General features: G+C 42.0%; 1 long non-coding RNA gene across 2 annotated transcripts; it reads left to right on the forward strand.

Moving 5' to 3' along the window:
- The first annotated feature begins 15,722 nt into the window (after nucleotides 1–15,722).
- On the forward strand, nucleotides 15,723–43,457 carry LOC123364690. Of its 2 annotated transcripts, XR_006577222.1 has the most exons (5): nucleotides 15,723–15,965; nucleotides 21,112–21,224; nucleotides 39,301–39,439; nucleotides 40,638–40,815; nucleotides 41,818–43,457. It is a non-coding gene; the product is annotated as an uncharacterized LOC123364690 (long non-coding RNA). The 2 variants fall into 2 exon arrangements; XR_006577223.1 differs by lacking the exon at nucleotides 40,638–40,815.
- Nucleotides 43,458–72,089: the final 28,632 nt, after the last annotated feature.

Genomic DNA, 72,089 nt, shown 5'->3' on the forward strand with positions numbered 1-72,089 from the left:
ACAGGGAGCTCCTCTCAAGCATGAGGAACAGCCTGGCAATAAGCCTTCTTCACCGTTATCCTGGGTCTCTCTCACCATTATTCCTCTTGTGCACCCATCCCATAGACAGCTGCACAGAGAAGGAGAGAATCTTTGAGTGCTCAGAGGTCTCCAGCTCCACGTGGAGAAGGATCCTCCCATAGGGAGCTTCGGAAGGAGGTGTGCAGATAGAATTACTAATTCCTGTTTAACAATATACACTGAGAGGAGGGATAGTCTACAGAGAAAGATGAAACACAATAGTATTGTTTAAATGTATAGGCAACAAACCCAGGGCCATGTTCTTTGGGGGTAGGGGACCAGCAAAGGGAGGACAAGGGGGCATAGTTATAGGTTCTCTTTGTCCTCCTTCCCTACTTCTCTATCGTTTGTTGTGTTTTGTCTTTAATTCGATCCCCCGGCCTTGGAAGTTGCTTTGTGTAGGCACCCCCCTGCACCTCTATGGAGTGGTTTCCAGGATTGGGGCCCTGATCTGTAAGATCTTCAGAGAAGAGACCATGTCTATTTGTGTGTTTGTAGAGTACTTAGGACAGTGAGGCCCTTTGGGCACTAATGCAATATAAATAATTAATAATAAAGCTTGAGATCCAAATTCAGATGTGGGAGTTGTGCTGCCACTGGACGGGCCAGTCTAATATCCTAATATAAGCTTCTCTGTCATATTCCACATTTATAATACCTCTTTCAGGGTGGATTCCAAATGACTCTGCAAGTTTACATGGTAACTGTGTTACTGCAACTTTGTTTTATATGAATGAGCTGTAAAATAATTAGAAATTCTTCTTTATCTCTAACCTGCAGTTTTGTCCTTCAGTCTGATAAAGCTGTGAAAACTAAATGCTGTTTTTCCTCACATTCTTTGATGGTTTGAGGGAGATGATGGCTAGAAGTGGTGAACTTTTGGGTAGTCAAAGGCAGTTCAGACAAGTAGGTGCAAAGGCTGAGGCAAATTCTAGCCTGATAATTCATATTTACTGTTGAGCTGGAGTCCGTCTTGAGATCATATATTTTTCTGTTGTCATAGAGTCAGTGAAAACATTTTTGTTTAGACAACTCTCTAGTGTATAACAGGAACAAAAGCATTAAATTCTTATGTATTTATTTCAGAACTGTCATTTCCACTGGCTTTATATGTATTAATTACATACAAAAAATTACATTAAAAGGACCTTAAGGTTGCAAAGTCAAGCACTCAAAAACACCAGCAAACTTAATTCTGGCATTTTTTAATTGTTAAGTGCTTGACTTTGCATCCTTAATAATGTTATTTTAATTTAATTTCTGGGTATGTAATTTCCTAAGTTTTTCAAAAAGCAAACTGAAAAAACAAACAAAAATTCTATTATGTGAATTCATATAGACACCAGTGTGGGTCATCGGCAGCACTGGAATCTTTAGATCCACCATACAGACCTGTGACACTTTGAGCTAATGCAATAACTGACAGCAGTAGTAGGTTGTCTTCCTCTACGTGGGACCAGCACTAGAGGGTTATGATACACTTTGCCAGCGGGTTACACAGATATTTACTGACAACAGAGGAATGGAGAGACATAGAAATCATCAGTTCTAGTCTAGGCAGTGGAAAGGAATTTTTTCTAGTGGGCATAGACTCTTCTGCCCATTCCCCTCAAGCTTGCCCCTTCTTGCCTCTCCCTCCCCCCACAATCTCACTGCGTGTCCTAGTGTCCTTACACAGCTATTCCCAGTTCTTCCTGACCGCTCTAGCTTTCTGTCCCCAGTCTCCCCTACCAGCTCCTCCCTTTAACCCACCCTCCGGCTCCTACCCACTCCTCTTTGCCTCTTCCTCACATTGAGCTTTCAGTCACAGTTTCCCCCACCCATGCCAACTCAGTCAGTTTCCCTCCCTCCCTCATTCCTCCACCAGCCCCCAGTCCCAGTTGTGTGTTGCCCCCGGGCTCCTTGTCCCAATCTACTCCCCTTGCCGCCTCATCCTCTGCTCCAGCTCTTGTCTCCTTTGCATTTATATCAGGCAGCTTTCACCAACAGGGAGGTCATTGAGAGCACAGGAGAGCAGCCTCCCTGATCTCAGTGCTGGTGTTCGGTCCTGGAACAGCTTGCAGCAGCTCAGCACTTCCACTGCAGGGAAAGTCCTGCTCAGCCCCAGTCTGGAGCATGCTCAATGTGAACGGAATCTTTGTAGTTTTTAAGAGATTTGCTAGAGCACTGCAGCTACTGAGCATGTGCAAACTGAAATTTTTCAAAGGCTTCTATGGGGGCTATAGTGAAACACCAAGTGACTAGGAGTCAACTCTGACACAATAAAAAAAGGCTAATATCATTTTGAGGTATATTAACAGGATTGTCATGTGTAAGACACAAGAGGTAATTGTCTACTGAGCACTGGTGAGGTCTCACCTGGAGTATTGTGTCCAGTTCTGGGTGCCACACTTTAGAAAAGATGTGGACAAATTAGAGAGTGGCCAGAAAAGAACAAAACAAATGATCAAAGGTTTAGAGAACCTGACCTATGAGGAGAGGTTAAAAAATGTGGGCATGGTTAGTCTTGAGTAAAGATGATGAAGGAGGGACCTAATAACAATCTTCAAATATGTCCACTAAAGGTAGGAAAAGAAATAATGGGTTTAATGTACAGCAAGGGAGATTTAGGTTAGATATTAGGAAAAACGTAACTATAAGGGTAGTTAAACTCTGCAAGAGGTTTCCCTTGGAGGCTGTGGAACTGTCATCATTAGGAATGTTTAAAAACAGGTTAGAAAAACACTTGTCAGGGATGGTCTAGGTTTACTTGGTTCAGAGGTACAGAGGGCTGGACTTGATGACTTCTTGAGGTCCTTTCCAGCCCTGTATTTCTATGATTCTATAACAGGGCCAAATTTGCTTGTATTTTCCTGGAGATGGCAAAAGAAAAAATCTCTGTCACAAAGGCCACTTCCCTTGCCAAATTTCAAGTCCTTGCTCCAAAGCATGGGGGCACTAGAATTATTTTTTTTATTCATGGGCCGAACAACTTATTTTTCATTAGCCTGGTCCTCAGAAATGGCTGAACCATTTTGTTGAAACTCTCAAAATTTCAGCCTGAGGAAGAAACACAGCATGGAAAATTTCTGCCCAAATTGTTAAAGTTTGGTAAAGTTATAAGCATTTAAGAACTGGGTCTTATGATGTTTAAGAACGGGGTCTTCTGATGGGGCTGGTAGCGCCACCTATTAAGGTTGCCTGACACTTCCCATCTATAATACACAAACAACTTCACTGTGAAACAATCAGGGTTGTTACACACACACGCCCTACCTCATACAAATCTACAAAATCAAGGAAATAAAAAGCTAATTCACCTAACAGATACCACTCTACCCCTCCACTCACAATCACACACTGTACCATTACAATTACCATACACCACACACTATGTGCTGCAAACTCAACTCAACTTTTCATTTCCTCACTGTTTTTGGGTTTGTGTCAAGCAAGTCTTGTATGGGCAGCAATCCGAAGTACTTCACAACCAATTTTCTCTACTCTCGTTTCCTATGATTTTTTAACGCTTAATTGGGAATGGGCTTTGAATGAGGAGTGAGGGTGTGGGGAAGAGGGGGTAGTAGACTTTTGGAGATAGAAACACAGCAGGAGAATATTTTATCCATCAATACCTGAGCATGAACATGTGACAGATGTTAGTCACATAGTTCAATGCACTATTGGAAAGTGCTCAGATACCATCGTGATGAAGGTGGTAAAAGAACCCCTATAGTGCTGAACAGTACAAACCACAAGAGAGAATTTTGACCAAAGTTACAGAAAATATTGAAATCCTGACGACACAAGGATACTTTCAGTGTTGTGTAATAGATGCATATTTAAGCTAACATATATTTTACCATGTGAACTTTTAGAATATTGTGTGTGAACCTGGTGTTCACCAAAAATGTTTTAATTACTTTTATTTTCAGGAAACAGACCCAAATTCTACCCCATCACTGCATATCTATTAAACTGTATGAAACATGGTAAGCCATTTTCTTTAATACATGTGAGACCAGGAAAAACACTGTGGAAGCCAATTAATAATTAACAAGGATTTGAAGAGATCTTAATGAATGTTAGTTAGTTAGCATGAGTTAGGCTAACTGACCTGTTGGCGAAAGCTGCCTGATATAAATGCAAAGGAGACAAGAGCTGGAGCAGAGGATGAGGCGGCAAGGGGAGTAGATTGGGACAAGGAGCCCGGGGGCAACACACAACTGGGACTGGGGGCTGGTGGAGGAATGAGGGAGGGAGGGAAACTGACTGAGTTGGCATGGGTGGGGGAAACTGTGACTGAAAGCTCAATGTGAGGAAGAGGCAAAGAGGAGTGGGTAGGAGCCGGAGGGTGGGTTAAAGGGAGGAGCTGGTAGGGGAGACTGGGGACAGAAAGCTAGAGGGGTCAGGAAGAACTGGGAATAGCTGTGTAAGGACACTAGGACACGCAGTGAGATTGTGGGGGGAGGGAGAGGCAGGATTGTAGAAAAAATTCCTCTCCACTGCCTAGACTAGAACTGATGATTGTAAATTCTTTAGGACAGAAATTATTGTTGCCTTCCATATTTACGTATTATCAAGCACAAAGTGCTTAATAAATTACATATAATAATAAAGGTTCCAATCTGGCCTCAGTCTGTAGTGACTGAGGATGAAATCCCATTGATTTCAATGGGACCAGGACTTCACCCTAAAAGTACTACCATCTGATCATATGGACCACCTGATGGTCTTGTCACTTATAGGCAGTTTTTCTCCGACAACACTTACAGCTCTATTGACATTCTAGCCCACGAAAGCTTATGCCCAAATAAACGTTAGTCTCTAAGGTGCCACAAAGACTCCTCGTTGTTTTTACTTATACATGTGTATCTTTATTTCTAAGTGACTGATCAGTGTAACTGTTCAAGCATGTGGTTTGCATACAGTCGTATTCATAGTAAAATGTATGCAGGTGAATAACCATGTAGGTTTACTAAGAATTTAATCAAATGCATACTTGAGAGTTCATTTCAGATAAGACTCTAGGGAAACACCTGCTTTTGATCACAGAAGGTAGCAGTGCATGTTCCAGCCTGTTAGGTACACATTACATCATGAATGTGAACTGAGAAGCAGCTTCCATCATGTCATAATAGACAGTCTGGCTTCATAGCACTGTGCAAAAGAAGTTCCCCAGCTGAGTGTGCTCCTGCCAATGCCAGATGGTTGCTGAAGTGATATATATTAAATAGTACAGTTTAAAGTTGAGCCTTTCGACTTGGCGGCAGACTTGGCAGCAAGCATTGATTAAAAGAGACTAAAATATTTTAAAAGGAATTACGGTGCTCATGTGCTGTAAGTTAGAGACCAGGATGCTGAAGTCTTCTTGCTACCTTCAGAACTGGGATAACATAGGAAGCCACAGTCTGAATTTCCCTGCACTGCCCACCAATATCCTTCAACCCTGCCCCATAGAGATGAGTATTCGTCAAGCTTGGCCTTGTTGCTGAATCTGCCTATAAGTGACAAGACCATCAGGTGGTCCATATGATCAGATGGTAGTACTTTTAGGGTGAAGTCCTGGTCCCATTGAAATCAATGGGATTTCATCCTCAGTCACTACAGACTGAGGCCAGATTGGAACCTTTATTATTATATGTAATTTATTAAGCACTTTGTGCTTGATAATACGTAAATATGGAAGGCAACAATAATTTCTGTCCTAAAGAATTTACAATCTTAATCAGACACAGATAATGCAGTTCACATACATAATACATGAATGAAAGTACAGTTTAGGAGCAGTTTGAATAGCTTATTTATCTATATTTGGCAGATTATTACTGAAAGGCTCCACAGAAGAAATGTTATAATGGAGACATTTGAATAAAGATAAGGAAGTTTATTGGCAAGGACAAGGAGGGTGTTCTGGGCCAAAGGTACAAACCCTGAGTGGAAGGAAAAGAAAGCTTAAAATAAAGGGAGCGAGACTTGGAGTAGAAGGAAATTACAACAGAGATGTGGGGAGGGACTAAACTGGGGCATAACTTTGAAGTCCAGAAGCTTGAATTTTAAGTGAAAGGAGAGAGAAAATTCAGTGATGGGATTTGAAGAAAGCAGTGAAATGGCCAAAGAGATGGAACAGGAAGACGGTTTTTAGAAGCAGCATTTTGCAGAGGGTGCTGGGGAACTAGAGGAGACACAGTGAAGTGACCAAGGTTTAAATATTTTATCACTCTTAGCCCCCTTGTGTTTTACCAGAAAGGCATCATATCCTATTACTTCAGTGGGAGTTAGAATCCTGTGGGGGCTGTCATTAGATGCTCATACTATCTTTTTTATTATTATTAAACTTTCTAGAACCCTCAAAAACATCAGTTGTGTTTGGCTTGAGAAATGGGCAAAAATTATTAGTTCTTATTTTAGCAGAGGTAGCTCACCCGTCATAGGTGTGAATCACTCTTTTTGGGTGGGGCTGAAAGAAGTGACAGGCTATTACAGTGTTAGAATGTTGCTTTTTGACCATAATCAGTAAAAACGAATGGTGATTGTGCAACAAAGCAAAGAGCACAGCTTGCTTTTTAATTCACAGGATATGATCCAAAAACAGATAATGGCCAAGCAGAGGGAAAATGGAGACTATACCACAGAACCCAGTGTCTAGATAATTCAAATTACAGATATTAACATTGTAACAAACTAGCAAAAAACAAACATTTTTCCTTTATGGGACAGAGACAACTTACTTATATATTGATCTGAAAACATTTAATTTACTATTGCTATTTGTAATAGCCAAGATTCTTAGATTGAAAGAGATTAGAGAAAAAAATTGTTTTCCTTCTCAGGCTCCAATCTACAATGAGATCTACCTGGGTACCAGGATCTGCCTGTAAGTAGTTTGTTGTTTAGAGGAGGCCTCAGTTGGTTTACATCGTATATTTGACAGGGTTCTGAGTACAGTCTGTGAGGCCCCCCCCCATCCTACAAAGGGACTTCAAATAAATAAAACCCTGATCCTTGCGCCCACATGGTTTCTCTTCTTGTTTGCATGAGCCTTGTTACACTGCAGCAAAGGGAGAGAACAGCTTTTTTTTTTAAATAGGAAACTGCTTGTAACATTACAAAAATTGCCAACTCTAGGGAAGGTATAGTAAGTACCTACTGCCATTTTGAATGTTTTAGTTTTTCTAGTAAGTGACTGGGTTGCAAATTGACATTGTCCCTGTGAGACTAAGAAGACCTAGCCTAGAGGCTTCACTTTTATGTCTCCCAAGGATTTGCCTATGTCAGCACAATCCTTGACAGGTTGGCGAAGGTGACTTTGCAGCCATTTTGTGCAGCAGGTTTCCTTGAAAACTGGAGCCACAGAAGGAGCCAGGACTGGCCCTTTGTTTCCTCTCACTTCCCACATCTCAGTGTAATTATTGATGCCACTTATTTTCCTATCTAGCAGGCAAGAAGCAGATCCAGAGAAAGAAATCACTAAGTATGAGGTTAGGTTTTTTATACCTGGCAATTTTCAAGTGTGAGATAAAAAAAGTCAGGAAGTCTGAAGTAACATATTGATAAAAAAGGGCTGTTAAATGCTATGAAAGAAAAAAGTCGGAGGGGTATTTTGTGTGTGTGTGTGTGTTTGTGTGAATGAAGAAAGAGTTTAGGTGTGATGCAAAGAAATGCAGCAAGTCTGAGGTAATCCTTTTGTTTAGAGCTATATGTAAATCTAGAAAAAAAAATCCATATGTTAAAAAAACCCCATCAGTTCTGCTTAGGTCTAAACATTTCCTAATTATTTCCCAATCGTGTTTCCTAACCACTGCCAGTCCTTCCTCCCTTGTCGAAACATTATACAAGGGCTAAATCTTATAGACTAGCATGATAGGGCATGAAATAAACCCTTATAGTGCTTACCAGACTAGGACTTGTAGCCATGATGCACCTGTCACCGTAGTTCCCCTAGGAGAATTTCCTCCCAAACTAGGCACTGACGTGAAGAATTTGGAATCAAATCCCAGCTTCCTACCTGCACCTGTGATATTCAACTACCTCTGAGCCTGTTAAACTCAGAGCTTTAACAAGGGCTGTGTTTCTTTCAGGAAAGGACTGAGAAACATTTGTGCAGCAGAACTCAAGATAGGGAGCTCTGTAGATATAAAAGATGGCCTGGTGATATTGTTTTGAATTTATACTGTTTGTAGTTTACAGATTGTTAAAGTGAATGTAGTCAGAAACTCTGCTGCTTGGGTTCTTTTATTTGCTCCAGGTAATAAAACTTTAAGTGATCCTGAACCTGCCCACCTTCCTCCAAGAAGGATTTTGCTGCTTAACTTGAAATTTGTACCAAGTTTCTGTCCATATGCACAGGTCATAGACCAGTCATAGCCTCATAGGTACTGGAACTGAAGACTGCATTTAAATGAAAAAAAAATAATTCCCTGTTTAGGATCCTACCTTGTTTATCTAGTAGGTCCCTGGCACACTGAAATGCAAGGTAAAATATGATGAGCAGGGCAGGGAGTGCAGGTTAACCTGATCCCCTATAAGAGGAAGTGCTGCTGTGTTATCTGAATGCCAAATTACTCCTGAAGGAGAAAAGATAAAGAGGAGATAAATTCCAATGCGGATCACATTTAAGTACATGCTTCTTCTAATAGGTCCATATACCACCCATACTCAGCTTATATTTTTATTTTCATAGAATCATAGGACTGGAAGGGACCTCAAGAGGTCATCTAGTCCAGTCCCCTGCACTTATGGCAGGACTAAGTCTTATCCAGACTATCCCTGGCAGGTGTATGTCTAACGTGCTCTTAAAAATCTCCAATGATGGAGATTCTACAACCTTCCTAGGCAATTTATTCCAGTGCCTAACTACCCTGACAGGAAGTTTTTCCTAATGTCCAACCTAAACTGCCCTTGCTGCAATTTAAGCCCATTGGTTCTTGTCCTATCCTCAGGGCTAGTCTACACTTACCAGCCGGGTCGACGCGGTGAGTTCGACTTCTCGGAGTTTGAACTATCGCGTCTAATCTGGACGCGATAGTTCGAACTCCGGAAGCGCCGCGGTCGACTCCGGTACTCCACCACTGCAAACGGCGGTGGCAGAGTCGACCTTGGAGCCGCGGACTTCGATTCCGCGGCGTCTGGACGGGTGAGTAGTTCGAACTAGGGTACTTCGAATTCAGCTACGCTATTCACGTAGCTGAACTTGCGTACCCTAGTTCGACCCCCGCCCTTAGTGTAGACCTGCCCTCAGAGGTTAAGAAGAACAATTTTTCTCCCTCCTCCTTGTAACAACCTTTTATGTACTTGAAAACTGTACTTGAAGACTGTCCCCCCTCAGTCTTCTCTTCTCCAGACTAAACAAACACAGTTTTTCCAATCTTCCCTCATAGGTCATATTTTCTAGGCCTTTAATCATTTTTGTTCTTCTCTGGACTTTCTCCAATATGTGCATATCTTTCCTAAAATGTGGTGTCCAAAACTGGACACACTACTCTAACTGAGTGGGAGAGATAGCTCAGTGGTTTGAGCATTGGCCTCCTAAACCCAGTGTTGTGAGTTCAATCCTTGAGGGGGGCTACTTAGGAATCTAGAGCAAAATCAGTACTTGGTCCTGCTAGTGAAGGCAGGGGGCTGGACTCAATGACTTTTCAGGGTCCCTTCCAGTTCTATGCAATAGGTCTATCTCCATATATTTTTTTTAGATAAATGTCTATCCGGGATGGTCTAGACAGTATTTGGTCCTGCCATGAGGGCAGGGGACTGGACTCAATGACCTCTTGAAGTCCCTTCCAGTCCTAGAATCTATGACTCTATAACCAGCACAGACTAGAGCAGAAGAATTACTTCTTGTGTCTTACTTACAACATTCCTGCTAATGCAAACATCATTCTGGGATGTTTTTTTGGAACAGTGTTACACAAAGACTCACAAATTCACAAATAGTTTTGGGCTGACTCAATATGCATTTTTGGTCAAATAAACTACTAGCATATTATTTTTTCCCAGAAGATCCCTGCCTCAGTCACTACACAGACTCAAAGGTGCTCAATTAACGAGCAGCTATTCAACAGCATGCTTTATCCTCATTGCTCAACACGTGGCCCCATGGCTTAGTTACTGCATTCTGCTCTGAAAATTATTAGTTTTCTTCTGGGTTTTTCCCTGGCACTCGTCACTATAATATCCGAGTGCTTCGCAAACATTAATACATTTATTGTCACAACACCCCTGTGAGGACAGGGGGTGGTATTATCCCCATTTTACAGATGAGGAGTTCAGGCGCAGAGAGACATTATGATCAATGGAATCACAAATTTTGGATGCCCAATTTGAGACATCTAGGGCCTGATTTTTCAGAGTACTTAGCACTGTATAACACTTCCTATGTTCAAAGGACAGCTTCCATTGACTTCAGTTTGCAGCTTCTGCAAATCAGATCCCAGGGTTCACATCAGGCACCCTGAAAATGTGGAGCATACAATTAGGGTATGTGTACATTGCAGCTGGGAGCATGCCTTCCAGCTCGGGTAGACAGACATGTACTAGCTCTGCTTCAGCCAAAGTGCTAAAAATAGCAGGATGGACATGGCAGCATGGGCTAGTCACCCAAGTACAGACCCAAGGGGTTGGATGGGCTTGTACTCCGGAGGCTAGGCCGTGCTGCCACCCATGCCACAATGTCCGCACTGCTATGTTTAGCAGGATAGCTTGAGCAGAGCTAGCATGTGTCTGTTTACCCAGGCTGGGAGGCACATTCCCAGCTGCAGCATAGATATACCCTTAGTGACCACCTGTGAAAAGTGTGGTTTAAGGACTTGTTTAGCATCACACAGGAACTCTGTGTCATAGGCAGGGATAGAATCCAGTTCTCCAGAGTAGCCTTCAAGTGCCTTAACTAAGAGATTGTCCTTTCTCTTGCTGCAATTCCTTGCCTCATTCGCGGCACCCCTTCCAACTTCTGCAAAAAAGGCAGAGATCCTACAGACAAAAGTCTGCTTCACTATGGGTATGTCTCCACTATGAAATTAGGTCGAATTTATAGAAGTCGTTTTTTTAGAAATCGTTTTTATACAGTCGATTGCACGTGTCCCCACACAAAATGCTCTAAGTGCCTTAAGTCGGCGGACTGCGTCCACAGTACCGAGGCTAGTGTCGACTTCCAGAGCGTTGAACTGTGGGTAACTATCCCACAGTTTAAAGAGCCCTTTAAGTTGAAAAAAGGGTGGGTCCAGGCTTAAATCGAGGTAACGCTGCTAAATTTGACCTAAAATCGTAGTGTATACCAGGCCTATATAACCCTATTTCACCTTCAGAGCAGGTCCATCCTGTGCACTAAATGGGGAAGGGGTCCTATGGAAAAAAAGTATGTGATCACATAATTAAAGAGTGCATCATAATGCATATACACAAACAGGCTGAATTAAGGTTGCACAGGTAACTTTAATTCTGGCATTTGCTAACACCCGAGTGCTTGACTTATAAACTTAATGCTGTTGTAGCATGTTTTTTTGTGTGAGATATAAATTATTAAGAACAAAAATGCCTTTAAAATGACAAACTGAAGCTAATTAGGTGGTGCTCACCCCATGTTAAAAAAAGCATGTAGATTAAAAAAATAAATCAATCAACATTTTTCTCTTTAATGGTAGCTGGCTTTAAGTACACACTTCAGGAGCGGTTTCAGTGAGACCTTAAAATCATGAAGGTACACAAATCCCATGGCATCAATAAGTCCAAAGAAAACAGTTCCAGGCTGACTGAGTCAGTTTACACGATAGACCTTTTAAACTAGCCATACAGAACTCTAACCACATAAGAGTTCAAGAAACCACTGAAAATAAACTCCTGTAGAGCTCAGCTATTGATGCAAGAGAAAAAAAAATGTCCTTTAACATGGCATCTAAGTCCTGCAATTCCCACCCAGAAATGAGGAGTGCTATTAACACAATACAGTAGGTTACCACACCACCTCAAGCTTCTTTTTACAATAAAATAAAATAAAATATAATGGAAATTGGGGCTATATTTTAAAATATAATTGCCAGAGTCCAGCATGGAACTGCACACACAAATCAGTACTTCTGTGTGTAAACAGCTTTCAAACATCTAAATGGTCATGCACATGCACAATTTTCCAGTTCACACACAATCATGGAAATGACATGTGCAAAAGGGGACTCACGTGTTTAACCAAGGACCCCGAGGTGCTATTTACTGAAAAAAAATTGACTGTATGAGAATAGTAAGGTTGGTCATTGATCTAAAGAAGTGAAAAAAGAGCTGAAATACACCGAAGCTTTCTTTGCTGAAGGAAGGCCCATTCTCCCAAACTGGGTTCCAGTCCAGGGATCTATAACCAGCAGCCAAGGTATGCTCCTTCAGACTCCTTGCTGCTGCCTCCCTGCCATAGTCTGTCAGCTGGCCTCTCCAAGTTCACCCTTCTTTCAGAGCTGGGACGCACAGGGCGCTCCCCTAGATTCCCCCAATAAATCTCAGACTAGAAGTGTAATTTAACCCGACTTCTGCCCTCCTCAGACTTGACCTGTCATCCCTCTTAAGTTTTCTTTACACAGTTCCTCAGGTGAACTCCCTCGATGTCCAGATCCTGCCCCTTTTATCAGGGATCACTACTAGCGCCTACTCCACCCCAGTAGCTGCTCCATGTCACACCTGGCCTCTTCCCGGAATTCCCTACTTCAGAGAGGGTCCCAGGGTTTATTTTCTCCCTGGGCTTCCTCCTTGACCCTACCAGACTCTCCAATCTTTAATCCCAGATGGTGGGTGCAGAGTTCGTTCCTCTCTCTTTGTATCTCTCTGCTGCTCCAGACTTCCTGCTTTTATAGTCATCTCTAAGCTCCATCCTCCTCTGGGCTTCATTTTTAATTATGGCTGGCCTACCTGCCAGGCCCACATTAACTCTTTCAGAGCTGGGGAGGAAAACACACCCCATCACACTGAAAAAGACCATTGTATTAAACCAGCGAGGTGATAAATAATGTGAAAACTACTGCTCTCTCTCTGTTTTGAGGCAGATTTGTCCCATTTGACCACTCCAACCCTTGCCACCTTTGCTCACACCATGAGTGATTCAGTAGAGGACAGTTAATTTGTGGGTAATATCTTCTTGTCCAAACTAGCAAGACTGAGGGAAGCATGGTGAATGACATCATCATTTACTAGCTAGGGGAAGTATATATTTTACTTATATTTACTTCTGTTTCCTAGATAACCAATATACAGACATAGACTATGCCAGAAAACATCAAATAACTGATAGCACTACCACATTTGTCAATATTTTTGAATAATACGACCAGTAGCATTTTAACTTCCTGCACAATGACCTTCCAAACTAATCAGCTCCAATCCATACAAAATGTAACCACTAAAACAATTGTCCTTGTCAATATCATTCCTCCCTTTGAATCTCTCCACCCCTTCTTCTTGTGATTGCTTTCAAGCAGGGGCAGCTCTAGGGATTTTGCCGCCCCAAACACCAGCGGACCCTCCGCAGGCAAGCCACCGGAGGCAGCTCATGGCACCGGCAGACTGCCCCCCACGGCTTGCCGCCCCAAGCACGCGCTTGGCATGCTGGGGCCTGGAGCTGCCCCTGCTTTCAAGTGCCTACTTAATGTTGCTCCTCCCTATTAATCTGACTTTGTCTCATATAAAGTTACTATTCTTTCCCTCTCTTCCATGTATGACATCTGCTTTTCCTACAGCCTTCTCAGTGCATTCTCCCACACTGTCCTTCACAAGATGATCCTCAAACCCTCTCCTCAGTTACCGTCATTCCAGGTGACACACTGCTTGGCAATGTGTACAAGAAATTAGCTGCCTAATTAATCTAATTAGTTAATTATCTTCTGAGTGTACTGCTCATTTATGCAGAGGGAAAGGGATGAATGTTGGGAGGGAGAGGCATAAAGATACTACAGTTGTGGCTGGAGATTACTAGGGCATGAGGGGGGAAGAAGAGGGTTTGAATGATACAAGGATGGGAATTCAGCTTGCCTAAACTCAACAGCATGTAACTAACAAGACAAGTGTTCTTCACTACCCTGATCTCTTTGCTCATCTGTTCTATATCATTTCCTCAAACCATTGCCCTCGTCTACACATAGTTTTTGCACTTATTTACTTGTATTGGTTTAGAAAATTTACTGAAACAAGTAATACTGATATTACATCCAAAAAACAATGTTAAAGGAATGTTAAGATTGCTAAATCAAGCACTCAAAAGTTAGGAAATGCTGGACTTAAGGTTGCCTGTGAAACCTTAATTCACTTCCTTGTGCATATTCATTATGATATAGTTTTTAATTACATGATCACATATTATATATTATCTAAAAACAGTCTTACAACCAGTTTGTTAACATGGGCAAAAGAATGTATTTTTCCCTAATCTTTTTTTCAGAAACAACTCATCCATCTTAACTGAAACGTTCCAGAAAAATTAAGCCCGAGTCATGGAAAATTTCAGCCCTAGTATTTAAAGTTTAGCAAAGTTATAAACAACTAAACACAGGGCCTTATAGTGGAAAGTGCTGGGCAACCTTAACTTTAGGCAGTGCTAACTTTGCTCCCTATAACAAACACTTTTCTGAATTGCATTGATTTATTAACAGTTTCTAAACCTCTATTGTTAAATTGGTGCAAAAACTGTGTGTAGACAAGTCCTAATTAGGCTTTCTGTATATTTAGATTGTATGCTCTGCGTGGCAGGGACTGAGTCTTTGGAAAGCATCCTGCACATTTTGGATGCTACTTCAACACAAATACTAAATAATATTTTTAAAAAAATCAAAACACTGTAAAATGTAAAAGAGGTAAAGTATAGTAAAATTTTATAAGTAATATAGTATTATAACATCTACCATAAGAAGGTGTATACAAATATTTTAAAAGAAATGCACATCTCTTCTTTCATCAAAAATGATTCAGAAATATCCATTTCTAATTTTTATTTTGCTTAGTAAGTCAAGGGGTGCGGGGTGGGGGGCAGGAAGCAGCCTGAAGATAGGAACCAGAGCCTAAAACAGTTCACATATATAAAATGACCACATTTTCAATATCCGGTTGCCAAAACATAGGCACATAAACCCATATGTAAGTATCTAAATAAAAGTAGCCTGATTTACAGATGTGCTAAGTATCCACAGCTCCCACTGACTTTAGTTGAGGCTCAGCACATCTGAAAATCAGACCACTTTCATTTATGTTCCTAAATAAAGAGAGGAAGGATGATCCAGGGTTAGGGCTCACCTGGAACCCAGGTTTAATTGACTGCTCTGCCGCAGACTTACGGTGTGACATTGGACAGGTTACCCAGTCTCTGTGTCTCAGTTCTTCACAATTTACAGGAGTGTTGTGAGGAAAATACATTAAAGATTGTGAGGTGCTCAGATACTCTCATAATGGGGACCATATGTGTACCTAAGATATTAATGTATGGGTTTAGGTGACTTATTTTTAGGCTTTCAGGCTTGAAGTTTGAAATTTTACATATACATTTTGAGTTGGAAGATGTGGACAGAGAGGCACAATGCACAGGATTTTGGAGACAAAAATGACAGCTTTATGCTGTGACTAATCTTTATTCTGTATAAGCCACATTCTGTATTGTTTTAAGAACTCTGGGCTGCAAGGATTCCACTCTTGCTGATGTGGCACTGGGAATTCCAAGCTGCCCTAGTTAGTTCTTTTTCGTTTGTCAAATAGAAGGTATTTCTGTTACCTCCGCCTCCCCTTTTGTGCACTGGATCTTTACAGACGTGGCAACTGACTGAACCACTTCCCAGTTATACAGTATTCATGCTGTAAGTCTTTTGTGACAAACACAACACCAAAGGATTCAGCAATTCAAATTAAAAGTAGTGTAAAAAGAGAGTCAGAATATGTATCACCAAGATTTCTTCAGATTTTGCTAAATGGTAAGGTCTGTCCTATGAATGCTTAAAATTGCTCGACTTCAGGATTGACAAACTATGTTATTTATTGCCTCACCCCCCTCAAATGCATAAACTAAGTTGTTGCTGCTCCTGAATAAAGATGGCAAGATCAGGCCAAAAATTTGCAAGGGAGGGAAATCTTTGACTCGCTTTTCATAGGTTTTGCCTGCTCCTTTTTTCAGGGAGAGTGGTGGAAGTCTACAAGGCAAAATGACTCACTCCCTGGGACTTTTAATTTTAAGTGCCTAGACCTGCTCTGAGTAAATCCAGGCTATGGAACACTCTTCTAACAGGATTTTATGACCCCCTGCTCCACGTCATCCTGCAGCTCTCAAATCCCTGGAATGGTGCTATGGAGATTCAGGAGGGGGGGAAAGAAATCCTTAGCCTTTCAACCTGCAGGTTTTCTTGCACTCTGTTAAAACGTTTGCAACTTTAGCACATAGGCACATGTTTTGCCAACATTCTTTCCAAGTGCATTTCTCTTTCCTATTGTTTGGTCTGGAGCCCAAAGATAGTTCTCGTTTCTTTTTCACAATGGAACAGAAGATTTGTACATTCCTTTTCATGCATGTGTTCAGTTTAGCTCAAGTTTCAAAAGGGTTTTCATTCCTTATCAGTTATAATATTTCCAAGATGTTCAGCTCTTTACAAATGCAAATTTATTTATATGCAGGGGTCAAAGTTAGATAAGGCACCGAGGCTAGCAGGGGAAGTCAATAAGCAGACTATGGGCCAAATCCACACCACCAGACATTTTCGAATGGACTCAAAAATATTTTTATTTACTTATTATCATCATTTTTTTGTCATTTTCTCTAGAGTCTGGATCTTGACTATACCTTGACCAATAAATTTGGACCTTGACAAAAAATAATTGACTGCCCCTGGATTATAGTGTTGTTTCAGTTACTTCCTCCACCGTGTCTCTCTAACATCCTGGGACTGACAGGGCTACAACTACACTTGATACAGTGTTGTTTTTAACATTCACAAGGAAATAACACAAAACTACAGGAAAGATATTTGCTCAGTTGCATGGTTTTGGTTGAAAAAGAAACTTTTTTTTTAGCACCACTGCTTTGCAGCTAGAGAAAAATTGTGCATTTTTCCCCAAGAAGAAAAGGTGCATAACCATGAGCAATAGTCTCTAAAGCAGGATTGGGAAGAGCAATTTTAATGAATAGCAAATGTTTGGCCTTTTTAAAGCAGGAAAAAAAAAGTTTCCCTGCTCTTTGCCACAATACAAACACTATATGTGGCAGTTGTTTTTTTTTAAACTTAAAATCTGAGCTTGGTTCACTTTGCTGTGCAGTTAAAATTTTCATCTGGAAAACACATGCAGATCTAGCCAGGATAGAGTCAGGGACTTGGACGCACTGTGCAGACTAAGATAAAAGGAATCTCATGTAGGAACTTGGCCAAGAGAAAACTGCTTGTTTTATTTTGTGACGTGTCAAGAAGATACATGTCATACTGTATATTGGGGTCTTGCTATGGCTCAAGACTGGATGAAATCCAGAGATAGCCTTTGTTAAATATCCCTTTGTACTTGAGCTGTTCAGAAATGCTACACTTATGTACCAGTTTGAATAATTAGAAGTCTTTAAAGTAAAAGAGGAATTTAAAAAAATGGATTTGATATCAGTAGAGATGGTCAAAAACCTGGAAAATGATGTCACCAAAAAATTCAAATTTTCGAATTTGTTTCTGTTTGCAAGGTTTGGATCAGACCCATTTTCCATTTTATTTTGCTAAACTTTCCTTGATTATTTTAAACCAAAAAGGGTTTTGAAATTTTTCAGTTCTCAAAAGTATGCTTTTTAGTAAGAAAATATATTTTTGGTAAATGAAACATATATATATATATATATATATATATATATATATATATATATATATATATATATATATATATATATATATAAAGTATTTTAGTAAAATGTTTGCAAAACTATAATGGAAAACTTTGCAAGACACAGAGTTGCAATAAAACTGACAAATTTTGTAAAAATTTCCATTTTCAAAATAAGACTTTTTTTATTAAGCAGCTTTTTATGTGAAAAAATTTGACCAGCTCTAGGTGTCAATGAATGGTACCAATCTGGCAGGCCTAGAGACTGAAATGCCCTACAGCACAGGCTGCTATGGATAAAGTTTCCTCACTGCCCTGCTGAGGTGTCCTGATCTGGAGTGAGAGAGAAAGCCTATTGCTTTCTTGGCCTTTCTGTTGAGGTTTCCAATTGCTTCGAAACTCATTGCTCATGCCCCTCCCAAATAGTCAGGCTGGGGGCTGAGCAAATGAGCAGGGAGCCAGGATGTGCAGAGGAATCCTCCATCCAGCCCACAATGTGGCTGAAGAGCAGCTTTGGAGAATGTATTGAAAAACAATGGCTGGAGTAGCTTCTCTAGGGCCCTTATGTGCTCAACCAGCCCCATGTGAGGGGAGAGCACAGGAGAAAAAAAACCAGTGAGGCAACAGGGGCTAGATCCACAAAGGTACTTAGGCATCTAAGTCCAACATTTAGGTGTCACTGACTTTCTTAAAACCATTATTCAGCTGCTGCCTAATCTTGTAGACCCCTACGTTTCCCCGGGTAGGCATGCACAAAGCCGCTTAAATCCTGATGCCACCCCACAGCTAGCAAGCTGCTCAGAGGCCTAGCTCATTCATAAGACCCAGAGGGATTCTCAGATTTGGTGTCCTCCCTGTTTATCACCCCAGCAGGACACAATCTAGTAGGTGTTCTCAAAGCATGCCTACCAAATTGGGGCTCACACAAAAGGCAGCTGGGAATGAGCAGGTTGAGAATTTTTCAGGTTCAAGTGCATTTATGTATCCAGAATGCTGGATAGGCCAGTGGTTAGAGCACTCAGCTAGGATACGGGTGAGTCAGGTTTAAACCCCTGTATAATAATTAAATATTAATTGGATCAAAGTGGACCAGCTACAACAGGAGAGACTGAGCCAGATCCACACCAGAATGCCCAGTAACCTAGTGGTTAGGCACTTTCTTGGGCAAACTGGGTTCAAGTTTCTCCTCAAATCAGGAAGTGCAGATATCTGAATATGGGTCTTCTGCAGTAAACTCAGTAGTTAGGGCAATTGGTTATAATGGTGGTGGGGTCATAAGAAAGGGCTGAGTTGAGTAGCTTAGGTGGCTCCTCATCAACTTACTGGCTTCTGAAGGTCCCTTTCTTTAGGTGCCTAACTCTCCCCATCTGGGCACCTAACCTAGGGCTGAGGATCCTGGCAGGCAGCTGGGTGCCTAGCAGTTAGGCATTGCAACACCCATGTCCCTTTGTGAATCTAGCCCTCGGTCTTTTAGCCTCATCCCCTGTGTAAATGCTATGCAGGGGATCCACATGGTGCTGAGTTCTGCATTGCACAGGGGTTGCCATTGAAAGTAGTGCTCATAGGTTCGTGGGATGTGGGGGGAGACTCCTGTTTAGCAGGAATTGGACTTACGACAATTAATATTATCATGACTTTAAACAGGTACCAGTTGGTAATAAATTCTAGAAATTAGACCAGTGCTGGATTTAAATTGGCAACTCTGAGAAGGCCATATAGACATTTACCAATCTATTGAGCCATCGAGTCTCTTTTTCATTTAAAATGAAATGGGCCTCTTTGTTGGTATTATTTATACTACTTAGTCTAAGAAGTTGAACATAAATGATATGTTCATGATCAATACCTCCTCCACCCACTTCCAGAGACTTCAGATATTCATACTCTAAGAGAACATTTGTAGGAATTACTGGGATAATTAAATTTGCTTTATAAAGCTTATTTGCCTCAGAATTTTTATAAGACCCATGTAATTTTGCTCTCTGTGCAACATGGCTGTCTCTGATACAAAAAGAAACAGGTAAGCCTTACGTAGCCACATTCACTCAAGCATCTCAAAGCACTTTGCAATGTGTCCACTTTTTTGTGTCCACTAAATGTGTGCCAAATTTGAGAAAACTTGGATATTTTGCTGAATACTCACCACTCCAACCGACATCAGTAAAAGCTGTGGGTGCCCAGAAACTCTGAAATTGCAAACCAAGTTAACACCTGAGGCTCCCAAAATTAATGGACACTTTTGAAAATTTTAGTTGAAAAACTAACCAGTGATTTTTGGTGCCCCAGATTTTGGGTATTCAGCGTGAGACACCTAAAGTGACTTGATTTTCAGAGACTGCTGAGCACCTACCCTATTAAAATCAGATCCCTGTAAGGTGTTTCAAATTGGTCCTCCCCCCAAAATTGAGATATCCAAGATTATTAGCCATTTAAAAATATTGTAGAAATACAATCCACATCTCCTGATGCAGTCCTCTGCTCTAACCATTAGACATCTGAATCCTTCCTGCTCTGTCAAACGTTGCTTAGGGCACAAGCAAGGCTCTAACATCCCTGTCTATTCTGGGCCATTATTTCAAACAATGGCAAAAAGAACATGTTCACTGTATAGGATTAGTTGAAAAGGTTGTAGCAGAGAGTCCTACATAGCTTCAGGATCATACAGTTTCAGAGTAAACTGGATTTTTTTTGTACCTGAGGTTCAAGTAATCATTAAGCCATGCTCTAAGATGGGGAGCATCTATGCCTATCATCTGGAATTTAATTGAAGTCCCAGACATTTACAAGGAACTTCACCAAAGGGAAGGGTGCCTTTCTTTCCCCCCTATTTCTTCCTGATTAGAATTTGTGAGGTTCACTATACCAGTCTAGAAACCCTCATATTAGCAATATGCAGGTGATGTTAGTTTTGCTTTTATTACTACAGGATTTATTTAATTAATAAGACCTGGCATACCATTTCTTCATCAGTACTATATGGGCTAGTGAAATGGCTGAGGAGAAGCTTTCCTTATCACTGATTTTATTGTTCTGCTGGCAATCACTCACTGTGCTTCCTTAGCATAGTACTTCCTCATAGTACTTCCTTAGCATAGTACTTCCTTAGCATAGTACTTAGCATCATAGTGCTACATGGTGAAAATGAACAATGGAGACAAAAAGTAGATTCTCTATGTTGTACATCACCCAGATGAGGCTACCCAAAAGGGAATCCCCATGATAGGTACTGAAAAAAGACTCTTGGCCTCATTCTAATAAATGCTTCTTTTGCAGGTATAGCAGCTGGCTATAGAGCCACTCAGCTCAGCCCTATTGGAGCACACTGTAATCTTCAGAGGCAGCGGCCTTTCCCTGCTCACCCTCTCCATGTATTCATCATCATCATTGTAAGAGAATTTCCTCCTTGCCCCAATATATATTCTGACTTTGTGTTTTATATAAAATTAATATCAGGATTTAAAACTGGAAAGAGGGGGCCCTCTATAGAGAAAAATTGTTAATCCCTAATCTAGAATATGATTAGAGAGCACTGACCTATAATTTATTTGGACAATAACTAGCAGACATGACCGAACTGTGTGAATATAGCACTCATAATTATAATTTGACAGAAAATAAATTATATCTATATATACTTTATAGGGGAGGAGGGATAACCCAGTGGTTTGCACACTGGCCTGCTAAACCCAGAGTTATAAGATCAATCCTTGAGGGAGGAACTAGGGTAAAAATTTGCCTGGGGATTAGTCCTGCTTTAAGCAGCAAGTTGGACTAGATAACCTCCTGAGGTCCCTTCCAACCCTGATATTCTATGATTCTAAAGATGGGAGTCTGCTTTGAATACAGCTACTTTTGTATGTTTATTTAAGTATATACTCTCATTTTCTGATGGTCACAGGTATATATGAAGTTAACAAATGCATATAATTATAAACACTCCATTTATTAGTTTGAGATTTTCAAAGAAGCCCTTCCATCGACATAGTGCTGTCTATATCAGGGTTAGGTCAGTGCAACTGCATCACTCAGTGGTGTCGATTTTTCACACCCCTGAGTGACATAGTGATACTAATTTAAATTTATCCTGTAGACCTGGCCTGATATGTCCCCAAGAAGTAGTGTGTTATTTACCTAGAAATCAGATCAGTTATAAGTGAACCAGCCTTTGATATGAGAGAAGCCTACATTTGCAATATATATATTTTTTTAAGCCATCCTGTCCTTTAGAACCAGTTTTGCTTTTCATACTTTGAAATGGGTCTAACTTTTTAGAAATTAGGCCCTTCAAGTCACTTCAGTAGGCAGAATTAAAATTTTCCTCTTTTTCTGTTTGAATTTACATTGAGGTTAATGCACCCCATTAAAGTTAATGACAAAACTCAGAATGGGTACATGATTGAACCCATGTTACAGCTAAATAACATAACTTATATTTATGTTCAACGATAAATGATGGAATAGATATTTAGTGAACTACAAAGACATTTACACAGCAATAGGATCCCAGACGGGCAGGGCATAAACTGAATCATGCAAAGAGTAGCCCCAGGAGGAATTGTGCATCAGAGTCAGCCCTCCCCCCCAGACAAACTTCCTTTTCTCTTAAAGAGTTAATGCTTAAATGGAATCATGGTACCTTACATATGCCATGGGCTTAGAATATGTAGCAGCCTGGCATGGCTATTTTATATACTACTGCTATATAACCTGCTGCCCCACTAACCAGCTCAGCTGTGTAAAATGACTTTTAAGTGGAAAAAATGTGTTTTTCAAAATATTGTGACAGATGGGAAAACTGAGGCACAGTGAAGTGACCTGCTCAAGGTCACCTAGAAATCCAGTGTCAGAGACAGGAATAGAACTGAGTCCTGAGTCCCAGTCCAGTGCTTCCCATCATAAATCAATGTATTTATTATTCAAAGTCATGTTGCAGTTACATAGAGTGAGAGGGTTTTGTTAAACTCAATTTTACTGTACTGTTGTACTTAGAAATACATTTCAATTTAAATAGAGAAAAGAAATTCCACTTTTCCAGCATAGGGATTCATGTGCCTATCTTTGTTTTTCTTATTTTCCTTTGCTCCCTAATGAGAGGCTTCATGAAGAAAGTCAGTGGCGGACATTTTATTTCTCCAGCTCATCACATATTTATATAACCAAAGTGAAATCTGTTTTCTGTTAGAAGAGAGTGGAGGGCAGAGTAAGGATTTTTTTTGGTATGTTAACAGATCCAAATTTTGTCTGGAAGCTGTGCTGAAACAATAGCATAAAAAGAATGCAGCTGGAAGTCATTAAAGAAACTTGCAGTGGACAATGATTAAAGCAGGATGGAATTTCTGCTTTTTTTTTTTTTTTTACAATATCTAAGCCAATCAAATGCTGCTTTTCTAAACTGGAGTTGGTCTTATGAATATGCAAGCAAGAAAATAATTCCACCCCTTTACCTCCCAAAGGCAATTCCAACTATCTCTTCTGAAATATCTCCTCCCTGCCCCCCTCCATCGCATCACAAAAGCAGCCCCAGCTCTCCTGCCCCCATATTTTGCGAGTTCAAATTGCTTTTATTTTGCTCTGGTTTTTTTCCACAGTAACAGCTGGAAAATTCTAGCTCCTCTCTAACTTCAAAGAGCAACAGCTAGAACATTTGCTAGTGATTACATTGGTACAGTAAGATACCGTGCTATAATTTAGCATTAAAAAGAGACAGTAACTACAAGAGTTGGGTTACAAATGAATGCTAATCTTTTGGATCTTAGTCAATCTTCAGATTAGTTTCCCTGTGGATACACTGCTTTCCCACTGCAGCCAACAGTAGAGGGGTAGAGTGCTGCAGTGTCCTTCCAATAGTGCCTGCCAATTTATGCCTTGAATACAGTGGTAATAGCCAGCTACATGATGCGGGGGTACTCCCACTTTCCTCTGCTTTTCTGACTACCTCCAACCCTCTCCTATGTCCTCCTTCTGCATAGCAAGTCTGATGATGCTGAGACTTGGAAACTTGAGCCTTTATTACTCTGCTGAGGACCAAACTAATTTAAATCCTTTTCAAAATGTCTACAGAGGAAAATCTACTCTGCCACACGGTCAGAATCAGATATAGTGTGGAATACAATTACAAGTTTTCCAAACTGAATTTGTTAATAAATGATACATGTAGTTACCCAGGCGACTTCACCTCTTCCCAGTCACACACACTAGGCATTCTTAAAGTTGCTTAACATAACAGGCTGATAAATAACTGACTCACCAACCATTCTCCCCCTACCTGCAAAACACACACGGTTTGAAGGGAGGCAGCAGTAAGGGCTCTCTTCGGACTCCTATGCTTACATCCAGTTCCACTGTTCAGAAACACCAACAGTGCTACACCTCTGTGCTTCAGTTTCTCCATCTGTAAAATAGGGATAATGCTCTTTACCCACTATTACAAAGGACCTTGAGCACTACATGAAAAGCACTATATAAATGCAAGTTATGATTTATTAGTAGAGTAGTGCAAGAAACAACTGAGTTCTATTCCTGCCACTATCACTGACTTGGGATGTTGATTTGGGCAAGTGACTTGGGCCCTGATTCACAAAAGAGATTTAGGCATTGTGTTGCTGAGCATCACAATGCCTAACTTTTAGGTGCCTAGAAAATCACAGAAACAACACTTGTGATCCGCAAAGTCTGAGTTAGATACCTAGACTCGCTATGATGAATGGGGAGAGACAGGAGCCTTAGAATGTGATCCATAATGCCAATATGCTAGGTGGAGAGCTGTTTAAGCTAGCCCAGGTGAGATGCCAATGAAAGGGGTTTGTGCTAAAACCTGGCCTCAGAGTTCAGCGCCTGTCTCTGCATGTGATTCACAAACAGGAGGGTGATAGGCATTTAGTTGTCTAAGTTGTGTGAAGGGCCTAATCAGAGGCTCCCCTAATGCCACATAAATCAGTCAGGGATGAGTGAGTAGAGGTGAGTGACTTCTCATATAATCTTTAGCCTAGTGGCTAGGGTACTGGGCTGGGCTGGGCTGGGGGAGACCCTCGTTCAATTCCCTGCTCTGTCTGATGAGGAGAAGGGATATGAACAGGGCTCTGCCACTGCTCAGCAGAGCGTGCTCACAATAGGGTCATTCTAGCTCTTGCTCTGGCCCAATTAATATTTAATTACTTAATTAAAGTGGAACAACTTCAATAGGAGAGATTTCTAATGTGGGTGTCTGTCAGTCTCTCCATGCTAGATATGCCTTAACTCAGCTGATCCTGGGGCTCTGGCATCCTTCTGGTTGCACCTGCTCTCCGCTGGTCCACCTCGAAGAGCATTAGTGGTAACCACAGTAATGGGCTCATTAGACAGTTATATAAGTAGATTCTGTCTGATCCTCCCTGATTGTGTGAAAGGAGAGAGACTTTGACTGGGAACATTTCACTTCAGGACGAAATGCAGAGATAAAATTTCTCGATACTTTAAATGACTGCTTCATGGAGCAGCTGGTACGGGAACCCACAAGGGGAGAGGCGCCTCTAGATTTAATCCTGAGTGGAGCGCAGGAGCTGGTCCAAGAGGTAACTATAGCAGGACCGCTTGGAAATAGTGACCATAATACAATAGCATTCAACATCCCTGTGGTGGGAAGAACATCTCAACTGCCCAACACTGAGGCCTTTAATTTCAAAAGGGGGAACTATACAAAAATGAGGGGGTTAGTTAGACAAAAGTTAAAAGGTACAGTGACTAAAGTGAAATCCCTGCAAGTTGCGTGGGCCCTTTTTAAAGACACCATAATAGAGGCCCAACTTCAATGTATACCCCAAATTAAGAAAAACAGTAAAAGAACTAAAAAAGAGCCACCGTGGCTTAACAACCATGTAAAAGAAGCAGTGAGAGATAAAAAGACTTCCTTTAAAAAGTGGAAGTCAAATCCTTGTGAGGCAAATAGAAAGGAGCACAAACACTGCCAACTTAAGTGCAAGAGTGTAATAAGTAAAGCCAAAGAGGAGTTTGAAGAACGGCTAGCCAAAAACTCCAAAGGTAATAACAAAATGTTTTTTAAGTACATCAGAAGCAGGAAGCCTGCTAAACAACCAGTGGGGCCCCTTGATGATCAAAATTCAAAAGGAGCGCTTAAAGACGATAAAGTCATTGCGGAGAAACTAAATGGATTCTTTGCTTCAGTCTTCACGGCTGAGGATGTTAGGGAGATTCCCAAACCTGAGCTGGCTTTTGTAGGTGACAAATCTGAAGAACTGTCACAGATTGAAGTGTCACTAGAGGAGGTATTGGAATTAATTGATAAACTCAACATTAACAAGTCACCGGGACCAGATGGCATTCACCCAAGAGTTCTGAAAGAACTCAAATGTGAAGTTGCGGAACTATTAACTAAGGTTTGTAACCTGTCCTTTAAATCGGCTTCGGTACCCAATGACTGGAAGTTAGCTAATGTAACGACAATATTTAAAAAGGGCTCTAGGGGTGATCCCGGCAATTACAGACCGGTAAGTCTAACGTCGGTACCGGGCAAATTAGTTGAAACAATAGTAAAGAATAAAATTGTCAGACACATAGAAAAACATAAACTCTTGAGCAATAGTCAACATGGTTTCTGTAAAGGGAAATCGTGTCTTACTAATCTATTAGAGTTCTTTGAAGGGGTCAACAAACATGTGGACAAGGGGGATCCGGTGGATATAGTGTACTTAGATTTCCAGAAAGCCTTTGACAAGGTCCCTCACCAAAGGCTCTTACGTAAATTAAGCTGTCATGGGATAAAAGGAAAGGTCCTTTCATGGATTGAGAACTGGTTAAAGGACAGGGAACAAAGGGTAGGAATTAATGGTAAATTCTCAGAATGGAGAGGGGTAACTAGTGGTGTTTCCCAAGGGTCAGTCCTAGGACCAATCCTATTCAATTTATTCATAAATGATCTGGAGAAAGGGGTAAACAGTGAGGTGGCAAAGTTTGCAGATGATACTAAACTACTCAAGATAGTTAAGACCAAAGCAGATTGTGAAGAACTTCAAAAAGATCTCACAAAACTAAGTGATTGGGCAACAAAATGGCAAATGAAATTTAATGTGGATAAATGTAAAGTAATGCACATTGGAAAAAATAACCCCAACTATACATACAACATGATGGGGGCTAATTTAGCTACAACGAGTCAGGAAAAAGATCTTGGAGTTATCGTGGATAGTTCTCTGAAGATGTCCACGCAGTGTGCAGAGGCGGTCAAAAAAGCAAACAGGATGTTAGGAATCATTAAAAAGGGGATAGAGAATAAGACTGAGAATATATTATTGCCCTTATATAAATCCATGGTACGCCCACATCTCGAATACTGTGTACAGATGTGGTCTCCTCACCTCAAAAAAGATATTCTAGCACTAGAAAAGGTTCAGAAAAGAGCAACTAAAATGATTAGGGGTTTAGAGAGGGTCCTATATGAGGAAAGATTAAAGAGGCTAGGACTCTTCAGTTTGGAAAAGAGAAGACTAAGGGGGGACATGATAGAGGTATATAAAATCATGAGTGATGTTGAGAAAGTGGATAAGGAAAAGTTATTTACTTATTCCCATAATACAAGAACTAGGGGTCACCAAATGAAATTAATAGGCAGCAGGTTTAAAACAAATAAAAGGAAGTTCTTCTTCACGCAGCGCACAGTCAACTTGTGGAACTCCTTACCTGAGGAGGTTGTGAAGGCTAGGACTATAACAATGTTTAAAAGGGGACTGGATAAATTCATGGTGGCTAAGTCCATAAATGGCTATTAGCCAGGATGGGTAAGAATGGTGTCCCTAGCCTCTGTTCGTCAGAGGATGGAGATGGATGGCAGGAGAGAGATCACTTGATCATTGCCTGTTAGGTTCACTCCCTCAGGGGCACCTGGCATTGGCCACTGTCGGTAGACAGATACTGGGCTAGATGGACCTTTGGTCTGACTCGGTACGGCCTTTCTTATGTTCTTATGTTCCTGTTATTATTTATTGTCTTATTGTCTAGGGGCCCCAGTCATGGACCAGGCTCCCATTGTGCTAGGTGCTGTACAAACACAGCACAAAAAGACAGTTCCTGCCCCAAAGAGCTCCCAGTCTAAGTAATCCTGATACTTCTTCCCCAACCTAGGCCACTCTAGTAACACTAACCAGAATTTAGACCACATATTAATTTGGCTTTTGGGTCCCCAACAAGGGCTGTTTCAGTGATTACTTATTTTAAACCTATGATGCTCCACAATGTCTTTTCACCTGTATGATCTAGACAGTCCACTCGATATTCTTTTAATGTAATTTTGGGGTTGCTTAGCCCCACTTTTCTCCCCTGATGTTTTCTCAGCTCTGTGTTTGGCATTTCTCAGCTTTACTCATTTATAGTGATGACAGGGTTATTAGATCAGCTGTCAAGCCACTACTTCCTTCCTATACACCCTTAAAAATTGGCCGTCCAGGACTGAAGAGAGTTTGCCTGAGGCCAGGTGCAGCAACAGGATTAATAAAAAATAATCACAACTCTATGACAGCAATAGGAAAGGAGTTTACAAGATTCTGCCTCTGCTACGTTGCTCAAAACCTGCTAATGTGGAATGAAAAGTGGGTCAACAATCCAAAATGAGAGTGACACATGAAAAATATGGTAAGAATCTTGAAAGCATGTGTAAGAAAACTAACACAGATAATGTTGAGCCAGATGCTGGAGTCTTTATACATGGCCAACTACTGTACTCCCTACTGATATGCCTTGAGTGCAGGGGACTGGACTAGATGACCTCTCAAGGTCCCTTCCAATCCTACACTTCTATGACTCTATGCATAGTCTTATTGAAATCAATAGAGCTATTAAATGTAGCTGAGGCCTGGCCTGACATAGATAATTAACACCTGGAGGGAGGTCTCATCTCTTGGAAGATAGAACTAGGGAGGTAAACAGATCATTAGGTAGAAAACAGAATACTTTGCTAAATAAGGTAAGTGAAGAGGTCAGTAGGCTAAAAAGACAGAACGTCTGAGCCAGCTAAGATAAGAGGGAGAACAGCCAGGGAACCATTTACTAACAATGGATAAGATGAATTAGGAATATAGAGATGAGGTAAAGAGTAGGTCAAGCATATGCATAGACATAACATACTGCACACGGATTGGTTCCTGAAAATTATCCAAGCCAATCCTAAAACATGTGATGCAACGTAGAGTAAATGCAATGTAATGTGTAAATGTATATAAAGGAAGATGTTTTCTGTGTAACTTTGGATTTGTGGTACACCCTATACCCACCCCCCTATGCTTGAGCCTGATCAGCTCAGTGTAATTTTGCTATATGTCAAATAAAGGCATTTGGGTGACAAAATCTGAAGTCACACTTAGTTCTTTTGGATCCCAGAGAACTGAATAAAGTTTTTTCCCAGAACTGGACAAGGTGTTTTGGATAAGCCAAGTGGAAAAACGCTCAGAGGGAATCCTACCATTAACGGGAGCACAGCATACAGCAGATGGTCCTTACTCAGGTTAATCTACCAATGAGGAGAACATTTTGGCTACAAAAGTCAGCCAATGGAGCTTGTGGCTTATTCTTAGTTTAATATGAATAATCATGGGCCAGATTTTCAGGCAATTTAGCTATGTGGAAACAGGGGAGGCTCTATGTTTTTTGCCGCCCCAAGCACGGCAGTCAGGGATCCTTCGGTGGCGTTTCTGCGGGAGGTCCGCTGGTCATGCGGATTCGGCGGTGGTTCTGTGGGTGATCTACTGGTCCCACACTTTCGGTATACCCGCCGCCGAATTGCCGCGGAAGCCACGGGACCGGCAGACCTCCTGCAGAAACACCGCCGAAGGCTCCCTGACTGCCACCCTCACGACGACCGGCATGCAGCACCCCCGGGCTTGCTGCCCCAGGCACACGCTTGCTTTGCTGGTGCCTAGAGCTGCCCCTGTGTAGAAAGCCCCATTATGTGACTATTGTATTCAAAAAGTGGGTTATATGAATTTGTGAGCTTTGTGAAAGGTTCAAGATGGGACAAAATGTTGCAGGCAATGCTGCACTAGCTAACGGTAACGAGGACCCACACCATCTACAGGAGGAATTAATTTATGGAAGAATACACTGGGATATAATGATCATGGGATCACAATGAAGGTTGAAAAAAAAACTGAGCCCTACTACCGTTGTGTACACATGTTCTGCAGTTTGGGATTTCTGTTCTTTGTCACTGACATCACTGATCGTCCAAGTAATCTTGAAGCACTAAAATCCCTTAGGGCTGAAATTAGAAAATGGTGGGGGAAGTAACCCTTGTAGGAACCAGAGTACCTCTGGTAAATAGACGTAAGGATAGTCAAACAGGACTTAAGAAGTCCTCCAAATAATGATTAGGAATACTGAGGTTTGCAGTAACGTGGTATAATATCCAAGAACAGCAGCAGGCATTACCACTGGAATGCGGAGGAGGAAACTGCCAGGTTTTCCAGACAGTGAAATAGAAGAGTTTCCAGCTTGAGGTGGGTGTGGGGCTGCTGTAGTTTCTAAGCTCACAGGGAAAACCATAAACCATTCCTAGCTCACTGTGGATTGTTCATACACTGTAGGTGTTTTGTTTTTCCAACGCACTTTTTCATTTCTTCCACTCCTCTTGCCTCTGAGCTGTTACTTTCACTGCATTGTGCCTGCAGCTCTTGCCTCTCATATATTTCAGTTATCAGACCCAAAGGAAGCAGGGCAAGCAGATTTGTTAACACAAATGGAAAATAGACACAGAATGATAGCTGGGAGGACCTGGTGATCAGTAATGTAATGTTGTGTGCTCTTGTGCTTTGTGCTCTGATCTTTCAGAAAGACACCAAGAAATCTGAATAAATACTGTACAGGTTGCAACAACCTTGGTGTGTTCTCCATTATTGTGCTCTCTCTCAAACCTTTGCAACCGGGCATTGTTAGTCAGATATGCCACATATGAGGTGGATTTCTAATTGGTGGCTCTTGTGAACAGTGGTTTCAGCCTAGTTTTGAGTCAGCAGATATCCACGTCATATGCAAAAACAACCATTCGCCAATACAACAGGCACTTTGGTTGGCAATCTGAGTAGCCTGAGTGGGAATGGATCCTGTCCTCTAGAGGTGATACTTCCATGTCAAGGCTGAGGCACACCGACAGAGTGTGGGAAAATTTGCACTCTCATTGTTTGTACAATTCCACTCTTTTGAAGAAATAGAGGACTTCAGCCTCCTGGTTCATCAAGCTGGCATGTTTCACACATGTGTAGTAAATCTGCTGAGTTTCTATTTCCCTCCTTCCCTCACAATGAACGACCCTGGCGGTTACCCTTTAATAGCTCTGTACAGTATTTGCCAGCCACGAGGATGGAGAAATGAAAGCAGACATTACATATGACTAACAAGACACCCCTGGTCCCTTCACAGTTCCAAACCTGATTCTAAGAGTTATAGCCATACACTCAAGGAACTGAAAAATACCCTGTGATCTGTATGCCCAATTAAAATGTAAGCAGAGCATCATAGAATCTAAGTTCAGTTGTCACTGGATAGCTCTTGCTACAGAATTGAGGGCCATTTTGCCATTTTGTTGCTGAATACTGGAGATTTGGATATATATTTTCTCTTTCTGATAATAAAAATGTTTTTCTGTTCTAAAAGATTGCTAGGTTTAATCCATCTCTATCACACTATCCTCTCCTGCCATTGTCAGAAAACTATATGTTTAAAGATGGGGCTCTGAATATGTACACAGGTTAAAGAAAGTATCAGAGGGGTAGCCGTGTTAGTCTGGTTCTGTAGAAGCAGCAAAGAATCCTGTGGCACCTTATAGACTAACAGACGTTTTGCAGCATGAGCTTTCGTGGGTGAATACCCACTTCTTCGGATGGCAGCCGAAGAAGTGGGTATTCACCCACGAAAGCTCATGCTGCAAAACGTCTGTTAGTCTATAAGGTGCCACAGGATTCTTTGCTGCTTCTACAGGTTAAAGAAAGCAAACTGATGAGCATGTGCTGTACTGAATTTACAAATAGATGTAACAGAATTGTTTCTAAACCAAATATCTTAAAACAAGGCAAGAGCTCTAGTGCATCATGAGGACAAAATATGTACCAATTATGGTATCTTAAAATAAGCTGCATGTGATCATTCACGTACAGTATTCACTTAACTGATGAAATTTTTTTTTTATGTACCTTCAGGTAATTCAAAAGTGACCTAAGGAACATCTCAGTCTTAAGTCTATCATGTCACTGTTGCATTGTAATATGACCCCCTCAAAATGTTTCAAACTTCATTATTGCAAACTAGCCAGATATATCTTCAGCACTCTCTACTTCAGTTACTTTTCATGATGTTTCACAAATGATGCAGCAGGCCTCCGTAATTCTCTCTCTAATAACACGTTCCAGGTAATTGTTGTTTTCTTGGAATGCCTGTGCCTATACTTCACGCCATAATTAAAGGAATCGCATAAACCTTGGAACAGTATTTGGAAATCTGAAAATGGAAGTTTAATTTACAAATGCTAGGGAGGAATAGGAAGCCAAAGAGCTAAAATCAGAAGGCTGTGGTGTTCACTTTGAATAGTCTGAAGAAGACACCTTTCTGTTTTAGCCCTCAGGACTGGACACACTTCCATGGGATCTTTTACGTACATGAAGAAAGAGGTCAACGGAAGTGACAGCAGGTCCTCACAGAAGACAGCAGAGGGGACTTATTGGCAGAAAAGGAAGACAGTGCTTAAAACTAAACACATGATTGATTTTTAAAGTTCAAGAGTCAATGCTAGAAACAGATATGCGTTGCCATAGGGAAAACCATATTACCAAAGAGAAAGAGACCTCCTCCTGCAGCAGCTGGTTCTCATTCTGAATTTAACGCTTGAATCTGGCTTTTCTCTTGCAAGCAAAGGCATTCTGAAGGAGGTCCAGAGGGCTAAGCTGCAGCTGGAGTCCAAAGGAGGAATTTTGGATGCCTCAGTCAAAATTCTGCTTGGGGGTTCCCAGGGAGTTGAATGGCAACTGCACCCTCCTTTATCCATTGTGCTCAGTAGGTCTTTCATGATAAAGGAAGGCTCAGAACTATGTTCTTGCCTGAATCCAAACTAGCTTTTATCTGACATGTCCATTTTTGTCTGGGTGTTCCTGTGGCTATGCCACCAACACTTACGCTAGGACATCGGCCAGAAATGTTAAGTTAGGCATCAGCAAGGTTCTCTCAGAGCAGGGGAGGGCAAACTATGGCCCAAGGGCTGGATCCAGCCCATCTGTGCTTTCAATCCGGCCCGTGGGATTGCCAGCCCTGTGCTGCAGCGGGGCTAAGGCAGGCTCCTGCCTGCCCTGGTCCCGTGCTGCTCCCGGAAGCAGCCGGCACCATGTCCCTGTGGCCCCTGGGGGGAGGGGGCAGAGGGCTCTGTGCGCTGCCCTCACCTGCAGGCACCGTCCCCTGCGGCTCCCATTGGTTGCTGTTCCCCATTCCCTGGGGTGGTACCCACAGGCAAGGGCAGCATATGGCGAAGCCACTTGCCCCGCCCCACCCCCAGGAGCCACTGCCGGATATGCTTGCCGGAGCAGGCAGGAAGCTTCCCTTAGCCCCTCTGTGTGCCGCTGCCATCCCGGACCCGCTCGAGGTAAGTGGTGCCGGGCCAGAGCCTGCACCCCAAATCCCTCCTGCACCCCAACCCCATGCCCTGAGCCCCCTCCCATACTCCGCATCCCTTCCTGCACCCCAACCCCCTGCCCTGAGCCTCCAACCCCCGGCCGCACCCTGCACTCCTCCTGGGTTCACAAATTTGACCACTCTTTTCAGGAACTTTCTTCAATAATTAATTTAAAACATACCCACCACCAAAGCTAGTTCACTCGACTATTTCCTAAAAGTGAGCAGGAAAAGAATGAAAATCCAGCTGAAGCACTTTTATGAAAAAGTGATAATATCTAAATCTTTTTTGTAATATTCTTCCATCTCTATTTTAGAAGACTCCAGTAGTAGTATTCCCAACATAAGGCTAGACTCACGCTGGGTGAGATATCTTAATGTAGGTGAGAGTGAGGGTTGGAGGGGTAAATGTGGTATAGTCTCACCTTGTGGCTCCCTGATCCTGATGTTGGCTGCAGGCTGGGCCAGCTTCTAGCATAGTTCAGAGCAACCTCCAGATTTTGTTAAATTATATCCAAATTACATCCTAAGGACCATTTCAGCAGCCAGCGATCACCAGAGCACAGCAGCACTTTGGCCAGGCCCTCTTTCCATGTGCTTGGAATTGTGGTGTGTTTGTGTGTGTGTGTGGGGGGGGGGGGGGCGGTGTCAGAGAGCCACTGCAGCCACTCTGTATGCCAACTGGAGATTACCCCTACACTGGGGAATATTCACTGGACCAAATCAGCTCGGTTCCCATCTGCTTTATGCCACTAGAGCAGAGACAAATATCTGGATCAAAAAGAGCAGATTATCTTTTATTTCAGTAGGTAACCATATTTTAGGTAACCAGATCTTTAGTTTAGGTTCTTGCTCACCAGTAAAGATAATCCTCCATTTGATGGTGCCCTGCTTGATTACACTTCTGTGTTCTGTCCACTAGCCAGATCAGGCTTTATAATATTAATTAATTCTTGTCAGAAATAATATATTAGCTGATTTCAGTATAGCTGTTTTTGAGAAGGTACACAAGGGCCTTTCTTCCTGGCCCCATGGACCTCAGAACCATGTCTCAGGGATTTCCAATGTCCTTATCACTTTATTTCAGGGGAGGCTTTATGCCACCTTCTCCAGTGCCTGACAGGGGAACCTGCGTCCCCACACCACACTGCGTTCCAGCCCTGGCACCCTATAACCAGAAGCCATGGTGTCTCAGTCAGACTCCTTGCTGTTGCCTCCCTGGGCTCCTCCCTACCTAGGCTTTCTCAGGCCTGCTTCCCTGCAGCCTCTGTAGACTCAGCCTTTCCTTAGGGATGCGATTCACAGGGCATCCCCCTGGAGTCCCACAAAACCAGAGCATAGAAGTATAAACAAAAACCCACTTCCGCCCTCCTTTGGCTTGACCTTAATGTCTGCTCTCTTAAATGCCTTTCAGGGCTCCCCCAGGCCCCTAAGGTCCTGTTCCTGCCTGGGCTCCCCACCAGAGCCTGCACCACTCCAGCCATAAGTCTCTGTCTCCCCTGGCTGCTTCTCAGCCTTCTCTAGACAGGCTAGGATCCCAGGACTTACTCCCCTCCAGGCTTCCTCCTCACTAAGGCTATGGCTACACTAGAGAGCTTACAGTGGTGCAGCTGCACGGATGTGTAGCTGCTTTAAGCCAATGGGAGAGAGCTCTCCTGTCAACTTAATTAATCCACTCCCAACGAACGGCGGTAGCTATGTTGGCAGGAGAAGCTCTCCCACCGGCATAGCACTGTCCACACTGGCGCTTAGGTCGGTGTAACTTATGTCGCTCAGGGGATGGCTTGTTCACACCCCATACCAACATATTGACATAAGCTGTAGTGTACGCTCTGTTCCCAGAAAGTGACCGCGGACCCCTCTGTACAGCCCCTTCTGCTACAAACTTTCTCTCTCTCTACTAACCAGCCTGCTGCGGCCCAGCTAGTCTTCACATTCCAGATGCAGCCAGATAATGTAATTGTCCTCTCAGGCCCTCATTAACCCATTCAGGGCCTGTGTGTGGTACGTACCCCATCACAGATCCCTAAGGATATGTCTACACTGCACTGTAAGCTTGGGCTCAGACTCAGGTTCAAGCTTAACCCCACTTCTATCCACACACAAATTGTGTTAACCCAGGGCTTGGATCAAAGCCCAGGTCAAGCCTTCACCCAGGGCTTGAGCCCTATTGCTTTGCAGTGGCAGCCCCAGTTGACACAGGTTCTGGGAGTCCTCCAAAAAGTAACCCACAATCCCATGGGCCAACTTCCTTTGTCTTCTCTGTCCCAAGAATCTTGAATCTACTCTATTGAAAACAGAAGCAACCATCCTTGGTGTACTGCAGCAGCTCAATGACTCAGTGTTAACACTTACATTGTCTTCTGACCACCTAGCTGCAAACACACCAGCAGAAAGCCTCCTGTGTTTGCAAAGGAGATTGAACAGAACAAACCTTTTGCAAAGCACGCGCTTCATGGTCACAGCAGCAGAGCCTGATTTTTGGAAAATCTCTCGTGCAAGGCCAGAAAAACTATGCCCATCCCCAGTACCTCACTAGGTGTAGGGTCTGCAGCGGGCTGTTCCTCAGGGGTGCATCAGCTCCTCCAAGTATGGTCCCAGAATATGCTGCTGCTGCTCCTACTCCAAAGCCTGCTGTGGAGCTGGTTCCAGCAACACAGTGACTTCATTGTCCCCACTCAGTGCCTGCTGCTGGCTCCCATCAATCCCCTGACTGGATACTGAGACCAGCAGGACACCGTCCCGGCTGACCAGGTCATCATGCACTACAGTTGGCTCCATCCTGCGAATGGTGCCCAGCACCCAGTCAAAGTCCTCATAAAACAGGCATGATTTTGATGATTTGTGCTAGGTGTGGTTCTGGTCCCCTTTTCCTCTGTAGAGTTCTGTTGTTACTAGTGTTTTGGCATGGTAATGGCAGCTGGCCTACCTGGGAATGGGTGAGTGTTATAATTTTCTAATACAAGTTTATACAGAATGTTTTTTATTTCATCCAGAAAATTTATTGCTATCACTGCTTCATTCCATATGATGTGTATTCAAAATAGTAAAGGTAAACACGGACCCAGGGACAATTGAGAATTAGTATGCAAAGACTATCCCTCAATACAGTTATCTATAGCAATTCATACTTCAATCACTTCCTTACATCAATCCATACTGTGAATAACCCTCTCCCCCATTTCATAAGTGGTCATGTCATTCATAAGTACATTGCATGGCACTAAAATACTGCACTGCACCCTCCACAAGCACATTCATAGAGGTACTACTCCCCCTTTCAGTGGGACATGTAAGTCCATAACGTGGGAGCACAAAGCATCCCTGACTACTGTTGGTCAGGTGCATCCAGACCCAGCTGTGGTAAATGCATCTTTCTGGCTGAGGGTACCGATTCAGGGTCCTCTTGCTGCCATAGGTTCATTCAGGGGGAAATGGTTCACCTCTGGTTTCACAAACACCGTGAAGAGCACAGCAAGCCCTGGAGATGCCTCAGCACGGATGACACTGGAATCCACGTGGGTCTGTAAACATCTCAAACAGGATTTCAGTCTGCCAAAAGCACCTTCAACAACCATTTTGCATCTGCTGAGAGTGTAATTAAACCATCGTTTGCCAGGGCTCTGAAATTGGGGTACAGTTTCATAAGCCAGGGCAAAAGCTGGGTCCCTAATAATAGTGGGGACAGTAACTCCGTTTATGATACCGTCATTTGGTGGGGATAGTGCCCCAGCCTGCCCATGAATGTAGACTCCTGATCAGTGGAAAATCCTGGCATCATGAACTTTTCCAGTGTAACCCACATTGACATTCATAAGTCACCCTCTATGGTCCATGGGGGCTGGCATAACAATAGAGCAGTGCCCTCTGCAGTTTGTGCTCAGCAAGGAGGGCAAACTATGGGAAAATGAGTCCCAACAATGGCCCCTGCCACTTTGGTGTATACCACACACCTGATTGCTGCAGAAACCTCTACAACCACTTGACTTTCCAATTGTTGCAAAATGGTTTGCAACAGACCTGTAGCAGTTTGGGGTAGCCAGCTTCCAGATGGCTGTGGCAACCCACTTCTGGACTGGTGGGGGTGGCTGCATGGGCGTGTCTTTATGCTGGAGGGTCAGGACAAGTTGCTCACAAAGCTCCAGAACTGTAGTTTTCTTCATGTGAAGGTTCTGAACCCACTGCTGGTCATCCCAGTTCTGCATGACGATGTGATACCTCCTGTCTGCATGTGGTCCTACTCCAGAAGTGCTGGTCTACAGACAGGGCATCAGAGACTGTACCGAGTGTATTGAAAAGCGTCAGTCACGTTGTCTGCCCTGCTTGGATACTCCTCTCCTGCTCCATCATAAGTTTTATCAGGTGGCTTTGGTGGGTCAAAAACATTGCCGAAATGTCCATCAGTGTCTCACAGAAGCTCAGCCCATTTTCTGACACAGGAGTGAAAGCGCAAGCAAGAGAAGTTCTTCAAGAAGTGCTGCTTCCATGTTGCTGGCTCTAGTAGCTGGGAGCACACAGACCAAACTGACAGCTCAGCAGAATGTGTTGGCAGGCTGTTCAAACTTCCTGTAATGTACAGGATAGCCAGACAAGTTTTCCCACAGTGCATCATGGTCAAAGGGCTAGACTGGCCACATTTCAGGTGGGTGCTAGGGAGTCTGGGATGTGGTTGGTTTGATTCAGAGCCTCAGGTTCGAGCCCAGGGTAGAAAATTCATAACCTAGGTTTACCAATCAGTGTAGACACTCAAGCCCTGGGTTCTCTCAGGCAGGATCAGTGGACTCAAGTCCCACTAACCCTGGGTTTACATTGCATTGTAGACATTCCCAAAGTGACTTAAGAGCAGAAATCCCATGGTACTTGTGGTCTTAAATTCCTTAGGTACTCTGGAAAATCTCAGGCTAGATGCCAGAACATGGAGCCTAACTTTAGGCAACCAGTTTTGAAAATTTGGTCACCATACAATAAGTTAAAGTACAGGGATCTTTCCTATTGACAAAAAAAATGGGTGATAATGTGATGCTGGCAGACAGCTCATGCCAAGGCCCAGGGCTCACTGAACACTGACAAATGCATAGCTGGAAACCAGACTGACTCACCTTAGTTAGTTTAGTTAAAATAGATATTAGTGTTACAAGACTTTTGTGTTTAGATTTTATGGAATGCTTGTAGGATGTTGCACATACTAATCCTACTTATAATATCTGTATCCCGTGGTATAAAGTTATATTGAGTGTCTGCATGATAAATTGCTTAATTGTGTAACTCATAAAACAGGATAAGAAGCATTAATTAAGGTAAAGTGCTCATCCTACACACAAGATGGGCAATTGAAGGCAAACAAGGCATTATGTAGCATCAAAGGACAAAGACCTTGTTAATTGCATTCTTCACTCTCTCCAAGAAGGGGCTAAAAATCACTGACAAGGAGAAACTGGAATCTTTATGCTGTTTAGCGTCTGAGGGGCAAATATGCCTACACATAAGCAAGAAACCCCTACCCTGCTTGGCATGGGTCAGCCCTAATGGAATCATAGAAGATCAGGGTTGGAAGGGACCGCAGGAGGTCATATAGTGCAACCCCCTGCTCAAAGCAGGACCAATCCCCAGACAGATTTTTTGCCCCAAATGGCCCCCTTAAGGACCAATCTCATAACCCTGGGTGTAGCAGGCTAATGACCAAACCACTGAACTATCCCACCGATGTACAGAGCTGCTTGTTACAGACACTTCTATTACTTTTTAAATCTAAGACTTTAACTTGTGTGTGTGTTTCCTGTTTTAACCTTGTAAATAACTCTTCTCTTTTCTTTGTTAATAAATCTTTAGTTAGTTTATTACAGGAAAACCAGACAACTGGCAACCCTATTACCATGCCATGAGCACAACTGATTGCTTGGGCGTTGATGCAATCAGAAGCATATTAAATCTCACACTCTCTGCTCCTCTGAGTGAAAAAACCCTGCAGGTATGCTTAGACCACAGCCTATCATGCAGACCAATATTGTTTTCTTGTACTCCCCCAATGGTTTGCATCCACCTGTTTTTTCCTTGTTTTATACTTAGATTGTAACTCTTTTGTTCTGTGTTTATACAGCACCAAGCAAATGGGGTTCTGGGCCATGACTGGGGCTTCTCAGCATTATGCTAATACAAATAATAATAATGAACATGTGTACTGTATGTGGTTACCCAATTTTCATAGCAAAAGGTCAGGTACTGTACACTAGCCTGCATGTGACATGAAGCCTGTAATCCAAGTCACATCCTAAATTCAGCTACCCTTCTCTGGTGAGAAGCAAAAAATATATTCCACATATAATAAAAATCCAAACACAGACTAGTATACTATAGGGGGAAGGGATGGAGGACAGACATAATTAACAAAATTAAATAAAGTACCAACAAGACCCTCAGAAACTGCAAGGATGCTGTCAGGGTTACAGGGCTAGCAGTACCCTTGACCTTTCTGGTCTTCGAATTCACCCCTTCAAGTGTTAGGTCTTGAGTACTTACCTTTCCTAGTGGGGAGAATCACATAATTCTCTGACTCAAGGGTACAGCACCCTTGTAACCACCCGTGATTGCACAGCAGGCCTGGCTGGATTTGGAATCTGCAAGTCTTTTCTTTGGGAGCTGTGACCAGTGGATAACAGATGACCAGACAGTTTTCTCAAAACAAAGTATTGTTTAAGCTGAAGAGCAGGAACTAAGCATAATATTAGAAGGAAATGATTTTAACACAATAAGAAGTCTATATGCATGACTATCTTACCTATGGTCCTGGATAGGTCTATCATACCCTAGATCTTAATTGCTGGAGTCTGGGTGTCAGTCTGATCTCCAGTAGCCTCTGCCTTGGTCTTCCCTTTCCTCCCTCAACCCCGTCCTTCAGGGTCTCCATTTTTAAAACCTGCCAGAGGTCTTTGCACACTCCCTTGTCCCAGTTCAGCAGCTCAGCAGGGTGTCCGGAGGTGCAGTCCAAAGCAGTTGGCTTTGCATTGTCTCTTATCCCTTGAAATGTTTGCCAGGAGATGTGAATATCAGTACCCACTCCTCTTCCTGGGTGTATATCCTGACAAAGCTGCCAGAGAGCTAACGCAATATATGTATTCAGTAAATAACACAATACCTGGTCAAGATAAAGTATTCATAATTTATTGCAGCTCAGCCTCACATCCCTCACAGATACACAGCAAAGAGTATTTATAGCTCTAAAAAAAATCTGAATCAAGCTTTCAGACTCATTTCAAATTCACAAAAACAAGGACATTGAGAGAGAGAACTCAACCCATCCTCCTGTCATTACATATTTCAGGGGTCACCACACTTTTGTAGATTCAGGTAAGTCCAATTACAGTCCTTCCCGTACTGGCATTTTATGTATTGCAAGACAAGTGAATGCTCCAGGGGACATTTATATTTATCTGCAGCTTCCAAGAGTGTCAGAATGTTACTGTTACTTCAATGTCATTTCCCTTTCCCCCAACATATTAGCAATTCATATTTCTAATATGATTTAAGAGAAATAAACCACACTATCAAACCAATAAAATAAGAAATAATATAATTGCATGAAGGGCTCTTGAATATTTAAGAGTTTTTCATTTTCTACATTTTGTTTAAAAATGAAAAGGAGTTTTTAAAGGGGAGCAAACACTTGTCTATGCCACCTTTTCAATTTTGTTCTGAAAATGGAGAAATGTTGAACATCTATCAAGGACGAAGCCCATTCCTTCAATTTTTATTCAAGTGTGTAGTTCTACTGAAGTAAATTAGAGTAAAGGCTGCCTTATGGCCTTGCATTAAATCCAACTGTGAACTACAATAAGGGTTTTTGTGAAGTTAAATGTGTAAATTTTTCCATTCCCATATAGATGGTTTTCATGCTTTCATACCTTACTTCCTCCAGCAAGTCTATGAAATGGCATGGGGTTCAATTTATTTTTCTAATGGGTGCATTCAAAATTTTGTGCATACTAAAACATGTGTAGAAACTGTGTAACAGTTATTAACTTTAGAGGCCTTTTACACTTCAGTGTGCAATTCAGCACTAATTTTGGGAGCCAAAACCAATGGTAATGGTTTAATGTTTATAAACTCCTGCGTCATCATTTGAGAAGACAAAACTTTATATTAGGGAGTATCACGCACAAAAGAATCTGGGGAGGGAAAAAAATCAACTGTTTTTCAGACATTTGAAGATGAATTCCAGTATTATTGATATACATCTATAAAGTTACACCTTGAAAATAAGTTTAGGCTCTTCAAAACATGCTGATTTCAAGCATTTTCTTTGTGCAGTTTAGTTCTTCATTTTTTTCACGTTTTTTTCTTTTTCTCCAGATGCTGTGACTTCTGTTTTTAGTTATACTTCTGTACTGCCAAAATGAAATGAGTCCAACAGTTGTGTCAGTTCTATCTGCCCTCAGCTCAATTTTTTTAAAACAACCCTCGAATATTTTAAGGGTTTTTTTTGGTGTGTGTAATCCTTAGAGAAAGCTGACGTGTCATTCAAGTCTCCATATTTAAACCTGGTGATTTGTTTTCTGACTGAATAAACTGGAACTAGCTCTGCTTCAGTTTTTGCAAATAAGCATGTGCACACATGAGGGAATGGTCTTCTTAACATTTTCCTGTTCCTGAGAAAGACAGGAGAAGACAATGAAGGCACAGTAGAACTTGATAGCATCTGACTACCATGAACATGGAATTTATTCCAGAATTTGAAGGGTAGTGGCAAAATAATAAGGGAACCTCAAGTATATATTGTAAAACTCTGGGAATAGAAATGTGACTTGCAAAACCATCTGACTAGTGTGCTTATCCATCATTGTTGGATATAGTGATGGATACTGGAACAATGTATGTATCGAATTCAAACACTCTTCCCCAACTTCTGCTCAAATGGAGAGTGACAGTGAAAATGAACACCATCTCAAATATTTAAATCTCCAGTGCATCCTGCATACAAAGATCAATATCCATGTTTTATTGTATAGCAATAGCTCTGTGTCCCCTAGCAACCTGTCAAAACCTTTAGCTTTCCTCTTGACAGCCTTTGTAGTTCAGGTACTTGTTGTCAATAGAAAAATCTGCAGCATGTTGAAAAGTTAAAATTCATAGGAACAATCAATTGAATATAAAAATAGACCACGTAAGGGATATGGTGCTGATTAGATGGGATGGAAAAGGGCAATAGAGGGGGAGAGGATATGGAGTTGTTCCCTACTATGTAAATCTGGGATCCACACCCCTAGGATATGGGATCTTGACTATAATTGGAAATAGTAAATGAATGTGGTAATGGTATGAATGTGGTATGTTAGCATCAAGGTGTTTGTTGTTCCACAAATCACCTACAGTGTGTATATTGCCACCTACCTTTCAGAACTGTTTTCTAAAACCTCTCTATAATAAGTACATTCTTTTGGAGGAATAAGCCACAACGAAATAGTCTTTATTGGGTTTCTTCTTCAGTTAGATCAAAAGGAAAAGAAAATGTTCAACTATGCACTGATTGGTGCTGGGCTTTTGAAATGTGACAAAATGTCCTCAGTGTAAACTGCGCAAATCTGTTAGCGCAGGACCACACTCCCCTAATTCAAAGTAATTCTGACCAAATCTGCTCTGTTGTTGTTGTTTTTAATCTTTTATCTGGCCAAAAGGGAGACAAAATGCAATTGAGATTCTATGGTCCAGATTTTCCACGTGGCTGAGAGTGGGATTGACACAGGTGGCTTTAAACCACCTTTTACGTTCCCTCTCACCCTCCAATGGCTACTGAATGCTGGCCCAGGCCCAGGATGCTCTATTTTAAATCAGCTGCCAACATTCCCCATGGGCAATTCACAGTAGCCAGGGGTCAGCTTCGTGTTGGGATGCCCCAGCCATACTTCTGCTCAAGACGGAGAAGAGGGTGGTGTAGGAGCTGCTGTAAAGTAGAACAAAGTGGAGAATGTGGCACCAAGTGACTCAAAGCCATTTCCCACATTTCAGCTTTTTCGCCTGTCGGTATATTCCATTAAAAAACTGCTCCACAAGTAATGTACAGCTCAGTAGACTTGGTGAATCATTTAATAAAATATACAAAAAATAAAAAAGCCAGACTCTGTGACTTTTCAGAAATTAACATGTAGATCCTTTCAAATGCACCGAGGTTAACAGTTTGTGAAACAGCTGTTTTTTACACCTAGACCTACACAGTGAGCATCATCATGAATATGCATGAGAGCTGGTACCAGCTCTTCATCCCAGTCTCAGATACCCTATTGTACTGTGTGCAGTGCTTTGCATTTTACCCTGAAGTGCTTTGTCAGAAGAAAATACACTATGTATTTTTTTCCTCACAAGAAATTGCTGTTCATTACTTATCTATGAACTAGAGCTACAGCTCTTTATATATAGATTTGAGAAAGAGAATAAACAAAAACTCCACTTAAAATTGCTTTGGTTTTCTGGTGCACAGTACCATTAATGTTAAGTATAAAGCAGGTATTACTTAGTCTTGCTTTCATACCACAGCAAACCCAAAATGTGCTTAGACTACAGCGAGGGTAGTTCTATAGTATAGAATTATATACAGAAAAAAAGTGAGTTTCATTTCAACTTTAGTGCAGTTACTCCCATGGATGGTGTAGAGTGAACACCCAGAAGAGATGGTGCAGTTGGTCACAAATGACTTAAAGAATTTCTCTCCTGAGCCTCAGATTTGACCCCACCCAGCCTATGATATGAAATAGAAACACAAGTCTGTTTCACTAATGTATGTCATAGATCTATGAACTTTTCACCTCTTCTACTGGGGAAGTTGGATCAATTTTTAAAAAAAATGTATTTCAATTAAAATAATCTGCTACTGTGTATCTGATTTACCTCCCTGCTCCCAACCAAACACAACTATCTCTCTTCCCCATGCCTTATTTCATGAAGGCACTTTGTATTCAGCGCTACACCCGAGACTAGGCCGACAAGCAAATATACAGTTTTATTTAAAATGTGATACTATGGTTCTGCGTGGACAGAGGCAAGCTCTTTAGGGACTATGCCATACAATACAGAAATGAAATCCAAAAAGCTGAGGGGTTCCTCAATAGCACTCTCATCTATAGAAAAGAGTTCAGTTAGAGGACAAAGTTGTGTGGAAAACATACTGCTTCTTCCTAGGGCAGTATTTTGCTTTCATTTCACCTTAATTTATAATGCACATCTCTTAGATACCCATTTTCACCCAAACCCTGCACCCCTAAAGATCTGCCATCATAAATGCAGTGATTATGGACTCACATTTGCACAATTGCTGAACATTTGCATTTGGTAAGAGACTCCAGTCAGACCCTTAAATGAACAGCATATTTGAGTTTTCAGAGATCTCCAATGTGCCAGTGAGGGTAATTTTTTAGTCAATATAATGATAAAGGGAATTTTATTAATATAAATCTTTTTGTTAACTTTGTCATGAGAACGTTATAGTGTAATGGCAAGTCTAATGGGAAACATCTGGCAGTAGATGCAGTGTCTACGTTTGTTTATAGGAATTGCCACTTTTTATACTAATGAACAAAGAGCTAAAACTGCACGAGTCAAGTGCAACTGTTTACATTATTTAACTGCTTATTTAAATGATAGTAGTATGTTTTTGGCTGAATTACCTTGAATTTGTCCCTAGAGAAGCCTTACCTTAGACCTTAGTTCATCCCACGCTTCGCTGCACATTGGGCGATTCACATTTCCCTGGAGAGGAGCAGGGTAATACTAACTAACCTGGTGGCCAGTTTTAAAGGTGTCTACATTTCATCTGAGAAGATATATGATGTTCCAAAACAAATCCTGTGGGAACCCTCACCCATTAAAATTTGACAATAGATAATATATATTTCTACCTTCAACCCTGTTTTAGCTACATCAGAGCTGTGCATTGATTGAAGCAGATAAGCATTTTAATTCCAATGCCCGAAACAGCTGTAGGAAGGGAACTCTTGTTTGTCAGCAGTGTTTAGTTTTAAATCCTGTATGTTACCAAGAAAATCATATTTCATATCTCCTCCTCCTAGTAGCTGCGCCTCTCAGACTAATCCAAAGGTTTCTCAACTCTGTTTCTGTTCAAGGTATCCCTACTTCCATTCTGGTCCCAGAGACTTTGCTATTTCATATATTTACAGGGTATTTTGCCCTGCTTTTTTGCAACTACTTTACCCACTTCATGTGTAATGACACCCATTCAGACAATAGATTTTTTCCCCCACATACATTATTTCTCCTGATGGTGACCAATTATGTGTCTTGAATTTTGTTGCCAATGGTTATTTTATATTATCAGTGTTAACTGTACTTTAATATGTTTTCATATCCACTAATTTTAATACTTTAGACCAGTAGCATACAAACTTCTGTAGTCAGTTGTTGTAAGTAATTTCTAACAGCAGTAATGTACAGTAGGGTTATATTGAGAAAAAATCTTACTGCTTGTGAAAAAAGGAAACATTTTTGTCCTCACCCCAGGTGTTTTTCAAAATGAATAGGTTTTGCTGGGTTGGGCCCAAAGTGAATGAGTTCTATACTGTCAAGTAAGAATTGTGCTCCTAGCGCAGAGTGTGATTCAAAACCCAATAGAAATCAATAGAAAGAGTCCTATTGGGCGTTAGATCAGTTCCATAGTACTTTGCTGTATCTGTTGCCTCATCACTAATGATAATTGGCCCACAATAAAATTAAATAAAATAACTCAAGCTGCTACTGAAAATCTTGGGTCCAACTATGTTCTCAGTCTGCTTTAACTCCACTGAGGTAAATGGGATTGGACTGGTGTAAGTGACAAGAAAATTTGGTCTCTCATGTCGAGAGTTCATATAGAAACCTATTAATTTAGCAAGTACTTCGTCACTAAACAGCTATATTTGGAAATGATAAATCTGCAAGTGAAATACCGACTGAAGTGAAGTTATTAATGGCAGTATTATTACTTAATCAATATGGAGCTGCTTGTGCACCTCACCATGAGGTAACTTTGTCACTGTGGCTGCTAAGCACAGTAAGAGAGGCTGTGAACACAGTTATGGGAAGGCCTATATGTAGCAGGCTGTAAAGGTTTATAAGCACACTACATGAATGCTTCCAACATGGCAAAATCATCATGGATATCCAATCCAAAGGCTATTTTAGGACATTTTATTCTATAATGATTTGCCATGAACAGTATTATATAAGGGCCTGCATTTAGGAAGTTTAGTTTCAGCTATGGTGATCAGAGAGCAGGGATGAAAGTAATATGAAACACTTACCGGTACTGGGGCCCGGCTCTAGGCCCTTGGAAGGGGCAGGGCCTTAGGTGGAAGGGGCGGGGCTGGGGGGGATCAGCCTCCCCCAGCCAGCCCATCCACGCTGCCTGGCCTGCGCCACCCGGGGTATCAGTGAAGATTTATAAGGGCCCGAGGCTGCTGCCACAGTAGTGGTGGCCGGGAGTCCTGGGCCCTTTTAAATCACCAGCCCCAGGGCAGGGAACCTACTGGCAGGGCCGGTGATGTGTGTTTGTGTGTGTGGGGCGGGCCAAAAGGGGCAGTGATGTTAAAGTACTGCTGCATCAGTGCTTTAACGTTGGCTGCGTGTGAGTTGGTACCAGCTTCTTAACAGTATGCTGTACCGGCCTATTTTCTCCCCCGCCAGACAGCAAGTGTGAAAAATCGGGATGAGATGGGGGGATAATAGGTGCCTATATAGCCCCAAATATCGGGACTGTTCCTATAAAATTGGGACATCTGGTCACCCTAGTTTCAACTGGAAAAAAAATTCTGCCATGTTACCAAACATTGCCTGCCAAAAGTTGCATAATGGAAGGTCCACAACAGTGCGATGCTGACCTATGAACTTTTTGTAATGAGCCCATCTGCCGAGTTCTGCACAAGCCATTCTGCTCTGTAAAGGAAAAGGAAGCGAGATCATGCAGTAAGTATTTGAACTAAGGAGAGGCAGGATCAGCGAGGCACTCTCTGTGTCTTTCTGTGTTCCTTGGAGAAAGCCTATTTACTTGGGCTTTGTGTGAGGAGGGATGACCTTCAGCTTTGATGCTTTTGGACACTTCAGTGCCTCCTCAGCCTTGGAAATATCTCATCTAGAACAGGGCTGTAGCATATTGGTGGGGTGGAGAATCTTATGATGCTGTTCCTCATGTTGCAGATAGAGAGAGGAGTTTTGGTTTCCACAACTACCAGTCTTGTGCTTTTCTTGTATACTAAAATTCACGCAAACTCAAAAGGGAAAGAAATAAAACCTAGAGGCTGATTCACACGTCTTTACATTTGAATCTTCACAGCATTCTCTACACAGGCCAGATTCTTTGACTGTGTTCTTTGCATTTTATATTAAACTAATCAAATTCATACATAGCCCCTTGAGTTAGGCAAGTATTTCCATAGATGCAGCAGTAATTGAATTCAGCCATTGGCAGAAACGTAGAAACCATAATGCTGCCAAGAACTGACTTTTTTTTATGGCCCTGGAACTTTTAGCCGTTCACAAAAAGGAATGCACAAGAGCAGCATATAAAACTCTATGTAACAGATTCACATTTTACAGACATCTAAGAATCAATTAGATTTTATTCAGCTACATTATCAGGCTTCCCCCTATTCTTTATACTTATCTATTAGAAGTATAGCACGATTGTTTTCTATAGTACTTATTCAAGAGCAATTGATCTCCTTGAATGCCAGCACTATAGGTTTTTAGTTTAGAAGTAATTGCAGCACCTGAGACAAAGGTCAAATGCAAAATGAAACTAAAAACTATTTAAAAAACCTTGAGTTTTGTTTAATTTACACATGGAAAATATTTAATACATGTAATGCTGAAGCAAGCTAATAACTATGGGATGAAGATGACAGGGAATTAACTGAAATAAAAGAATTCAAACGAGTGAGGTGGAGGAGGTGACGTGGCTGTCAGTAACACCAGTTATTTAGAATCAACCAGAGGAGTACATGCCTCGAATTCTGCATGCCAAATAAAGTTCTTCTAAATGATATAGATGGAGTTCCAAATGGGACCTGGCAAGTCAGACCTAATTTCGCTAGAACCACAAAACTATGCATAGCAATTAGACTGGTCAAAAAAAATGGGAGGGGTCAGTTGCCTTTTGTTCAAACCCCTTCGGCTGTAGAGTTTGTTACATATTTGGGTAAAGGGGCTGTTGGTTTATTTAATTAACTGTTTATATGTACATAATTCCATGCATAAAAGAAGGTGGGAAGAGTCATGTGCACACAACATATGTGTTTTAATACTAGGTCTTAGTCTCTCATACTCTTGTCTCCCCAAATTCTGTGTCAGTTCATATTTTTTAACCCTGAAGAGAGTGGTCTGTATTGTGCCAGGGTGCATCCAAGAGCCACATGTTTTTACTAGCTCTCATGTTTTGTCATTTGCAAAAAGATCAGTGGAGCCCCTCTCAGTGACTTACTAAATATTGCTTCACAGAAGCTAGAGGAAGAAGACATAAACCTAACCACTCATTATCAAAGATCAGAAAATATGCTTTCTGTCCAGATCTCCCTCACTTCCCATATTCAGCACATACATTAAAAACTTTTAAACATACAATTTTAATGGTTGGAGTGTTTCATGTGGGCTTAGACCTACACAAACTTAAAAAATTGATGGAAGACAATGGAGGAAAAAGAGAATGTTTGAGTGTAAGGGAAGTTAAGCTTTAAGGGACGAATACTCTTCTCAGTTTTGTTGGCAGAGGGACACTAAAGCTGGTGGAAATCCAGAAAAGGTGCAGAAGAGAACAGTGGATCTGTTACATGCTCCTGCTTCTGCCGAGCTTGTGGTAGTAATTCCTAATGTATATACCATGAAGCTGAGTTGTTTTCATCTTCTTTATACTTCTGTAAAGTGTGGCTCACCATTGCCATGCACCTTATGTAGACACTCATACCAGTGCAAAATGGGCCTAAGTTCCTACTCCAGGTGCAAGCCAATGAGGAATGAACCATTTAATGATGTAGAACCTTACACAGACCCACTGAATTTCACCTACAGATTACATAGTGCAATTATTTTCCTTTTATTATATTTTTCTATACTCAAACATATGCTTTCAGTCACAATGACTTATTTTAGATAAGAACACTGAAACAAGAAACACAGTTTCTTTGAGAGTGCATCCTGTGTGTGAGTGCATGTCCTTTGAGGGCCTACACTGAACTGAACACAAAATGGCTGCCTCTCTCCAGGTATCAGTGTCCTCAGAAATTTAAAGGTGCTTTATGTAGGCAATAAATGGCATAACAGTTACATAGCAACCACCACCACCCTTTCATAGGAAGACAAGTGAACAGGTTAATCAACAAAATCCAGAACTGATTATTTAAAAATCAGAAAGGCGACAAATCCTAAATAAAGTGTTACAGGCTGAAACAACAAAACTGGCCTGAGTGAGATTATTAGATGGCCCAGTACATTCTCTGTGTTGAGGGAATGTCTAAAATCAGATTACAACATGAAGCTTTAAATTACAAGTCACATTGTAACGAAGTACTGCAATTTACCACAATTTGTATATGTGGTTTGTCTCTTCCTTCTGAGTCTCTCCTGCTGTTGTTTACTTAAAGTGTCACCCCTACCTCACTTTCCCTGTTTCCTTGGCAAAATCCTCAGACCAAAGAAAACTGAGGGCTTCTTTTGTGGCAAATTGCAGAGGGTAGTGTGCCCAATATACTCATGCGTCCTGAGCCATAGCAGATTCTCATTTCAAAGCTGTTAGAATGTTTCTCCCAGGGACAGCCTTATTATAAAGGGAGAACAGCCCTGCACAAACCCCTGTAAAACAGATTAGACTTTTCTTGGAGCAAAGAAGGGCTGTTGAGTGAGGGGGGAGGATGTGGAGGAGGAGAGAAGACCTTAACTACAATTTCCCTCCACTGTTGAACTCAGTCAACTTGCCTCTCATGATTTCTGCTTAAGTTTTTGTTGTTTTAGGCCTGTAACAGGAAAGACTTTTTTTTGTTTCCTCCTTCCCAGACAGCAGGACTTGGCACTCAATCAAAGCACAAGGGCCCACCCAATCAGCCTGCTGGGACTTTTCCCAACTAAAATATATATCTTTGCTGCAAGTGTCTCATCATTTGCAAGTGAGTACAAGTCGGAAAAAGAGAAGAGAGAACTGAATTTATCCAGAGTTTCCTTTTGCACCTTTTCATTAAATTGAACCTGTGTGCACTCTGCTTCCTCAAATATTTTCATTACATACTGTAAAGGAGTTTGCTTAGCATCTGTGAAAATATTTACTGGCAGTGGAGACATGGGTTTATTCTTTTCATTAAAATAATCATTATGCCCCATATGTCCCCCTGGATAAAAATGTAGGGAGGGGAAAACTAACACAAAAACCTGAGCTGTGGTATCAGTTTCCCACTAGTCTGAGGAGAAGGCAGCTGTTGGGCTTAGAAATCAAGGACAGCAGAAACCAGAGATCTGCCGATAGGAAAGAGACCCACTTTTGAAGATCCTCTGCCAGCTAGAAAGACTCTTCCTCTGCGTTTTCTCCTAATGTGTCCTGTCACCAGTAGCCAAGGTAGCTCATATGGGCCAGTAGCCATGCCACCACTGGATGCTGGCTCACCTTTGGGCTCTTTGACATCTTTGTGCATGGATCAACCAAATTAATGCTGCTTCATGCTGCTTTAGCATTCATGGCATTTTTTTCCACAGTCCTTGGAAGAGGGTGGAGATACATACTGTACTGCTTAATGCAGCTCCTCCCCCTGTTCAGGCCCCTTTTTTCTGTATCACCCACTGACTGCATGAATTTTGTATGGAGGAGCGCCAGGGTGACACGCAACGGGTAGGGGAAAGACCATCCCACGTAACTGCTTTTGTCTCTCTTTATAAATCTATTTTCACTTCTTTTGTGTTTTTGCACCCTGTCCATCACACAGCTGAGGGTGGAGGAGGGAGAGGGACTTTAGATACAAAAAACACAATCCCAATAAAAACATGTCACAGTAGTGCAGTAGCAACTCCCCCACCATTCAGACGCAAATGGTTTTGACTTGATTTGACTGGCTAGTCTCAACGCAGTTTCAAATGTGGTCTGGCCCCATCCGCACAAACTACCCTCTTCAGGAAACACAGATCATGGCCCAGTGTGGATGGGTTCCGTTGATCAGTGGTTACAGGCTAGGAAGGAGTAAATCAGTTCATCCAGCATAAGAAATAGCCTGAATTTCAGCCCAATCAGAACCGCTCTTAAAACTTTGTAAGAGTTGTTTAACTCATGGGTGATTTGCTATACAGCATTTTTAGCTGCTAATGCTGGTGCGCTCAGATGAGGCGTATAGTCAAAATATGCACAAGTTGCATGCCCTGGTGAGCAATGCATACAATACTTCTGCAGTACAGCATGCACACAGTTTGTATTTGGAGATAATGGATGTCTTGGAGGAGGGACTACGGCGCCTTGAATGTACTGGAGGAGGGAAGTGCCAAAAGCGTGTTGATGTGGCAGACTGGGAACCATTAGTTTCAGGGTATTCATTATGAGGAATAGAATGATGGGAGTGATGAGTTATGGGACTGACAAAAAGGGAGAGCAGTAGGATGGCGAGAAACTGCTAGGAGAGTTAAAGTGCCATGGGTTGCAAGAAGCTTTTTGGTGGGACTCTGGGAATGTCACCAGAAGCCAAAGAAAGACTACTGGGTAACCTGTGGTGGGTTTTAGGAACCTGTGAGAAGAGGCACAATCATGCAGAAGGCGGGGAAATACACTTCAGAAGGTTCTCATTAGTTCAGATAAGTTATGATGAGTTTGCTCTGTCCCTGTGTGATCCTCCTGCCGTTGTGAGCAGCAGAATATTCAAGCTAGGGTCTCCTTAGTAAAATCCTGCAGAAACCATGGTGCCAGGTTGTTCAATCCCCTGTAAAAACTTGTGGAGGCAGCAAAGCAAGAGAGAGGAATGTGTCAGCTCTCCCTGAATGGAGTTCTTTCCAGGTTGTTCTGTTGGGAACCAATTTTTGAGCTTTAAATGGAATCAAGGTCAGACCCCAAAGCCAGTAGAGCTAATGGGAATTGCTGGAGGCTCGGGCCTATATCTCAAGGCTCCCTGTCGCCTTGTCAGCACAGTGGAGCCATTCTGGCATGGCTTCCCTGCTGGCTGCCATCCCTTGAGCCAGTCCTTCAAGGCACGGAGTGGGCTCTGCTCGAAAGTGCATACTAGCCTGGGCTGTATTACTTTTTAAGAGGATTCCCTATTGGGCTAGAGTATGTTACGGGTCTTCCCTGCCCTGTCTGGGGCCCCAGCTCATTCCTCTGCACATTAGCAAGTCCTGGATGCTGCAGAGAGCTCTCCACAGGGTCTGGTGGGAATATTGCTATGGAGGTGGCTGATCCCCTTTCCACATAGAAGGGAGTCAATGTACAAAAGGTGGGTCTGTTGCATGCACATTTCCTCACAGGGCAGTCTAGCCCCATGTGGTTAAGAGGGGCCATGAAGAGAGTCACTGGGCAATTGGTTTACACTGGCTATAATACAGGAATAAATGCAAGAGAAAAGCAAGTAATAGAGATAACAGATGGGAAAATTGTGAAGGAGTCGGGGAGGGAGGGAAGAGAAGGGAAAGCATTGGAAGAATGCTGAGGCCAGTATTGGGAGAGATCAGCTGCACTACAGCGCAGTTCATGACAAGTCAGATTATCTTCATGTGATTCTTTGCTCCTTTCTCTGACTGTAGAACACTTTTAAGGGCTTACACAGCATTTAGTTAATGGACCAGGTTTAAACAATGGCGTGATAACATTCAACTTTCTGCACTTGAATGAGACAGCAAGGATTGAGCTTTCCTGAACGGCAAATGAAATGGAAGTTATTGAGTGGAGAGAGAGAGAAGAGAGAGAGATGGGCCTAGATTTCTTTTCAGATGAGCCTCCAGGGCTCTTTGTCAGGGTTATATAGGTCACAAAATCAGTACAAAATGTTATAACTTGGTGGCCTTTGTAAACCCAAAAGCACTTAATTTTTTAAAATTCGATTTTGCTTCTAGACCAGTCTGAAAGAGCAGATATTTTATGAAGTTCTTGTCTTCTTTCTTGCTTTCAAAATCATTTCCCTTGTTTTAAAGTTTTCATTTACTTTGATTACATTTTCTCTAGGCTTCTGAACAGGGCTGTTTTTTCTCTCACCTGAGTTACTGTCTAGTTTCCAGCCCCCAGTTTCAGTCCTTACCTGGAGAAAGCTCCCATTGACCTCAGCAGGCATTTTGTTTGCAAGGACTGCAGGACTGGGAACCTTCTCAATGCACATAGATGAATAAATTAGACAAAAATACAATGAGGTTTAGGAATGGGTGAACTGGTTCAGATTTTGTAGACATCCATCTAGTTGATTGAAAATGGAGCTGACAGAGACCTGGGCCCTATTATTGAAATTGGGACTAGTCCATGAATTTTTTATGTCCAAAACTTGACGCCAAATCACTGAGGGACCGAATAGTAGCAAATAGCTGAAAATTTAGGCCTTAACTTTTCTGTGCCTCAGTTACCTCCAGCTATAAAATAGGAAAATTGATGTACCTTCATAAAGCACTTTGAGATCTTTGAAAGAAGATGCTTTATAATGTGCAAAGAATCATAATTGAAATAAGGAGTGACCTGAACCTTTGCCCAAAATTCAGAGAGAATATTTCTGGATTCACAGTGTTCAACAGCTCTTAGCTCAGTGAACCAGGCGTTGACTGCTGTCTTAAAGGAACAGCATCTCAGCAGTATAACACAAAAGGATAGTACAAAACATCTAACACAATACCGCTGGCTTCAATATCTCAGTGTGGGCTGATGGAGTCTTAATATTTGGGGCCGAGCCATAAGATATTGGACAACACATTCTTTACAGCAGTGCAAATTATCGGTCAATCATTACGTTATGTTTTTCTGAACTTTGTTATGATTTAATTTCCAATGCTTTTAAACATTATTTATTATTACGCTCTACATTCACAGCACTTGATATGACAACCTTAGTTGTTCTTTTCATCATTATGGTCACTTGTATTGTAAATATTATCCAAATATGCATTCAGATATTATTTACCTCTTAGACCATTGGAGTGGTTACATTCTTTCAGTTCAATGTCTCCTGTATATTGTTTCTAACTTGACTAACTCAGTAATGGAGATTGTTCAATAAACTCTGATCTCACGGTGCTCCCAACAATCCAGCACCAACATGGGAGGGCTGGGTTGGGGAAATCACTCTGACTGCACCTCTGAATCAGATTCAACGTCCATCTTACCCTGAGCATCAGCTGTACTCTCCTCAGGGTCAGGGTGGCAGTCCCCTGGCTAGGAGTTCCCTCCAAAGCTTCAGGAGTCACTCCTGCAGTGTACTGCTTAGAGCAATCCTGCTCCTGCCCTGGCCCTGCTGACTGCAGCTTCCTCCCTTTCAAAGGCCGCCTCCCTATCACACAAGATATACAGGGCTGGAGGGGCACGGCTAGCCCTACTACCAGGGCCTCTCTGGCACCTTGCTTGTCCATGTGGGATTTATACACCCCATCGCAGTCCCCACCTGATGGGGTTGCCAGCATGCTGTGGTACACCAGATCCTTTCAGATGTGTGGTGGCATCATGGATAACCAGGGGTAGTCAGTTATTTTTGTCCAGGTCCAAATTTCTTAGTCAAGGTGTAGTCATGGTCCAGACTCCAGAGAAGAAAATTAAAAAATAATAGTGACGACAGTAAGTAAATAAAAAGATTTTCAAAAGCATATGGCAATCCGGATTTGGGCCGTGATCCACCTGTTGACTACCTCTGATGTATACTGTGACTCAGACAAGCAATGCAGGTGCTTCAGCCACTGGGTCCTGCAGTGCTAGGTGGGTTTCCATTAACACTCACATGTACAGCTCCAAACAAATTATTTACTAGGGTTGGCAAAAAGGAAAGGCTGAGAACACTGTAGGCACAATAACTGGAACAATTCCTAACTGAGCTCAGAGAGACTGTCCAAGGGAATTGTACCAGGGTACCACGACCCATTTCATTTCTGAGGCCTAGCACCTAGGGTAGCCCTCTAGTCCACCTTTCTGTGAAAACAGCAGTTAAGGGCTGGTCCATAAGTTGTTCAATCCCATAGCCTGTGTGTGACTAAGGCCTGATTATTTATCTGATAAACCCTTCAAACTGTTACATTCTTCCATATGAGTATGCTCTGATACAACTTGTGATATTATATTTACTCAGCAGAACATTACTAGCTATTTAAAGGCAAATCTGGAGTCCCAACTCTCCAATGGAACCCAGAGGGTGTTACTCAAAATATTGGCTTCCTAATGTACTGGCTATAGGTTAGAGATGTTTTGTGCGTGCAGATGCACACAAGGAAGGCACATGGAGAGAACTGAGCAGCTCTGAATGTCAAGCCCATACTGAGCAGCTATAGCTCCCAGTGTGGATGCTAAATAAATTTAAAAATAAAACTCTACAAGCAAAGATTCTACTTGAAGATAGTATAGCAATTTACATAAAGTAAAACAATTCAATGAACATTCATAAGCACTATTAATAGGCACAAGAGCTTTGTAAGTCACCTCTGACAGAGCCCACCTGTACTGTAGCATATGTATGTGTCTTACCACTCAGCAAACTGCAGGGCTTATATGCAGCGAGTATAGCCTCAGGGCATAAAAATGTGCACATATATATACCGTATCTACTAAGTATCAGCCATTTGATAACACCAGGATTGCCAGCTCTTGTGATTTTATTGTAACCCCAGTAATTTGGGGGTGTTTTTACACCTGTCTCAAGAAAACACGATGAAACGTTGCCAACTCACACACATTTCCCTTATGCAAAATGAGCACTATCTGCTATCACTGTCAATGGGGCTGATGCCTGCAAGATGGCCCCCATTACTCCACAGTCTACCTCCATGTGGGAGTGAGCCTGCCCTTAGAAAATTTGGCTCCCACTGCTCACTGTTTTCAAAGAGACTGAAGCCATACCCACAGGCAAAATGGCTGTCACTCCATGGTTCAGGGGGTTAGACAGGGCACGAGACTGTGATGAGCAGCAGAGTCACTGAACAGTGGATGTGAGGAATGGGGTGCAGGGCACTGGGGGAACAGAAGGCAGCTGTAGGGGCTGCACAGAAATGTAGAAGGAAGGCTGAGGATAGGGTTGCCAACACTGTACCAGCAAGGCTGCGTGGATGAAGCAGGGTTTCCCTGGCAGTTCATCCTCCTGGCCCCTACTTGCTGCTATAATAGTGGATGTTAAGTAGGCAATTTATCAGCTGTCTCTCCTCAGCTTCCCACTGCCCACTTCAAGTGCTAAGCATACTTAGCTGGCGTTAAAGTCCAAAGTACCTTTGCAGGAGGTGGTTGGCACATGTTTCAAGATTGAGTTCTTTGAATTTATCAGTTTTTTTTAATTTAGGGAGTTAATATCCTGCAGAAGTTTCCTGGATTTATCGGCCATGGTTTTCTTTGAACCCTTGGAGTTGCAGAGCACTCATCCACGTTGACTAAAAGAAAAAAAAACCATACATGCACACGCACACATCTGGAGCCAGATCTGTTGGCCAGTGTACAATTCACATCCCTTTTAAGGAAAGGGAATGCTGGCAAGTTTCATGATGCGTGGAAGCTGGTTTCATTTTTCTATTTTTGCATAGGAGGGGGGTGCAGGGAGGGAGGGAAGGAGGAAGGGAGGGACAGACTGTGGGGAATGAATCTCTCAGCTGCAAGGCAAAGGCATTAGCGCCGTTCTGTGAAGAAAACTTTCAGCTCACACCCTACCTCATGCAAGTTATGGGTTGACTTGCTTTTATAGGTGGATTCTCTTATGGACAGTGCGAACTGATTCTTTCTGTGATTTATCACCACTGAAAGAATGCTTTTGGTTCCTCAATAGACAGCCATCAGCTTTTAGCTCCTCCCATCCCACTTCTTTTGGTGGTGACCCAATTAGCTTTGACAGGCCATAGTTCTGGCCTTGCCAGTCAAGCTCCTCATGCCAAAAAAAAATGCAATAAGGGTTGAATTATGATACACTTCTTTTTATATTTAAAGTGACAGTGACATGAACATGAAAACTTTCAGTTAGCTGATGACTTTGAAATTATGTAAAAGGGATCTGAAAGGCTATTAGGACTATTATTTTGAAAAATAAATACCTACTTTTTATTCTCTGTTTTGTGAGAACCTGATGAGATCCTACAAACTGCTTGATTGAGGCTTGAGTTTGACTGCAAACTGGCTCCACAAATGAGCCTGATCCCACAAAAATGCGACTGACCTTTATTTACATATTAAATTAATCTCAATGAATTGTTTCATGAATTCCATACATTCACCTTTAAAAATGAGATGAACAATTATTGCTGGCCTCTTAAAATAAACACTTAGTTCATGAAACACTCGCTTAGATTTATTCATTTGAAAATGAGACACCCCCCCACTATGTTCAAAACCTGTGTATTTTATTTTTAACTCTTTTTCATTTAGACTTTTTTGGTAAATCAACCTCTCCATATTACAGGGTGTATCCTAGTTCAGAAGAATCTGTAGCCAGTTGTTTTTAAGCAACTTTCCAAATGACTGCACTGCTCAGCTTCTGAGACTGAGAATGCCACGTCGATCTTTAGTTTTAAAGGCTGAGAAAGACATTCTGGTTGCTTTTGCAGTTCTTGATGTGGTTCTGGGTGGTAACTTCCGATTGCCAATATTATTTTTTTCCCCTGCTGTAAAGACATCCATAATTGTGCTTGGCTATATCTACAGTAGATCTTTCTAAAATGGAAAACTGAATCACAGGGACCATCTAGTGTTCTTAACAGTGCATTCTTCACAACAATTACTATTATCTGGGTAATAAAGATGTGAATGCACTGTAGCCTGCTTGTTAAATCATCTCTACTTTTAAGTTCATGTTTTTCCCCTTTGAGCTTAACAATAAAACAATATAGCTTTTAAAAGAAAAAGAAGAAGAAAAATATCAATACTGTTAAACATGAATCTATGGATACTCTAGGTCCCTGGGATAAGGTTTCAAGGATTTTAGTCCATATAGCAAAAAAAGCTACATAGACTGGGATTTGTTAGGTGCCCCCAAACTCCCCCAAACTTAAGGCTGGGATTTCAATGTATTTACAACGAATCCATTGCTACCCATGTACATATTTTTGTAAACTAAAGTAGGAATGATGCCCAGTGCGGAGGGGTAACGATTGAAGCATTTGAGCACACTTCAAAGTTTGTATTTTAGATAAGCATCTAAACTGTGGAATGCTTATCCAAACTTTATCTGAAGTATCTGTGGGCCTGGTTTTCAATATCCAGGTAAGGCTGCATTTTCATGCACAGACACGTGCCTCCTTTGTACACACACATACACATTTGTGTCCATGCACAAGTCCATGATTAACGCACACACAAAGCTAAACAAGACACTCATCTAGCCATGTCTGTGCAAACTGGGGATTTGCTTGCACTCACCAGGTTGCACGTGTGCAAAGTAGTTGTGCATCTGGTAATATCAGGATCCTGACAAGCATAATCAGGACCAATGGTCAGAGCAGGGTCAAAGTGGAGTCTGAGTTAGTGGAGGAGTTCACAGTCAAGTTCCAGGCCGGGGTTGGTGCCAAAGATCAGAGTCTGAGTCAGGCTTCGGGGTCCAGGTCAGCAGGGTCCAAATCAAACTGAGGTTGAAGCCAGGAGTTCAAAAGCAGGAGTGGCCATGGCAGCTACAGACGATCCACACTGTTGCCTGGATACTTCCTTGAACACCCTTTGAGTTTATCAGGAACCATGAGGCTACTGCCTATTGGACCCCTTAAAGTGTGAATTCCCGTGGTCTATGTCCACAGTGGGTCGTGGATATTGGAGCCCAAGCTGGCTACCGCTGCTGCTGCATGGCAGCATGGATGTGTTTTCTGCCTAGCAGCTGTGCAGGTCTGGGTTTGAAACCTACTGGGCCTTGCGTTCCTGCCCAGGTTTGTTTGGATGGGCCCTGTGGCCTGAAGGGGTCTCAGAAGGTGTTAGGAGGTGAGGATTTCAAGCATGGTGTCTTAGTGTGTGTGCATGTCTTATAGGAATCAACATATGAGTGTGTTGACGGGGATGCCCAGGTTTGTACTCCCTTCACCGTCTTGTGGTCCATTCGGAGGCCCTCAGGGGACAGGATGTAGCCCAGCAGCTTCATGGAGTGCTGGTCAAAGCTGCATTTTTCCACCTTTGCATACAAGCCGTGTTGGTGGAGCTGTTCCAGGACTGACCAGATGTTCTGAGTATGTTGCTCAGGATCCTTGGAGAAAATTAGGATATTATCAGGATAGACCAGAGGTCGGCAACCTTTCAGAAGTGGTGTGCTGAGTCTTCATTTATTCACTCTAATTTAAGGTTTCGCGTGCCAGTAATACATTTTAATGTTTTAGAAGATCTCTTTCTATAAGTCTATAATATATAACTAACCTATTGGTGTATGTAAAGTAAATAAGGTTTCTAAAATGTTTAAGAAGCTTCATTTAAAATTAAATTAAAATGCAGAGCCAGGACCCGGGCAGTGTGAGTGCCACTGAAAATCAGCTTGCATACCGCCTTCGGCACCCGTGCCATAGGTTGCCTATCCCTGGGATAGACTATGATTACTGGTCTAGGATGTCATGGAAGACATTGTTCACAAAGTGCTGGTACATTGCAAGGGTGTTCATGAGACCAAATGGCATTATCATCTATTCACAGTGGTTGTACCAAGTTCAAAAAGCTGTCCCTGGCCTGGATCCAAACCAGGTTGTAGGCACCCCACAGGTTGAGTTTCATGAATGCCTTGGCCAAGTAGTTCTGTGGTCTAGTAGTTCTAGGAATGAGATGAAGAAGGTACCAATTCCTGATGGTAACCCGACTGAGGGCCTGGTAATCCTCGCATAAATGTAGAGTTCCGTCTTTCTTTTTAATGAAGAGAACCAGGACCCCAGTGGGAGAGGTAGATAACTGGATGAAACCCTAGTTCAGATGCTCCTGGAGACAGGAATGCAGGATAGCTCAGGCTCCTTCATAGCTTATGTCTGGCCAAAGGGCAGCTTGGCCCCTGGTTGCAGCTTGATCAGGCAGTCATAATCCCAGAGTCATGGCAGAATATCAATGTTTTTCTCAAAGAACTTACCATAGTTGCTGTAGTTGGAGGGCTGTGCTGAAATCAACTCTGGTAGTGGCCCCACCTGACTCACAGTTAGGGCTCAAGTCAAGTTTAAGGGTCCAGGTAAGGAAGTGAGGTCAAAATCAAGCCAAGGTTGAATCCAGAAGTTCAAGAGCAGAGAGTAAGAATGGCCATGGCAGCTACACATTGTTACCTAACACTTACTGGAACGCCCCTGGGGTTTATATAGGGTAGGGAGCCAATAAGAAGCCATGAGTCTACTGCCTACTGGATCTGTTGAGGTGGGGCTACATGTGGTCTGTGTCTGCAGTGGGTCATGGTGTGTGAGTTGGCTATTGCTACTGCTGGGAGGTGTTTGCTATCTAGCAGCTCTCCAGGGCTGGGTGAGAGACCTGCTGGGCCTTACAGTACATGTATGTCTACTTCAGTACTGAACATCAGGCTGTTGATTCTGCAAAACTGGACTGAAAGTCTTATGAGAACAGGTTTTCCAAGGAGATTTCCAGATCTTATGTTTCTGGTCCCAGCAAGAAATACTGCAAAAACAGCTTCTCTTACCATGTATCAGCACTTCTTCAGCTGATCCTGCCCAGAACCTAGAAGGCTAAGATGCACATTTTCATAAAAGTTATGTGACTATTTCAGAACCTTAGAAAGATTTTGTTGTAATTCACATCCAAAAACAAGCAAAGGCTCTCAGGGGAAGGTTTGGGGGAGAGGTCTCTTGACTGTGTACAGAAGAGAAAACTGCTCCTCCTGAATCAATAATAAGGGAGGAACTCTGTAAAGAGGACCTTTCACACCATATATCCTGCAGGTTTTACTATCGTAGGCAGCCAGCAGGCCCAGTGTAATTAGTTTGATGGAGTATTTGGCTGAGGGGTTATAATTTCATAGGAATATTCTAAGTGTTTTTTTTAAAGTATATGACACATGAACTTTTCTGAACTTTCACCATGCAAGTACATGCTCATCAATTGAAAAAAAAAAAGTCTTAAGTAAGATCAATGACTAGGCTTGAGTCCAAGGGAAAATGTTTGCATTCTAAGCTCATTGTTCTGACAGGGGGTGACACGTTAAACTAAAGTAGCTGCACTAAAATATGAAGTCATTTTATACAATAGTGTCTGATTGTATACACTGAGAATGAATCCACTTTATGTAGTATTTTTATTGTAGCGCAAAATGGGACCAAACCCTGTAGTCCTTACTTGAGGCCAAACTCTGCAATGAACTATGCCACTGTAAACTCAGAGATCTGGACCCAGATCCTTTGTTCCAGCCAAGCTCTGCACTCTATGGCACTAGGGGAGAGGAAATCAAATGTAGCTTTCAGCCACCTTACATTACTCTGATTCTTGGAGAGCCAGTCCAGCAATTGTCATGAGTGAGCGCAGCTTCAGGGCTGCTCCAGTTTACACTTGGCTATCTATGAGGCTAAGGAGCTATTTTAGCAGCTGGAAGATTACTGGGGCACACAAAACTTTCACTATACCTCCTACACAAGGGTGGCATAGGAGTCGCTACTCTGGTCTCCTGTCAGTGAATTCCCCTTAACCCAATTTTTAGGCTGCTTTACCCTTCTGGAGAAAATATATTGTGGCCAGTGTATGCCAACATCTATTTTTATTTTAAGGAAAGCTATACTCAGAGCACTCAGTCAGAGCCTGGACCTTGGAACTGTCCCCAGCGTTGTGTCAAAGACTTGGAGCCTGTTGTGGTCATGGAGAGAGAGGCCATTGGGCAAGTTGAAGGGTGCAGGTGGCTTTTTTGTGGGGAGGAAATGAGGGAACTCAGAGGGTCTGCTGGGTAACAAGAGAATGGGTGAAGGATCTGGTGTGTTGGGAAGAGGAAGGACGGGCTAGTGAGAATGATGTAAAATAAAACTCCTCCTGCTGATTTTTAATGTTGCTGCAATCCCTGCCTCTCAGGATTTAAGCTCCACTCTCTTACATCAATGTACTCATGCTCTGTGACTGATGTCTTACACTGTCATTTACATCACCTCTAAATCTGGCTCTTAGTAATTGTCACTGCAGGTCAAGCTGAGGCACATTAGAGAAGAACATGGATAAAGAGAGAACTTCACTCTCTAGAGCTGCCAATCAAACACATTTCACAAGCACCAAATACACTAAAACTAATTTAAAACTGGATGTGGTGACAGCTAATTATTAAAAAGCAGGACCAGCACCTGTCCTTTCTCTCTAGTAAGTGCAAATAAGGCTTTCAATGGCATTGCATCCTCCCCCCGTTTTTAAATAGCCGTACTTGGGAAATATATGCCTTTCTCCAGTTAGTCCACATCATTCTTAAAGCATAGCACCCAGAACTGGACACAGGACTCCAGCCGAGGCCTCATCAGTGCTGAGTAGAGCGGGACAATTAACTCTTGGGTCTTAGGCTACATCTGCACTATGAGCTCGAGTGTGATGTTCCTGTTCATGTACACATCCTCGCACCAGCCCTCATGAAGCTAGCACAAATACAAACAGCCGTGTAGCTCTGGTAGCCCAGGTAGCAGCTGAGAGGCATGGCTTAGCCATGCTGGGTACATACTTACAGGTTTCAGGTGGGTTTGTACTTGGCCCAGGTAAGCCACGCCTACGCTGCCACTACCTGTGCTACTGCAACTACACTGCTATTTGTACTCAGGCTAGCTCCATGAGTGAGTGCAAATTTGTGTACACAAGCCAGGGAACCATACCCCTAGCTCCCAGTGCAGACATAGCCTACCTGTGAAACCCCTGTTAATACACCCAGAAAGATAATAGGCTTTTTCACAACTGCATCATACTATTGACTCATATTCAGTTTGTGATCCACTATAATTCCCACTATATAGCAACGTAAGGGCTACTAGGTTGCACAGGAGTCTGAGCTTGTCTTTGATTCCTGGGAACACAAAGGTGATGAAAAACCACCTTTGACTCTCCCCTCTAGTTCTGCACGGAGCACAGCTCCACTGGAGAGAATCCAGCTCATATTTGTGTATATATAGAGAGTATTACACACACACACACACACACTTTTAGTAACCTTACTTCTAGTACTGTTGTATCACGGCAAAGTGATATCATCTAGTTTGTGTAGTTATCTTAAGTACCACATGGTGTCTATAGTGTCAAAGAAAAGAAATCATGTAAAAATTAATTTGACACTTCTAACAGGGATTTTTGCAGAAACCCAACCACACTTGTTTGGAGTTGAAAGAAGGAGGATAAACAGATGTATATCACAAGCAATACATATTTTTTTTACTGCTTACCATTAATTAAATGCATCAAATGGACATTATAAATCAAAGAATCATGGCTAGGAAGGAACTTCTAGTGTGTCATCTTCTACACTGTTCCCTACATCATGGCAGCACTGATTTCACTATCCCCAAACCAGCTGAATAGATGTGTGAAATGATATCGGCATCCTAAAAGGATAACACAAACAGACGTGTACCCAGAAGCCTCCTACTACAAGACAAACCCAAGAAAGAAACCAACAGAACTCCACTGGTCATCACATACAGTCCCCGGCTAAAACCTCTCCAACGCATCATCAGGGATCTACAACCCATCCTGGACAATGATCTCTCACTTTCACAGGCCTTGGGTGGCAAGCCAGTCCTCGCCCACAGACAACCTGCCAACCTGAAGCATATTCTCACCAGTAACTGCACACTGCACCATAGTAACTCTAACTCAGGAATCAATCCATGCAACAAACCTCGATGCCAACTCTGCCCACATATCTACACCAGCGACATCATCACAGGACCTAAACAGAGCAGCCACACCATCACTGGTTCATTCACCTGCACGTCCACCAATGTAATATATACCATCATATGCCAGCAATGCCCCTCTGCTATGCACATCGGCCAAACCGGACAGTCCCTACGGAAAAGGATAAATGGACACAAATCAGATATTAGGAATGGCAATATACAAAAACCTGTAGGAGAACACTTCAACCTCACTGGACACACAATAGCAGATTTAAAGGTAGCCATCCTGCAGCAAAAAAACTTCAGGATCAGACTTCAAAGAGAAACTGCTGAGCTCCAGTTCATCTGCAAATTCGACACCATCAGCTCAGGATTAAACAAAAACTGTGAATGGCTAGCCAACTACAAAAACAGTTTCTTCTCCCTTGGTTTTCACACCTCAACTGCTAGAAGAGGGCCTCATCCTCCCTGATTGAACTAAGCCTGTTTCTTGCTTGCATATATATATCTGCCCCTGGATATTTCCACTACATGCATCTGACGAAGTGGGTATTCACCCACGAAAGCTCATGCTCCAATATGTCTGTTAGTCTATAAGGTGCCACAGGACTCTTTGCTGCTTTTACAAACAGAATAAAGAACAGGAGTACTTGTGACACCTTAGAGACCAACAAATTTATTTCAGCATAAGCTTTCGTGGGCTACAGCCCACTTCTTCAGATGCATGGAATGGAACACACAGACAGAAGATATTTATACATACAGAGAACATGAAAAAATATCTTCTGTCTGTGTGTTCCATTCTATGCATCCAAAGAAGTGAGCTGTAGCCCACGAAAGCTTATGCTGAAATAAATTTGTTAGTCTCTAAGGTGCCACAAGTACTCCTGTTCTTTTTGTGGATACAGACTAACACGGCTGCTACTCTGAAACAAACAGAATAGCTTCAACGGTTATCAGTACCAAAAAAAGGAAGAATCCTAGTTAAAAACTAGGACAACACTGAGAATTCTTACAGGATTAAATCCTGCAGTCCTTACTCAGGTAAGACTCCCAATAACACCAATAAGAATTTTGCCTGTACTGCAAGATTCATCGTGCAGTGATTAACATACATGGGTCAATAACTTGTCTTATAATTTCTGTCTTACAGTAAGTCAGTCAGAGGCTCCATCACATTTTACAATAGGAGGTATCTCCTCAGATGGGCCTTTCCCCCTTCCCTTATTTTATTATTAGTTTCTTCCAGGCATTGGCACCAGTCAGACTAGTGAGACAGCAGTGGTGAGCCAGGATTTAGCTAGGAGACCCTGAATTGTAATGTAATAGTGCAGTGGTCTACATTGTTCCTCAGAGACTGAGCACATCAGCAGCATTAACCAGGTGCTCATATAATCATATCATAAAACTGTATCTCAGTTTAAACGTGCAAATCAAATTAAACACAGAGATCAGCTCTGGGGTGAAACACTGCAACTATTTAGCAGCACACAGCAGTACCATACAGCAATGTAGGAACAGGAATGGAATATTTTAGCCACTTTATTCTATGAATCAATGCTAATTTGGGGACCTGAGATCATCAGTTCATTCACCAAAGGGGCTTCCTTTCCTACAGCAGGCTGCTGCAGAGCTTCTGAGCCGTCACCTTTACCTGACCTTAAATATTCAGCAGACAATCTAGTGTCATACAGAGCAGCTCAGCAGAGAGTCTCAGAGGACTCGGAGGACTGGTGTTTTGCTTATCCTTCTTAAATAAAGTTTTATTGCTGATTAAAAACATCTTCAGTCATTCATTAGGATACAGAAAATGGGACAATTCTAAACAGGATACAAGCCCCTTCTTTGTTTTAATAATAACTAGTTGCCATGGCCCAGATTTTTAATAGTATTCAGGTGTTGCTGAGCAGAACAATGCCTAAATACCTTTAAAAATCTGGGCCCATATGCTTTGCACTCTAATATTCCCAAATGATGTAATTTAGGGATATTTGGCAAGATAAGTACAGGCTTTTTTCTCTTCTTTAATATTCCCTGGTGTTGGAGGAAGGATGGTCTTTTGGTTAAGGCAGAGGTTTTCAAACTGTGGGGTGCGCCTCCCTAGGGAGGTGTGGAAGAACATTTGAGGGGGCCAAGCAGCGATGCCAGATGGCTCGGGCCAGCCCTGTGTGGCGGAGCTCAGGGAGGGACAACCACCTTCACCCTGACTCCCCTCAGTGGGCCACCCAGCCTATCGGTCAGTGTCAACATCTGCTGCAGCTGCACCAAATTTCACTCCCGGCAGTGTCCACGCCCAGCGCTGGTTCCACCCCCAAAGACCATCACACGCCTTCCACCACCCTGAAAATCCAAGGGGGAGAGGCAGATATTGTTTCCACTTTTGTCTGGGCTGGGGGGTGGTGCAACCAAAAATTTTAACTGAAAGTGGGGCTCAGCTCAAAAAGTTCGAATACTTCTGGGTTAAGGCACTGGACATGGAATTGAGTTCTGGGTTGGAGTTCCTGCTGTGCCACAGACTTTGTATGTGACCTTGGACAAGTCACTTATCTCTGCTTCAGCTCCCCACCTGTGAAATAGTAATAATACTTTCCTACTTGATGTGAGGATAAAATCATTACAATGGTTTTGAGGTACTCGGATTCTATTGTGATGAGGGCCATACAATTATTTATTTGGTTATTAAACTAGATTTTGTGTCTGAAAGCCCTACCACCTCAAAGTAACAGACACACTTTTTGAGCAATGTAGAATTTCTCTGTAGAATAACTATAGGAAATCTGCCGACCCCTCAAATGGAACAACTAGTGAAATGCAAACTTTCGCTACATCTATCCCAGTGGCGTAATGGGATAAATTCTGTCCACTGTTGCATCAATTGGTTTATAAGGCAAAATAGGTCATTACTTGGCCCATTGTGTTCAAATATTATTAAAAAGGAATATTGAAAGATATTTAGAACTTCTTTGGCCCACATTTTTTAGGAGAATATTTAATGGAAAATATATAGACTATGGAAGAAGGAAACCTGTGTTCAAAATGTCTTGGGACTTGGGATCAGAGATTACAATATAAAAATATTAATAATAGTACTCTTAAGCTGAGAGTAGTTGAGGGAACGAAAGGTCAAATTCAGCCCTAGTGAAAGCAGGAGCAACTACATTGACTTCGGTGGAGTGCCACCTATTTGTAGAAGGGATGAATTTAGCTTGAATAAACTGCAGCCTCTTCTGATGGGAATCCTTTAAATGTAGGCATGACTCTTGTGCCAGTATTTTGCCTTTGGGGAGTAGACTATGGTTGGAGTTCTATTGAGAGAATTTGTTACAGTAGCAGCGGCAAAGAGTTCTGTGGCACCTTATAGACTAACAAACGTATCGGAGCATGAGTTTTCGTGGGTGAATACCCACTTTCTGTGGCAGTTTATAGACTAACAAACGTATTGGAGCATGAGCTTTCATGGGTAAATACCCACTTCGTCGGATGCATGTGGGTATTCATCCACGAAAGCTCATGCTCCAATATGTTTGTTAGTCTAAAAGGTGCCACAGAACTCTTTGCCGTTTTTACAGACCCAGACTAACATGGCTACCCCTCTGGTATTTTACAGTAGCAGTTCTAGCAACCAACTACTGTGCTGAAAGTGGAAATGGGCTCTAGTCTCAAAATTCAGATGCAGATTTTCAATACTATAAACCTTAGCATGGCTGATCTGGAGTTTTGCTTCAGCCCATTATAAGAAATTGGTGCCATTACAAAATTTGGATCTGGGTCACAGTTTGGATTTTAAACCTTTCAGAGTTCATGTGTGTTTGAGTCCAGGGTTTTCGCTCTATGAAAGGGTTACTTTTACACTCTGACCAGAACATGGGAAGCTCCCACCCCATCTAGCACTTAAAAATACCAGTTAGCTACTAGTTAGCATAGCCAAATCCAAAGGGGATTGCTCTTTTCCTACCACAAAACATATATCATGACCACTTAAAGGACAATGTCTTTTGAATGAGCAGCTTGACCACAATTTATTAGAGAACTGCTAACAGCCTTAGGTGAATGAGCAATTAACAGACAAGCCAAAAAAAAGAAAAAAAAAAAGGAAACTGGGCTTGAACTTCTAGCACTTACTCATGTGGGTAGGATCATTGTCTTTAGTAGGACTAATCATATGGTAAAGGTTGCAGGTTCAAGCTTACAGATTGGTTTAAAGGTTGTAAGAGCTGCATAAGTTGATAATAGCAAAATAATTACTTTTGCAGTGTAAACAGTAGAAGAGCAATTTTTCCATTGAATTAAACCAAGAAAATTAAATTTTCTTCCTCCTTGCACTGTTCATTCTTCAGGGGCTCCCCTCCAATAGCTGGAGCACGAAGTTTCAAGGAAATCACTTGGCAAATATGAATTATTTATACAGCCACCCACACATCAAATCTGCCATTGAATGCTCAATTTTAGAGAGGTACGAATTTATTAGTGCAGACAATTATAATAAGAAAAGAAATCATTGTGAATTCAATGCTCAACTAAAGAATTTTAGTTAAAAATTCAGGCAATTCAGTTGCTTTGTTATTTTCTATTTGTCTTTGCACATCCAGTTTTGTCTTTATATGTTTTTAAATTTTAAAAAAGACGACCCTGCTTCCAGCACTAGTGCGGGGAATGGGAGTGAAAGTACACTAGTTGATTGTAGAAGTACACAGGGAGAGAGGCTGTGTCTCTGGTAGCTAAGGTGTTTAGATACATAGGACTACCCCCAAAAGCAGTCTTTGGAACACTGGAATGTTTTCTTTGCAGCTAGCAACACTTAATACATTGGCATTCTGCATCTGCTGCAGCTTCCAATTAGCCTTTGGGTGTAATCCTATGAAGAGAGCATTGCAGTAATCTAATCTAGGGGTGACAGACGTAAATAATGGTGGCCACATCACAATCTTTGGGCTAAACAGATTTAAAAAAACACCATCAGCCAGCAGACACCAGTGACTCCAAGAACAACTGAGTAATCCAGAGTAATCCAAGATTGGGAGCCTCATTAACAAAGGATGGATAAACTGACTCATGGGCAGACCCCATCTCTGCCATACTTTCTTAATGCTTCTCCAAACCAATCACTACCTCTTCTCAGCTGCTAATTCAATTTCTCAGCAGGTCCAAAGTTTGTCAGGTGCTGGGGAAGCAAAGTATGGTCTGGATGCAATGGATGCATACTGACTGCAGCCCAGTCCAAACTTCCTCATCATTTTCTCAAAACAGCTTCACACATGCACTAGATAGGCAATAAATCTACATAGATCTCCACAGGGAACCCTTCAGTGGATGAGCAATTACCCCAAATTTCCCACTGGGATCTCAGAGAAATTGGAATAGAACTACGTCAGTGTGATTCCATCTGTCTCTGAGAGATCCACATTTGTGTCATGATATCCAAGGAGGTTGCTAATAGATCCCAAAAGAATCACCATGGGACAGCTTGTCCAGTACTGGGAGATGGTTATCAGCTCGTGTGACCAGAAAAGGTTCCATCCTGTCCCCAGGCTAAAATCTGGTCTTGACAAAGAAATCTGATGACTCTGAGTGATGCTAAAATTGCCCCAGCACCAACTTTTCAAAAACTATGACCAAAAAAGGGCAGGTTAGTTACAGAGTGAAGTGTAATGAGAAAGTCAATATCAAAAGATTGTTTCGTGCCTGAGGGCTCATTTAAGGGAAATTGTCACCCAGCCAGCCCTTCGGAAGACATTAACAATCTCAAACTAATGGCCCCAATACCTCCCTACAGTACTTAATTTTATTAGCCACAAAGAGTACGGATGTAATGCACAAGTAACACTGTAAAGTTTCCAAGCGCAACTAAGTCCTCTGTGAGTGAAATTAGTGAAAGGTGAAACAGAGGTGGCATCTGGTACCTTTGGACAGAGATCCGCCTTCATGCAAAACTATTCCAGCCTAAATCTTGTCAATTTTAACAGCAAATGAAACATTACATTGCTCGCTATTAAAAACATGCTCTTCTCTCCAGTGAATACAGCCTGGACTGAAAAAGCAGTTGCCTACTATTCATTTAGACAAGATTGTGTGGTAACACTACTGTGGAGGAGAAGAAAACCTTCATTTCCACAGATAGAGCTTATGGGCTCCAGCTACTCTTACACATTTCCAGAAGTGACAGTATTACTCTCACTTCTGAACTGAGATGTTGGGAGGAAAAAACCAAACAAAGCATCGTAAGATCTTTGGGGCAGATAATGTCTTTTTGTTATGCATTTGTACAATGCTAAAGACAGCATGGCCTTGGTCTATGGTTGGGCAACTGCAATACAAATAATAAATAGTAACAGTTAGAGCTGGACAGGAAACAGAATTTCAATTCCATGAAAAAAAATGTATAGATTTTTTCCCATTCTGAATTAGGATGAAAAAGAAAAACCTCAAAATTTTGCACAAAACTGAAATCACACAATATTTTGTTTCAGAAACACCCAGATGTTCCCACTGCAGAAACATTTTACTGTTTCGGAAACAAATATGCTCCCCAGGGTCCCCAGCGGCTCACCTGGGAGTCCTGGTTCTGTGACAGGCCACCTTGCAGTCTGCCATGGAGTCTGGAAGCCTGGCCTACCATGGAGTGGGGGAGCTAGAGAGCTGGGAACAACATTCCAATGGAAAATTGAAAACTTCCATCAAAATCAAAATTTCCCCATGGAAAAATTTCAGTTTTGCAGAAGGTGAATTTTCTGCAAATCATTCCGATGGAAAATTCCCAACCACCATTGATGATAAATGACCAAATTCTCTGCTGCTGTAAATCGGCACAGCTGCACCGAGTAAAAACTTTAACCCAGAAGAATATTTTGAATCAAATAAATCCAATTCAAAGTTTGTAAACCTGGGTGCCTAAAATTAGGCATGTAAAGCCATATTTCAGTTGGCACCTAAATAAATTGTCTGCTTTTCAGAGAGTGATTCAGTGACTTCCATAGAAGCCGTGGACATTGAGCACCTGTGAAATCAGCCACTTATTTAAGTACCTAACTTCAGGCATCCAAGTCTGAAAATTGTGGCCTGTGTTCTGTTTCACTAAGCACAAAATTACAAATATTTCTACATATTAATGTCGGCCCCTTTCTAGTGCTGTTGTAAAGCAAATGCTGCTGGTTTCACTTCATAGTTTTATAGTGTGTTATCTATATTCTTCCCAGTGCCAACAGCATTGTTCAGATGTTAGAACTCTCTAGGGCTCAGTTGACCTACTGTAAAACAACATCAGCAAATTCAGTATATTTCCCATTCTATACAAAGCCCAATCCCTTTCTGTAAGTTTCTGCATTCCTCCAGTGCTGAATTAAATAAGTATTTTATCAGATACTAAATTTGAAAAGTGTAATGGCAGAATTTATGTTTTATCAGCCTCCCTTTCAAATATCTAGAGTAAAGAGAAGACAAATACGCATGCTATGTTGGCATGTTGATTGGGACCAGTTTTATATTGTACCAGTGGAAGGACAGCACACTCTACTGGCAGGAGTTTTTCCACAGTTTAAGAGCAATGTTCTCTGAGGGAAGCTGCTATGAGAATTGTTAATTGCAGGGTTTATTTAATGCTGCTGATGATATTCTTTAGAAAGAGTTTTACTCTAACATGCTATCTTGCTCAATCATATAAGCTATGCCAGGATAACACCTCTAAGGTTTCACACAAATGAGTATACATACAGTTAAAATCTTGGTTCAGGTAGAGATGAGCAGAG

This window comes from Mauremys mutica, chromosome 2 (assembly GCF_020497125.1).
Source record: "Mauremys mutica isolate MM-2020 ecotype Southern chromosome 2, ASM2049712v1, whole genome shotgun sequence".
In the NCBI taxonomy this organism is placed as follows: domain Eukaryota; kingdom Metazoa; phylum Chordata; order Testudines; family Geoemydidae; genus Mauremys; species Mauremys mutica.